Genomic DNA, 72,089 nt, shown 5'->3' on the forward strand with positions numbered 1-72,089 from the left:
ATGGCTGCTCCGTATGCGTATTCTGGTGCAATCTGAAAATCCATGAATTTGTAGCTCAGAAAAACTGTCATGTAAAACATATCTGCTCTCTTGTAAATTGCTGATAGATTATACAAAAGCAGTGAAAAATTGTCATTCCTTAATTTTCATCTCAGATAGCAGATTATTCCAAACTTCAATAACCACTGTTTTTGAATGAATATTTTTGCTCTTGTTATCTCCAGAGAAAGCAGTTCTAATGGATCAAAGATGCGAGCAATATCAGACAGCACAGTTCTCTTTTTGTAAGTAGTTGGTTTCCTTATTGTTGATTTCTAAGAAAAACAATCTACTTTTGGATTCCATAATAATCCTAAAGTCTTGATGCTCTGATCGCCGTCGAAATTTCTTCTCTTGCCCATCCATATGCTACAAAGATCCAGGTGAGGATATGAAACGTCATGACTACACTATGATACATCAGACTAATCATCCTCTTTACAGTCCCCCCCCCAAAAAAAAGAGTCAAGAAAATTGAATGCATGAAAGATGAATTTTCATCTAAATTAGTCTATGAATTTGTGGGTTTGCGATCAAAAATGTATTCCTTCTTATCGGAGACGGAGGAAAAAGACAGCAAAGGGAGTTTCACGTCACGTCGTGAGAAATAAAATCCTGCATGAAAATTACAAGCACTGCTTCCGAAGCCAGCAGTCTAGACGTGAAATTCAATACAGAATTTCAAGTGAGGAACACCATCTCTTCACTCTTCGCCAAAATAAATTAAGTCTTTTCCCGTTCGACGATAAAAGGTACATTTGGGAGGACCCCATGACTGTGAAAGAGAGACCCTCAGGTGTCAGAAAGCTGCAGCTTTCGTCAAAAGCCTACGTATTAATGATTATACATACATACATACATATATATATATATATATGTGAAACTAAATGATGAAATTTATTCTTTGCATTATTTTTAACATTAATTTCTTTGCAGAAAAGGACACAGTCGCGTCGTCATATAGTAACCCATGGTTGTTGTTATGACTACAATTGCTGTTACCACGGTTGCCACTCTATCAAACCTAAACTTTTAATGTTGACTAATCCAATTTCACAGCTGTAGCAAGTGAACTCCTCCACAATCTTCGCCCCTTCCGGTGATATCGTGCATGGCGTAGCCACTTTTCCGGGAACGTCACAAGCCACGCCCGCACCTCGCACCCCAAGTGTCGCTGAATCCCCACTTTATATCTACTGATATCCGAATTAGTTTACTCTTTAGATGCGCTTTACATTGTGTTTAACGTTATTAGTAGTTGATGCGTAACTATTGACTGTACTGTGAACTCCTATACGAGTATTTCTGTAGAAAATTCCAGAACTTTGAAGTGTTTATTTTGATAAAATAAATTTTTATTAATCTATCATAGGACCTATAACCCCAAATAATTATCGATATTGCCTTGCTGCATCATGTGTACTGATCGGCTGACGATATGTCCAAGCACTTATTGCTGGAGAATCAGATTTTGCATGTTTATTCTATTTGTTTTTAGTCAATCAAAGCACACTTCTTTAGATATAAAACATGTACTGCGCCAGGTTTTATAAAACTCTGGATTAGCTAAATCAATGGGTTGCAATTTTTTAAGATCGGGAATGTTTAGATATCTAGTAGACGTTATGCGAGTTATTTTTGGAACAATAAAAAATTGTAATCAGGACCGGATTTAGATTTGAAAAGACCCTCAACTATTTGAGATGTGGGGCCCTTTATAAGTCCAGATATATGATATCAGAGCCAAATATAGTTTTCAAATACCTTCAGCTTCTTTCAAGGGAAGGATAATTTGGGGGGGGGAAGAAAGCAGATGGCCTAAGCTATAGCTTGTGTACCTTATACGTAAATCCTGCACTGATTGTAAGGTACGATTAAAATCTCTAGTAGCGTGACCGATGGTTATTACAACGTTTTCCTCAATACCCATAACTGCACCATTGATACCTGAAACAGAAGAATTTATTTTTCTTTTTTTGAACTTCAGTAATTCCTAGCTTTTTTTTAATAATGGAATAATTTTGGGAACCAGAATCAAGCAAGATCTTCAGTGAAATATATGTTCCATGAGTACTTTTCACGAAAATAATTGCAGTTGAAAGTAGAACTTGTTTATTTATTAACAGAACTGGAAATATTCAATACAGTACTACTAATAAAATTTCCTTGGTTAGTTTCACTAGTCTAGCCATTTAGCTGCTTGCTAATGGATTAAAGTTAAATGTATCACCATTTGGAGAAAGATAATATCAATAATTTATAAGGCATGGCTGCGCTTTGATTTGATGTGCCATTTGTGATATCGAAATTTTCTTCCCTTCAATCAAAATGTAGGAATCGTGGAACTTCTGATATTCTTTGCATTAGAACTTTTACAGTCCTTAATTGCGTAGGCAGAAGATAAACAACTGTAACAAGAGTTTTTTAGCCTTTACAAATTCAAATCGTTGCTTGAATTAAAAAATTGAACAAATAATTACTTTTACAATAAACAAGTTGTTGAATTTTCTGGAAGTGAGGTAATTGAACGTCTTGGTTCCCTTTGGGAAAGTTTTGTAATGCGACAGAATACAAGCGTGTTCCTTAAGAAACATGTCAGTTGTTTAACTGTTCTCATTTCATCTGCTTTAAGTGATCTTTCCCACCAATAAGGAGTATTTCTATCCAATTTTTCAACAAATAAATAAACAATTAACGTATCGGAAAAATTCTTACACCTTTTACTCTAATGCTTCCAAGGATCGTAAACATTCATGTACATTATTGATAAATTTTTAAAAGTTACAGAGCCGAGTCACATGTTTGAGGAACAGAAATTAGCTTTTTAGATAGAATTAATCAAACCTTTTTGTTAGAATAGCGTTCAACCAACAAATTCTATGCTATGAAATAATTAAAATGGAATGAATAATATGTTAACTCATCTATCTCTGCCTTAACAGAACTCTTCATATATTGGATTTTTTGCTCATTACTTAATTTACCGTTTTATGCACAGTTGCCGAAAATTCAATCCATCCTTCGATTTTCCCACTAAATGTAGGAAGCGACAATTTAGGAAACTCAATATTCGAAAAGATTATACGTCTTTATTTGAACATTTATTTCTTTGAGCAATTTTTTATTTTCAAATAAATTCATCAAGACTATCTACTACATTTTCCTTAATGAATTCATCAGTTTCTTTTTCCTCACAAATAAAGATTCAAAAATGTTAATTCGTTTTTAAATCTATTATTTTTGATTAGTATAACTCGTTCGCTGTTCAAAATTTGTAATGCTTTTAAACCTTTTAATAAAAAGTTTCGCCTCTTTAATCGTTTTCAGTTTACAAGAAACAAATAATTTCCGACTTACCGTAATTGCAAACTTCTCGACAGCAAAAACCGAAAACAAATGATGAAGCAATATCCAAGCTTGATTGCGTAATTTAAACAAAACGAAAGAATTCTTTAAGTTTCTATATAAAGTTAACTTTTGCGATTGTATCTTTATAATACCTCCGGCTCGACGGACCATAAATTTTCATGCGATGGGTGCGTAGTCACTATTACAAATACGTAACTCAAAATGAACGAAAAGTGGAATATAATATAATTATTTTATTTTACTATTCTAACCACATGCAAGCCATCGTTCCAAGTAATAACTTACTAGGCCTGCAACAACAACAAACAGAGCCAAAGTTACAGGGTTGTTATATCATAAATAGGCGCCATGCAAGACGCCAAGAAGAGAAAACATGAAATACTTTTTGAGCTTAACTATGCTAAAGACGCACCACCACCACAGTGAGCAAAGCCTTTCTAAATGTGAGTAATTTAGGAAACCTCTTCAGTAAGGTTAGCCGATTTGTTCCTGAACTATGACTGGCTATTTGTGTAACAGCTCAGGTCAACAAATCATCTCCCCTAAATTATTTAACTTAAAATGTTGCGTTATTAATGTGATTAAATGCGCCATCTATTACCTTTTTGAGTTAAATTGCTCTTAAATAGCAACATTGTTAATATATCTTTAGAATAAATTTGTTTTGAAAATATTTTCCTGTTTAAAGAAAAAAAAAGAAGAGTTTAAGAAGAAACAGTTTAAATTTCTTTTGTTTTATCCAATATACGATTTGATTTTCTTAATACTATTATGGAAAACAAAGATCTTTCAGTTCGCCAATGACACGTATTAACCTTAAAACAACACACTAGCGCTTTGTAATAATGCAATGACCTGTATCCATAAATATCTGGAGCATGAATTGACCTCAAAACTTAGATCTCGAGTCAATACTTGCAATTAATTCTGTACTAACAAGGTTGGTAGCAACTGAATTAGTTTCACTGTTGGTACAAAATGCTCTCATTACTGTTAAATCACTATACTGCCTTTTCTTATGCTCACTGAAAAAATCCTTAATTTTTCTTAAGCCCACTATTGTAGAATTAGAATATTTTACCAGAAGTTCCATAATATCTTAAAAACAGAATATAAAGATAATAAAAATCTAAGAAGTGTAAATCCAAAAAATAAATCCATCATGCTTTTTGTGAACAAACTCTCCAAACTTCCCTCATAAGCAGTGAATTTTCGAAGGAAATCACCCGAAAATAGCAAAATCACTACAGCTTAGATCAGTGTCAAATACACTGGCTAGAAACAGCCTACGAACGCAATCCTGAAAAGTAGTCCTTCCGGAGTAGAAGTTATTTTAAAGCTATAATAAACACAAGGCAAAACAATAACAATATTCAAACGTGACTATACGAGGAATATGACGCAATCTGAGGCTGAATCAACTTTGAATGATACAGAAAGCGCATATCTTTAGTTAAAAATATCAAATGTAAAGACAATAGTAAATGATAAGATGGCGACATTTTAGACGAGATTTATTAAAATTTGAAAAACATCTACACTAACTATTGCGTTGCGTATCCCCGAACCATAGCCCAAACAAAAGAGTAACTTTTGGTGTTCTCATTTTTCTACTGAAGTATAAAACAAGTTCTCCTTTGAGTACTCAAACCTCAAATAATTACATAAATGAAGCAAAAAAGTAACGCTAGACAAACGTAAAACAATAATGGCAGACACACAGCTTTCTTATTAGAAATTTAATTATCGAAAACAATTCACACTGCACATTAATCACAGTACAAGAGAGAAACACCATAAACAAAGGTACGATATAAAGCAAAAAGAAGCAAGTGAAAAAATTTTTTACAATAGAAAAAAATTTACATGTCACATCATACATTATTGTCACACATTAATTATACAAATGGAAATTGCATATACAGCACATACAGTGAAAGAGAAAAATCAATAATTTATAACACAGAAAAGTGTGCGCTTCACATCATTGATTACATATGAAAAAATCGCAAATTTTGAGGGAATAAATAGGGAACAGCCCTATAGAAGATTGTCAGGAAGGGTAAATAAAATAATAAATAATGAATAAGTATAATTAAATACAACGTAAAGAGATAAAAATTTTAATAAATTAGGTTAAAATAATGGCAAATAGTGAAATAATAAATTTAAATGCCAGATTTCACTTTGTCTGACTTGATTTCTTTCAAAACTGAGTAGTACCAGAGCCAGGTTCCAACTGGTTTTAATCTCTAATTTAGAGCTTGGGCCTAAAGTAGTGCACTAAAAATTACCCAGCTTTCAATAATTAATCTGAACTGAAAAGGGTAGAGAAAATAATACACATGATTTTGTTAAATCCAGTTTTATAACTAACCCAATGAAGGGAGAAAAAAAAAAAAAGAAAAAAAAACCGCAACCTTACATTGACACAGAATTTGAATAAACCCAGTCAATTTCGAGGATGATGTCCCTCTTCATCAAAATAGTGCCATTAAGTAAAGTATTCTTTTATGAATGTGCACAACATAAAAGGAATTCAAGGAATTCAATAACTGAAAAAGTTATGTGGGTAATTTTTGCAGAATGAAAGTGAAAATTTGGTTGAGTAACTATCATTAACTGACAAAGATTCGCTTATTTATTTCTCTTTTTCGAACTTAAGATTCCTGTTCTTTAAATTTGAATTCAGTTCTTGGAAAATTTATAGAACTGGTATCAGTTTGGTTTGACATATATCAGCCAAATTAAAAGCATTCATTTAATAGATACATGTTAATAATAAAAGTTAATACTAATATTAAATGCGAATATTTACAAAAATTTGCATACTTTAGTTAATATTTCAGTTTTTTTTTGTGTTTAATTACTGCTTTCCTTGATTGAGACTACCTTCATTTTCTCTTTGCTCCCTCCACTGGATTATGAATAAATGTTTTTTGCTCTTAGCTTTAAAAAAATGATGGCAAACAGAAAGGGATACAAAATTCTCAAACATGAATTTAATGAATACCCTAAGCTGAGATAGTGTTGAAAAATCATACTGACACAATTCCAGTTGACAAATCATACTGTGTACCAGGATCTTGATCTTCAGAAGAATGCACTCATGATATGCTGATAAAACACGGACATGAAAATATAATGGGAGAAAAGTATCTTATTTAAACAGAAACAACAGATACTCTGGACAAATAAAACAGACTGGCAATATTTAAGATGGATGAAGACTATTTTTAAAATTTATAACTGAGCTTATAGCTTTCTAATATGTTTGAGTTTGAATATAATCTTTATTTTCTTCCCAGCATGCGTAATTTTATTGTGATTCAACTTAATTCTTTCTTGTCTGCTGCATGCACTTACTTTAGTTCGTTCAAATGAATTTTCAAAAAATAATCACAAAAAACTTCATTAGAAAATATTATACACTTTAGAAGAAAACATTTAGTGTAAGTAAAAAATGATATCTAATTTACAGAAGACATTAAAATGCAGTTATTTACACGAGAAAAATTTCTCAGTCAAACATCTCCCATGAATGCACTTGTCTTGCATTTTGTTATCAAAGTTTCATTTTTTGCTCTTTCGCTTGCAGATTACTGCACTGCAACAAGAAGCAATAATCTACAATCACAGAAACATTTCAAAGATCTCAATAACTCTTTTGCATTTTTCCAGTGGCTCAGCAAAACATTGTTTTTATTCCTCACCTACAAACAGTACAGTACAAAACTATACAGTACATAGATTTTTGCAAAAAAGATCTGAATGAATTTTTTATACTCATGAGTTGCTCAAAGACTGGAACTTTACAGCATATCTTCAAATATGGCCACACACTCAGTGACAGACTCTATGTACCGATTTAATGTTAATTTAATTATTATTAAATATATGTTTGATGAAAATACTTTTCTTCAGCTTAGTTTATAATAAAACAGACAAACGTAACATAATTTTCATAAAAAGTGCTTAAAAATATAACACAATGAAATAAATTATAAATTTTTATGTGTTGCTTATACAGTCAAAAGTCGTTAATCCAGACTCATCGGGACTTCGGCGATTCCGGATTATAGATCATCAGTTTAAATCTGGTAAGATGGCATGCAGAAATTATAAAATTAAAGATATGAAACCGTAATTTATGAAATAAAGAACAATTATGATCTAAAGGGTAACAAAATTTACAAAAAAAAGCTTAATATTTTTTTGTTTACTTTATTAAACATTTCTTTCAATGTAAGTTGTTTAAGTTGCTTCGTTTTTTACATGATAATACATTCTCTTTAATTCTATAAACAGACATAATTTCTTGTTCAGTTACAAAGTTCCGCTGTTCAAGTCCTATAATTGCTGTGTCTACTGACTAATTTGTCAATCGAAATTTTTTCGTTTTCAATAACCTCTGTTACTTTCTTCGCTATCAGAAGCGAATTATAATGACGAGGAATTTGATTTAAATCATATCAAAGACGGAGTACATCCAGATGAAATACTACATTTAGAAAGGAATTATATGCCAAATAAAATAAAAACATCTGCCGTGAAGATAAGGATAGTGCTGAGAGATCAACTTCCAATTCATTGCGCAGCACCCCGCCGCGTTAAAGATAAACAAAGTTTAGATAAACAAAAGATATGCCTTTATCCATTTTTTGCAGCAATTCCACTTTTTTTTTTAATGAACTTCGGAACATACTTTCGCTTTGTAGATCCTTTACATATTAGTAAATATATATCAGAAATTCTATTTGACATAATCGAAAGTTCAAGCTTACTTTTATAAAATTGCTCTAATAGTCTGCAAAAAATAATAAGCCGGGTCCAATTCGAAGATTAAGGAACAATGCAATCTGCAACATTAACTGAAATAGATAATTAGATAATTTTAGCTTAGCTTATACCGTCCGTTATACATTAAACGCGCACTCGTAAACATATTTTGCGCATGCGCACAAGCATATTCGCAGCCGTAAAGGTCTTACGCACATGCGCCAACGCGACGCATGCAAAGAAAGTTTGTAGCTTTGAGGTCCGTATTATAGAACATTCCGGATTATGGGTGTCCGAATGAACGACTTTTGACTGTATATTCTATTTTGTTCATCAAAATATCATCATGATAAATTATACATCATAACTGCATAAGCAAATATTAACATACCTCATATGTTCAAGTAAAAAAAAGGGGGGAATGGGCAAATTTGTGAGGAAAAAATTACTTAAGATTTAAAATTTTCATTGAAATCAAAAATATTAAGAATTGCTAAAACCTTCAGGAAAAAAATGTTTTTCATCATAGGTCTGAATAATTAATTCATAACAACAAATTTGGCAATGATTCTCATTTCTGGTCACATCATCTAACCAGATATGAGATCTAGTTTAGATGATGCAACACATATCTCAATCTAAATATTCTATTCTTATTAATCTAAATATTAATAAGTCTTTTACCATGCAAAAGAATGCAGTTTCCTGCTGTACAAGATTATGAGTTAAATGATGTAAAAGTCTAAACATGTATAAGTCAAAAATTAAAAATATTTTACTTCAGTACATTAAAAAAGTATACAAATTTAAGATTAATTATATTTAATAATATGTATATAAAATAATTATATTTTATTATTATAACTAAGAAAACGTTTCTATTTATTTTGCTATACTCGCATAATGCTCATATTTAATATTCTCAGCCCTTTCAAGTCACATAATTTCATGTGACTAACACTATGTCGACATCCTCACTAAAAATCTGAAGACCTATGTGCTATTCCGAGGTTACCTTTTAACCTTTCTTGGCTTCCTATTCATCATTCTTCTATGAATATCTATAATGAGTATTCATTTTTATAACACTTTAATGCGCAGAAGAAACACAAATAAAAAGGGAAAAAAAAGAAGCTTCAACTATAACGTGAAAGAGAAATATATATCTAAGATGTTTGTCTATTAGCCAGGTGATTTAGGTAAAAGATTTCAAGATGCTGAGGAACAAGGAAAGTAATCATTCATCAAATACAGCACCCTCGTTAAACTGAGAGATGGTGGTGCCACATTAATCACTAGTCAAATTTCTAGATGTATGAAATAACATTACAGCTGGTTCTGAAGTACTCAAATCAAGCTGTCTCTAATTCCATTCTGCACAGATTGCTTTCATATTCACTGCCAATGTATTCAAAGGTATAATAATGCCATAAAGTCCAACGATATCGTTTTTACCAATATTAATTAAATTTCTTACTCTGCTGTTTTCCTTGTATGTTTAATATAATACACGGACTTTATTCATATAACAAATTTATAAGAATGTTAATAAACATTCAAGTCTGCAGCAGTTTTAAGATTTCAAAATGTTTATTACTAAGTTGGCTAAGATCAAGATCAACAGTTAAAAAAAAATTGTTTAAGCTTTTGATAAAGTTACTAAGTTGGCCAATACCATTTGCACTGGGCTAATAGACAAATACCAAAAGTTTTTATATGTGTAAATCAGCCATTTTTTGAAACTAAATATAATTTAAACTGAGAACATATAAAACAAAAACAAATATTTTTAAAAATTTAATTAATTTTAGAATGATTCATTAGAGCTTTCATCTGTATCAAGCACATCAGATTCATGAACAATGCTCTTGAAATCATTATAAATGATTTCAGGTTTATTTTTTGTAGCAGAAGCAGTTTGAATTAACCTTGCAAACTGATCTTTAGACATGCTACAAAAACGAACATTCATTCTTTGAAGTGATTCACACATTTTAAGAATTAACACTAAGAAGTCTATATCAACACCTGAAAAACCTAAGCATATATACTTTAAAATGTTTCTCTGACAATAGTTCAAAATTGCATTTTTCAACTGACTATCATTTACTCCATTATACAGCACACACAAATATTCTATATTTGGACTGGAATTCAGTATTGAACAAAAGGTGTCTGCAATTAATGGTCTGGGTGACTCTGAAGTGTACATAACTAACTCTTTCAAACGTTTTAAAGTTGGAATGCAAACTTTCTTTTTATTCTGTAGGTCAAAATCTTCCGGAAGCTGGGAGGTTAGGTCGCAAACATTTTTCACACTTTGTAGATCAATATACTGCATACGTAATTTTTCTAATCTTTGGCAATTATCTAATAAAACTGACGCAGAAACTGAAAACTTCCCCATCATGCACAATGCAGTTAAATTACCTCCTTTTGTTTTTAAAAAATCATCCAGTTTTATTGGCCTACGGTTAGGTAAAGTATGTAATGCTATGTATTCTAGTTTAGGAAATTCACAAAGCAAATCTATATGCTCTTGTACGCATATTCCACAGGACAATTTTGTTACATTTGGACAAAGAACACTACATATGATTAAAAACTCTTCAATTTCAGATGGATACATGCTACAGAAATCAAGCTCAGTCAAAGAATATTTTTTAATTGTCTCTAATTTATCAATAATAAGATCATTTCTATGCAAAGAATATAATGTCTGTGATAAATATAAGCAATTAAAAATTTTAAGAGATGGCATATTTTTTAGAATGAATGCAATGCTTTCCTGTACCATCATTGCATGTTTTAGAAACACTTGACGACGAATATTGCTGTAAGACTCAAATCTGCAACGGCAGAAAGATCTATCGCCTTCATCACCAATATCATTCTCATATCCAAAATGCAATTCTTTAAGATTTACACATGTAGAAATACTTTTTATAGTTTCATTATCACATCCAAATGCTATATAAAGGTACTTCACATTTTGTAAAAGTCCTATAATTTCTTTCACTTTGAGAGGATATTTAGAAATTATTCCTCTGTTAAAAAATACCTTCACAAGACCCTAAAAATATTAAAAATATTACAAAAATAGCAGATTTTATCTAAAATCTTTCATTCACAATAAAATGAACTTTATGTTATCAACAAAAGTAGAAAAAAAGCATTTTACAATGCAATACAGTACAAAGTCCAAGATCCAGAATCATCAAGGCTTCTTTCAGATTTGAGAAGTTCACTGATTTTAGATCAGCTTAAATCTTAAAAATGACATATGGAAATGATAAAATTAAAAACATGAAAAAATTATACATGAAACAGTGAATCATTTATGCTCTTAAGAGGATTAAAATCTAAAAAAAGAACTCAATGTCGCATTTACTTTATTATTAAACTTTCTTTTCAACATAAATTGTTCAAGCAAGTTTTTTGGTTTTTGTTTTTGTGTGTGTGTATGTATGTGCATGTTAATATTTTCACTTGATTATTATTAATATTCTAGAAAGACACAAATTCTTGTTCATTTACACTGTTAGTAGAGCAATTGCTGTCTTGAGAATTTTCACTAATAGTCAATGAAAATCTTTTTACTCTCAGTAACTTCTTTTTATGATTTTCTTCATAACTGGTGGAAATACACGGGCGTAGCCAGCTGAAGGGGGGGTGTCCGCTACGACACCTTCTACCTATTATAGCATCTTCAAGTACACTCATGTCCATAAATTAAGGATAATTCGGAATCACGCGGAAATCAAACTGTAAAATAAATATATCACCTGTAAAATCACTACACACATCTTCAAGAATCATATGCAAATTTCAGGAAGTAGCCAGATGACACCGATAGTACGTCACAATGACGAGAGTGTAAGAGAGTGATATATAAGGAATACAGACAAAGAAGTAAAATTGTTCGCAGGCGCTTTATAAGCATTTCAGTGCAATAACCGAATAGTTATGACACAAAGGACGCATTTGGATGATTTTTTATGTGGTAGAATTATCGGCCGTCTGGAATGTGGGCATACCCAACTGGAAGTATCAGACGAACTTGGAATTGCCCAGAGTGTCATCTCCAGGCTTTGGCAACGATTCCAAGATGATGGTAATGTGAGAAGACGTTACAACACAGGTCGCCCCAGAGTTACAACGCCGAATGAAGACCGGTATTTGGCAGTTACTGCCAAAAGAAACAGGCGGAGCACAGCCTCAGACCTGTCTTGTCAGCTCTCTTCAAGCACTGGTACGACAATTTCAAGGCAGACCGTGTACAGACAGACGCTTAGGGCAGATTGCTCTATATGCTCGTAGACCTGTCAGATGTGTTCCACTTACTGCAACTCACTGTCGCCTGCAGTTAGCCTGGAGTAGAGAGCATGCATTGTGGACACTGCAACAGTGGGCTTGTGTGATGTTTTCTGACGAGTCCAGGTTTAGCTTGCAGTCTGATTCTCGCCGGACTTTCATATGGGGAGCTCTAGGTACCCGTTACCACCAAGAAAACATCATAGAACGACACCGTTATGGTGGTGCAGAAGTGCTCGTTTGGTGTGGAATTATTCTGGGTTCCAGAACTGACCTGCATGTTCAAATTGGAACCATGACAAGCCAAATCTATCGGGACGTCACTCTGGAACAACATGTACGTTTGTTTCGAGGCGCAATGGGCGCACAATTTGTGTTTATGGATGACAACGCCCGTCCTCACTGTGCAAACATCGTAAGCGAATGCCTTCAATCGGAGGATATCACCCGTATGGACTGGCCAGCATTCTCATCGGATTTGAATCCAGTAGAGCACCTGTGGGACATGCTTGGCTGACGAGTTGCAGCCCGTCAAGCTCACTACATGTCTACCGGAACTTCAGAGAGCATTTCTTTTTGAGTGGTGTAATATCCCCCCAAGATCAGATCGATAATTTGATACTCAGCATGCCTAGGCATTGTACGGACTATATTGCATCGTCTGGGAGACATACAATGTATTAAGAATCATACCAACCATGTAACATTGGTTTTTTATAAATAGTTTTTTTTTTTTTTTTTTTTTTTTTTTTTTTGTAATTTGCTCCAGGGAGGAAAAATTGCTAATTTTTTTAATAATATCAAACATATAGCATCTTTTTTTGCTCTTTACCTTTTGTTTAATAAATAAGCTTTACAAATAAGTCAAATTTGTTTTGCTTCTAACTCTTCCTTTGCCTGATTTTGCATTATCCTTAATTTATGGACATGAGTGTATATGGGTAATTATTATGCGATGAATATATTATGTTAATGACAGTTATCTTAATATAAATAATAATTGTATTATAAATTTTATTAATAATAAATAATAAAATTTTATTAATAATAAAATTTTGTAACATAATTATGGATATACTGCATTTTGTTATCATATTCATAATTATTATCTAACAAACATAAATGCATAGCTCAATTTTTTTGTTTCTCACCTTAACCGCTTTAACCTTCATTAAAACAATTTTAAAAAGCATAATAAAAGAAATGGCAAATAGCAAAAATTATAAATAATAATTATGCTCGTAAAAGTACTTTTAGTATTTTATGTTCATTTCTGAGGTACACACCCACAAACATAAAAAAAAAAAAAAAAAAAAAAAAAAAATTGAAATTTGTATTACTTTGGTTTCATAATTCTCCTATAAAGATAAATAAATATATAAAATCTTTATTTTTATTGTACATAATAAAGATATTGAAATAAATACATAAATGTAGTAAGTGCACCATTTATTTTAGACTATTTCTGGAGAGCTAAAAAGGTAAAGTTCATTAAGTAATATGCAAGGAAAAATCACAAACTAAACCGATTTCACTATCATCACTATCTTGACAGAAGCTGTGCATTAGAAGAAAGAAATTTGTGTCCGGCTGGCCACTCATTGCTTGATGCAACATTATTGAAATGACGGTTTGATGATAAAGGTGAAAGCTTTCTATCGCAAATAATGACAATTGACAATATGAATTAAAAATTTTGACCAGAATTGAAATCGTTGTCAACCCAGTGAAGTGCATTCTCTTCACAACCTCAAAAATTTCTCCATGCTCAACCACTAATTACATAAATGATGAATTTTGTTTAAGATTATCGTTGCAAAAGATGAATTTTGTCTAAGAATCGTTGCAAAAGATGTGAAATGGGAAAAAATGTGTTTCAGATGCAGAGTGTTAACTGCAGCATTTTAGTGCAAGTGATTGCAAAAAATTGCATAAAAGTGACCTAACATGTTTAAAGATGGAGAATTAACTTCAAAACTCGCTTATTAATGGGCCAACTATAAAAATCTCAGATCTTAAATTTTTCCCCAGATTAGAAGAGCTCTCATGTGAACATCGATTTCCCTCCATGAAAGAGGTTTTTCGATAGTTACCCTAGCTATTCAAAGACTGAGTAAAACTAGTATCCTAGGAGGAATAGCCAGAGCCATAGACTTAATAAAGCTCTAAGCTATTTGAGCTAGGGGACCCTTTACGTCCAGATATTATATGTCAGTGCCAAATATGATTTTTGGATACCTAAAGGGCTTTTTGGGAGGCCCTAAGCCATAGCTTGTATACGTAAATCCGGTATAAATTATGTGTATACGTAAATCCTGCACTGGGAATGGTATGACTTTGCCCATATAGAATAGCAAATGTTCCAAGACAATGGACCATGATTATCATTGTAAAGCAAGGAATTTTACACATAATGTAAGCAGGAACTATCTGAAATAAAATTAATCGGAGTTTAAAAACATTCAAGAGCATTAATTTTAAACTGTCCCCATGTAAGTATATTATATGATATCCCAATGTCCATTATCTGCTCTAAAAGTAACATGACTGTGATAATAATTGACAGAAATAGAATTATTTGCAATTCTGTTTGTTATTCTAATGATAAATTTGTGGCGCAAAGCTTGAAATCAATTAAATTGTTACATACATAATACACTTCAAGAAAGCAAATTAGTAATTAATAAAAATCTGCATCATTGCATTACTTCTATTTCAAAATGCAATTATATGTCAAAAATTAAGCTACTGTTTATTGAGATTAAAGTGCCAAAGAGCCACATGCTGGCCATGTCTGGTATATAGTGCTGATGGATGCCAGCAGGAGACAGGTATATTGCCCTACTGGCAAAAAGGAACTGGGCCAGATACAGTTCAGCTAGCGGTAAATGAGTTTCTTGCTGCTACAAGATAGTGGATCTCCCCAAAAAACTGCAACCTGATGCTTAGGAGAAGGAGGATTGTACACCTGCAGATCTGTTGTGCGTGTTCTACTGGTCAGACAGCACCATACTGCCCATCTGCAATGGTGTTCTGAGCATCGCAATTGGATTAAATAGGACTACGTTGCATAACATTTTTTGATGGGAGTAGCTTCAGTCAGTCATCAGCTTGAAGCCACTAGCTGATCTAATGCAAGAGTGGTACTGCTTATCATATACAAAATATACAGGAAAAGAACCTATATCTGAGAGGCAGTATCATAGTAATGACAGAACACTCCTGTATACTATATTTGCAAATGGGACAATGACCAGCAAACAATACACTGATGCAATTTTACAGCCTTGTGTTTGCTTTTACTGTGGTGCTTTTGGTGATAAATTTGGTATTTTAGTGTAGTGTATACTAAATGTATATGCTACACTATTCACAATGCTTTCTATTTTATTGCTGAGTGGCTTAAAAAACTATTCAAAGACTGGTGGATTGCTTACCGATGACCATTCTTCAGAATCTAAATCATCCAAATTTGCACTTGAAAGTCTTGGTAAAATTAAAGCCCTACAACATTGTATAATTTTCTAATCACTAGAATCACCATATGTAAGCTCATTCACACGGGAATAATTTGACAAACTATTTAGCACACAATTCCTCTTCATCACATTCTATTCTACTGTGGCCCATTTCTAGGAATTTACTGCAAAAAAAGCCAGGTTATTGTTAAAAAAAATCACTCTGTTACCCAAAACCTGACTAATAATTCGTAGAAATAAAGTTTTCTCATTTCTTGTACATAAATAACAATCTGCACAAAATGAGTTTAGTCATTCTACGCACTTTAATAACAATCTGTACAAAATGAATTTGGTCATTTCTTGCACTTTAATAATAATATGCACAAAATGAGTTTAGTTGTTTCCTGCTTAAGATGTGTTAACATAATCTAAAATGAACAACAGAATTTGGAGTTCCTGTGATTTCTTAATGATATAATCAATAACACAAGCATCCACACTAATGCTTTTGTCAATATTTATAGAATTATTTCAAAGAAAATTTTACTGTTCTCATCTGGGACTAAATCAAACTTAGCTATTTGACATTATACATTTTTAGTCCACATTTTAATGCATTTAATATATTCTATTCTAATCTACTTAAAATATTGTTTACTGTTACTTGCGGCATCCTGATCAATATAATAGTCACCATTGCTGGCTGCCATATCATTGAGCCAGGGTTCCAATCCCAGAGAAGATTTGGATGTATGTGAATACCTTTGTGGCCTGGGGGCACTTAAAATAGAGGTGAGCCAAAAGTCCTCTCAAGTGGTCTGATGGTAAAGGAAGAGAGATGGGAGACATTGAAACCCATCTTCTGGGAGATTCTCCTTTAAAACTGGAGCAAAACTGGTCAAAGTCATAACATCATCTGCAAAGTGTCTAAGGTCTATGCCAATGACAGATATAATCATATGCTCCTTGCCAAGATAAAATCCATAGACTTGTTCTGATGTTACTGTCAGAAAAGTCACAACTATTACTTGCTTACATAAACTAACACCTTCAAATAATACTCCTGATATCAAAAGGAAACTAAAATACTAACAAATGTGAAGATAGTATTTCATTACCTTTTTCAACCAGACCTACATTTTATTCTCTGACTGTCATTTATTTCACAATAGCTTTCATCATTTTTACTTATTCTAGCTACATTTCATCATTTTTTATGAATTAAAAATATTCATTGTTAAAACATGCAATAATTTCTTTGCACAGTACATTATACGTGCATATCTATTATCTAAAAATCGTTAAAATCTTTTTGAAATAAATATGCTAAAGTCTTGCAAATTAAAATTAATGTTTTCTAGTCCTTTCACCTTCAAATTACAAGAAATCAACAATAAGAATAACCTGTAAATATAACAAAATGCTTCATTTAATTTAATTTGATTCTAATAAAATATGTAGTATTTTAATAGCATTTATTATCACAAACTAATGCCTACTTAGCATATAAGTGTGGGATTTTAAAACCATACCTTAATATTTCCCTCGCGCGCTGTTTAATTTTTAGCTATTGACTGCACGAGTGAAATTGATAGAACTCTCACCACTTTTGTTTAATGAGAGGAGATGTAAGATGTTGTTTTATAGATGTAAGATGATATAGATCTTGTATTAACAGATAAACGGTGTTATAGATGCTGTATTAATAGATAAACGATCTTATAGATGTATTAAGGTTTCATTAAATGTGTTTTGTTTGAATATGAATTGTGATTTCGAGTCTCAAGAGAACCCACAAAATTGGTGTCAGAATCGGGATCAAATTACAAGCAACAAATAGAGGAATATGAAGCAATATTGGATGACAGAAGGAATATTTCTGTTAATAGTGAAATCGATGCATCAACTGCTCGAATTTTCAACGAGTCTTCTTTCGCTGTTTTTGATGAAGATCATGAGGTAAAACAAAATATTAGTAAGTCGTCAGTTCAATTTCCGTTTTCACAGTTTTCAAATATGTATATAAATTTTAATGATCTTGAAAGTTTGATTTCTAAATTTGATGGTAAATTTCCGTATAATTCGGTTTACAAATTCATTGAAAACTTTGAGGATGTATCTAATTTGTTAAAACTAAATGAATTGCAGAAACTGATATTCACCAAAAGATCTTTAACTGGCAAAGCAAAATTATTCATTGAAATTGAAACGAAAATTTATTCATGGAATGCACTTAAGGCTTTATTAGTAAATGAATATGGTATTCAGTATAATTCTGCTCAGTTACATGAATTATTATCAAAACGTAAAATGCAGCAAAAAGAATCTCTATATGAATATTTTTTGGTAATTAAAAATATGTGTTCTAAAGGTAATATTGAAAACGCCGCTTAATTTGAATATGTTATTAATGGTATAAATGATTCTACATTTAATAAAGCTATTCTTTACGGTTGTAAAACTTTGGCAGAATTTCAGGAAAAACTTAAGATATATGAAAAAATTAAATTAGATAATGATAAAAATAAATCCGTTAAGCCTAATTCTAAAACCAGAAGCAACCATTTTGAAAGTAAAATAAAAACAAATATTCGTTGCTATAACTGCGGAAATCTTGGTCATGCGGAGAATTTCTGCAAAAATAAGAGCAAAGGAAAAAAAATGCTTTCGTTGCAATTTATTTGGACATGTAGCTGCTTCTTCCAGTTTGATTCTAGTAGGCTTGGTAACAATAAAGTAAAACCTATTGGTTATTTTAAAGGTTCTATATGAATCGATGATTGTAAAATTAAATCAAATATTTATGTTGTGCCTCAAGGAACAATGAAAGAAAATGCCATTATTGGAAATGAATTGCTTTCGCAAATGGAAATTATTATAAACAAGAACGACATATCTATGAAAGTAGCAGAAGATGAAAAGGAAGACGAAAATTAATCGAATTTAATGTATATAAGTGTTGATCAAGAAAATAGATTAGATATTTGTTCGGATATTAATAAAGCATATAGGCCGGAAGTTAAACACTTAATTCAAAGATATATTCTTAATAGAACTATAACCCTATAGAAGAAACAGATGCTGCTTTAGATGAATTAAAGGAAGAAGTGTCTCAGGAAGCGAAAAGTGATGTTAAACGTGGACAAGGAAAACTGCAAAATGTAGAGGAAGGGAAGAATTTCATTCCTAAAAGACGAAGAAAAATTCCAGAAAAGAAGAAAAAAAGTTTAGGAAATCAAAGAGAGTAATGGGAAAAATAATGATTCCAAAAAACCCCACTTCAAAGCTAAGAAGTTCTAGAAAAAGAAAGAATTCAAAATCTGAGATATTGGTTGAAGATAATAATAGTGAAACAGAAATATCAACAGTAAAAAAGAGTAAACAGCAAGAGAGACTTCCAGCTGAAGAACTGGATCCTGGTATGTCTGAAAAACTTAAAAGAAGACAAGCCAAAGGAAAATCTACTAATATTGAAATGGATTTTATTTTAAAAGATAATCAACCTATTTCTTTGAGACCCAGACGTTTACCAATTATAGATAATCAAAGTGTCCAATTAAAACAAGAAAAATCTATTTTACAAATGGATTTGGATGCTAGATGTTTGGAAAGAAAACTTTCTATATCAGAACAGACTGTAGAAATGTTACAGAAGCAACTATCAGAATCAAAGAATGAAGTAGAAGCTGCAAAATTTCAGAGGAGAAACAAAGATAAAATCCTGTCTGAGAAAGAAAATAAAGTTCAAAATGTTAAATTGAACATGCAAGAAATGCTAGCTTTTGAAAAAGATTGCATGAGCGAAAGTATGGAGAAGAGATTATTTGCTAAACAAGAAGAACTTGGAAAAGACGCGAAGAAACAAATATTTAAAGTGAAAGAACGAAATAAGAAAGCATATAACACATATAACCTTCGAAGACGTTCTCCAAAATGTTATGAAATTAAAGATTTAGTAGCAATCAAAAGAATGCAATTTGGATCAAACGTTAAGTTAAAATCAAAGTATTTAGGCCTGTATAAGATTATCAAAGTAAAGAATAATGATTACTATGATGTTGTAAAAGAAGGAGATCATGAAAGACCCACAAAAACAACTACATGCGCTGAATACATAAAACCATGGACCCAAGCAGAAGATGATGTATAAAATAATACTGATTATGACATTTAAACCTGGAGTGATACAACTGATAATCGAACTCTGATTTTTCACCTAATAATGACTTTTATTTCAGTTAATCTTATTTTTAAGATGAAATAAAGTTTTCGAAAATGTTAAAGATTGAAGATATTTTTTGATTTAGATGAAATTTACTGAGAAATAGAAGGAACTGTTGATGATGTTATTGTTGCAAAGATAAAGGACAATTAAAATGTTTCCTTTCAATTTTGTCCTTAGCACGCAATCTTCCCCTCTCTCTTCGTATTTCTTTTCAGGTTTTGACTTATTGATGATGATGGTCCTTTTACCGAAGACAACGAATATGTAAGATGACCAATGATTTATGTTGTCAAGAGTAGAATAATGTCGTCGAGGTCAACGCATAGCAGGAAGGCTGAATGTGGGATTTTAAAACCATACCTTAATATTTCTCCTCGCACGCTGTTTCATTTTTAGCTATTGACTGCACGAGTGAAATTGATAGAACTCTCGCCACTTTTGTTTAATGAGAGGAGATGTAAGATGTTGTTTTATAGATGTAAGATGATATAGATCTTGTATTAATAGATAAACGGTGTTATAGATGCTGTATTAATAGATAAACAATCTTATAGATGTATTAAGGTTTCATTAAATGTGTTTTGTTTGAACATGAATTGTGATTTCAAGACTAAATAAGACACTCATTTTTTTTTTTTTTTTTTCCCTTCTATGCTGGACCTAAAAAGAATATGAAAACTATAAAACATTTTAATTTCCTCTGTGCTCATCAAGTACACATTTGCAATTCATAATGGCAAGTAAATAAATTATTTGTAACACAGCTTACATACCTCTACAGTATCATAAAAGAAAAAGAAATATCCCACCTTTGCAATTTCAATAGCTCTTTCTGCAACCTCTTCCCAGCAAAAAGAACGAAACTTTCCAAAATCTAATTCCTTGAGATGCCTGTTAACCAAAAATTTAACAAACTCTGGTTTTAGTTGGCTTGATTTAAACATTCTAAGCAGATCAGCAGAATATGTTCTCTCTAAACACACAAAAAAAGAGAATTATTACAGAACAAAAAAAAAAAAAAAAAAAAGTAATTAGATGCATGAAATCACATGTTGAAAATTTTTGATATAGGCAGTACCTACATATCAGAAAATGTTTTTTATATGGTTACTATCCTTACTACTGTAAAAAAATTTTTATTATGAGAAAAAATACAAAATTTTTACTCATAATTTTGCATTAGAGCATCACAGGCAACAGAATACGGATCGTTTATTTGGTCAAAAAAAATAAAACAAATAATTATATTTATTTTGATTAACTGAATATGTTCTTTATAACTCATATCAGTTAGCATACTAATTTAATTACAAGCAAAATTTTAATGTAGATAATTTATAAAAAAAGTACATACCCTAACTATTTAAATAGTATAAAAACCTGCACTTATCAATTTATATAAATTACAAATAAATAACGATTTCGAACAGCAATTTAAAATGTACATGAAAAAATACCACTTAAAAATTGCTAGATTTTGAAACTGTATACAATCCATTTTTCACTTAATCCCATATACCCACCATAAAAATAAACTGAAATCACACTGATCAGTTATATAACAAAGAAACACAATCCAGATGTCCAGATGTTGAAATCCAGATGTCCAATATCTGGCATGATCTAAAATCCATACCTCTAGATCACAAGCAACCACTTTTTTAGAATTTTTTTTTAAGTTTTACAATTGTGAATTTGATATTTTTTCATGATAAAACACTTGAAGAGTCCTGATTCTTAACTTAATTTCACTTTGGCACTGATGCTAACCTGGCAAATTATTATTATTATTATTATTATTATTATTATTTTTTGCTTTTATCACTGCATGAATATCAACATACCGCAGTCTGAGGAATGACTCCCACAGCAATGTCTAAACAATTTCTTTTTAAATATTTGTAATTGAATTCCAAAGACCATGGTAAGCTTGCATAGTGATATTACACTTGGCGATGATTACAGTACTCAGTGCGATGATGAGGAGAAATTTAACAGAAATTTCTTTCCATATGATAAAAATAGATTTTGTAAATGATACGAATAGGTTAAAAGATTACAGTTAGTGGTATGGAGATTTCCGGTTATGTTTTACCACCAATCCTCGAATTCCATATCACAGATTATGTTCTTACTGCATTAATATAAATATTAACAAGACATAGTGCACAATAAAAATTAAGCTTTATTTCGGAACTTCGCGCACACTGCCCGACAGCCTGCCTGTTTCGCTCTGCTCGCTACTCGTAAGAAACTTCTCCTCTAGGGTTGCCACGCTTATCGGAGGGCGCAAGGCGCGCTCCTTATTGCCATCACCACAGAGTTTCCCCCCAGTTCCCTTAATGGCTATTCAAAGGAACGACATAGGTTATGAAATTATCTCAGAGTATCCGTACTGTCGGGTATTTTTTACATGATTACAAAATTAGAATATAAAATTAGAAAAGATCAAAATGAAATTCAATATATAACAAGGTATTGACACATATAATAAACATGAAATAACAAGAAATATGTTAAGATATGAATTTTAAAAAAATGTTTTAAATTGTTATGTAAGAAGCAAGTTTCTTAGGGAAGTGAACATGTCTTCCCGATCTGGTGACAGTTTGTGTCTTAGAGAGTTCGTTTGCAGATTTATTCCGCTGAACTTTCTTTAAGTCTTTATTTGTTTTCAGTTCAGGCAAATTAGAGTCCGAAAGCAAATAGGCTGGTTTCACACGGTCTATAGACACAGTAGATTTCAGACCGTTAACATCAATTGTGAAAGTTTTGTCCGTTCTAGAAAGGACTTTATGCGGACCTGTATATGGTTGGCACAGAGGTGGCTTTACTCGATCGACACGTAAGTATACATGCGTACACGACTTTAAGGTAGCACTTACGTAACATTTTTCTTGGTAATGTGCAGATGTTGCTATTGGATTCAACTGTTGCATTCTATGCCGAAGATTCGTGATAAATTGTGTGTCATACGGAGATATCTTAGATGACGTTATCATATCACTAGGCAGCTTGAGAGTTGTGCCGTACACCAGTTCAGCACAAGATGACTGTAGATCTTCCTTTACGGCTGTACGAATACCAAGCATAACAACTGGTAGTGTTTCAGTCCAGTTATTGGTCTTGTGAGCCTTGAGAGAAGATTTTAAATGTCGATGAAATCGTTCAACAATGCCGTTGGACATTGGATGATAGGCTGTTGTTGTGATTCTGTTCGTACCCAAAATGCGCGTGAATTCTGAAAAAAGTGCGGATCTCATTTGAGAACCTTGGTCTGTTGTTATGATCGATGGGCAGCCAAAACGAGATATCCAACAGTTGAAGATGGCTCTGCAAATGGTTTCCGTTTTCATATCCGGGATGGGAATGGCTTCAGGCCATCTGGAGAATCTATCTATTAGAGTCAAAAGGTACACGTTGCCTTCTGATGGAGGTAACGGTCCAACGATATCCATATGGATTTCTGAAAAACGTGTATCAGGAAGAGAGAATGTGCCCAGTGGTGCTTTAGTATGCCTAGTAATTTTCGATTTTTGGCAAGATTCACAGGATTTCACCCAATTTTTGATATGACGTTTCATATCGGGCCATACATAACGAGAACAAATAAGCTTCGTAGTAGCTGCAATTCCTGGATGTGACAGATTATGCAGATGATTAAAGATGAGTCTGAGAAAGGAATTTGGAACAAATGGACGAGGAACGTCTGTTGATATGTCACACAGAATATTACCATCAGAATATTGGCACGGTTTAAATTCCAGTTTCAAAGATGATGTGTTGTTTTTGAGAAGGTCTTGTACCTCCGGATCATGCCTTTGAGCTTCCGAAAATTTTTTAAAATCCAAAAATGGAGATTTTGTTATGGAATCAATTTCGATTCTTGAAAGAGCGTCAGCAACGACGTTTTTTGAACCTTGCACATGCCTAATATCAGTAGAGTACTGAGAAATAAAATCTAAATGTTGCAATTGTCGAGGTGAACATTTATGAGGGTTCTGTTTAAAAGCGTATATTAACGGTTTTTGATCCGTATAAATTATAAAATTTCTGCCCTCTAACATGTGTCGGAATTTCTTAATTGCAGAATAAATAGAAAATAATTCCCTATCGTACGCGGACCATTTCTGTTGACTTTTATTGAGTTTCATAGAGAAAAATGCTATAGGTTCCCATGTTTGTTGAGACAACTGCATAAGTGTGCCGCCGATTGCGACGTCTGAGGCATCTACCCAGATGCTTAGCTGGGCTCCGGGAATAGGGTGTCTCAAAAGGGTAGCCTGAGCAATGGCATTTTTGGCAGCAATAAAGGCTTGTTCAGCATTCTCGTTCCAATTTAATTGTGGGGATGAATCCTGAACACGAGAACGAGATTTCTTTTTATTAATATAGCCTTCTAACAATTTTATTAAAGGGGAAAGAATATGTGCTGCTTTAGATATGAAACATCTGTAAAAGTTAAACATGCCTAAAAATCGGCGAAGCTGAGTGAGAGTGGTAGGTTGAGGAAAATCTAAAATACATTTGACTTTGTCAGGAAGAGGTTCAATTCCATTTTCACTAAGGTGAAAACCTAAGAAATCAATAGATGTTTGACCAAAGGTGCATTTTGAAACATTTATGCAAAGTCCATATTCCTGAAGTTTGGAAAATAAAGCTTTCAAATGCCTGCAATGTTCCTCAGAATCTTTAGAGGCTATGAGCAAGTCATCGACAAAAGCGTAAACGCCTTCTAAACCCTGCGTGACTTCATCTATAAAACGTTGAAAAGTCGCAGATGCATTGCATAAGCCGAATTGCATACGGGTACTTTCGAATAAACCGAATGGTGTGCATATGGCAGTTTTGTGGATGTCGGCTGGGTTAATTGGTATTTGATGGTATGCCTTAATCAGGTCGACATGACTAAAAATTTTAGTACCGTGCAATGCAGCAGTAAAATCGGCTAAGCATGGAATAGGGTATTTGTCTTTTATTGTTTGAGCGTTCAATGCTCGATAATCTCCTACAGGTCTCCATTCCAGACTTCCCTTTTTTGGAACCATGTGAAGTGGGGATGCATAATTGCTGCTCGAAGGTCTCAAATGCCCCAATTGCATCATAGTTTGAAATTCTTGTTTTGCTATTTTTAAGCGATCTGGAGCTAACCGACGAGGTTTTGCAACCACAGGTGGACCTTTAGTTATGATATAATGAACGGTGTTGTGTTTAACAGGTTGGTTAGGATCTGGTAATCTAGTAACTGAAGGAAATTCTTTTAAAATTTTGTGATATGGTGTATCATTAAATACAGTTTTTACTGAATAAATGCTTGCATTTTTCACGCAACCGATGGTTTTAAAATGCGTTTTTAAATCTTTGAGACATTTGTTTCTGAGATCAGGGACCAATTCAAAGAAATGGAGAAAATCTGCTCCAAGAATGGGTGTACTTAACATTTGCTATAAGAAAAGTCCATGTAAACTGTCGTCTTAATTTGAAATCCAAAGAAAGTGTTTTTTGACCATAAACATGAATAGTAGAAGAATTAGCAGCGAAAAGTGTTTGTTGGGACGAATTCCATTTCTGAGAATTATTTGCTGGAAGTAAGGACACGTCAGAGCCGGTATCGACCAAGAATGAAAGGTTTGTTCTACGGTCACGAACGAACAGGCGAAGTGAAACTTGAGGCAAAGAATAAGTCGCCTCTATTCTTTGCTGGTTTCGTTTCCCTGCCATGAACAAGGTTTTGTACATTTGTCATCTCTACACTTTTTCCCAAAACGTCTATGATACCAGCAAACAGAATAATCTCTCCTTTTGGAATTGCTTCTTTCCTTATTGCGATCTCCGCGATTTGGCGAGCGACCACGAGAAAGAGAAATGCGATCAATACGTTTGTTTAATTTTTCTATTTGTTTAAACAATTTATCCTCAAGAGACTGATCGACTGTGCGAGAAACGGCACAAGTCTCTGGGGTTGGATTTACTTCTAAAATTCTGTCGGCAATTTCTGCAGCTTTATCTACAGTTAAATTGGAAACCGCTGCCAAAATAGACTGAACAGTCGAAGGCAAACGTTGAAGGAATAATTCTAACATTAAGTTATCAGGAACATTTAAAGATTCTGCTCGACGCTTCATATTTCTAAGCAAATCGGAAGGTTTTCGAGAGCCTAATTCTTCTCCAGATAATAATTGGCGAATTTCTTGCTGAGAAGATTCTCCTGAACGATTTATTAACTCAGTTTTAAGCTTTGTATATGGATCAATAGGATCTAGTTTCATAAGTAAATCCCGTACTACTGATGCAATATCTGGAGGAAGATGAGCAACTACATAATTATATTTAGTAATGGATTCTGTGATAGGTTTGGGGTGGCAAGAGCAAAGGTACTTTCACACATAATAAACCATAAAGATGGGTCTGATCGGTTATAAACCGGAATTTGGACGGCATAATCATAAGACATTGTGCAAGGTTTTTAAGCCAAAATAAAAGCAAAAATTTAACTAAAGAAAATTAAATTAAATGATAAGTAGAAAACGTAATTATAAAATGATCTATAATTACTACTCATCTGTGATCCGGAGGATGAAAACCGATGTAATCCATTACTTCTGGTTTGGAGATCTTGAGTGATGGCTTGTAGTCAAAACCGAAAGTGCTTGAGAACTGTTCATACGATTTAACACAGTCCGGGTTACCATTATGGAGATTTCCGGTTATGTTTTACCACCAATCCTCGAATTCCATATCACAGATTATGTTCTTACTGCATTAATATAAATATTAACAAGACATAGTGCACAATAAAAATTAAGCTTTATTTCGGAACTTCGCGCACACTGCCCGACAGCCTGCCTGTTTCGCTCTGCTCACTACTCGTAAGAAACTTCTCCTCTAGGGTTGCCACACTTATCGGAGGGCGCAAGGCGCACTCCTTATCGCCATCACCACAGTGGTTTATGATTTGATATTCAGATAAGCACAGGATCACTGCCACCACAGGCGCTGACACACCAGCCGGCAGAATTCACGGGACATAAAAGTTTTAGAATTTAGAGATGCACCAGGTAACAAAATTAAGGGATGGCAAAATCTTTAGAATTTTGAGAAGGCATTCGGATTTTAAAATTTTTAGAATTTAGTAAAGTGCTTGGCAGCAGAATTTCAGAGTCACAGAGATTGCACTGGACTGCAAAATGCTTGTGTTGGCACTGGGTAAGCTTTAAGCATGTGTGGGAAATAGGGCTAAGTATAATAAATGACTAATATAATACAAGCTTAATTTTATCAACATGCAACAGAAGCAAAACAAAATTTAGCACAACAACATGTCTTTAGTCGTCAATCTCATGTACATCACCAATACTGTATAGTGGACACTAGTTAAGCTTTAGCCACGGATTAGGTGTTCAGATATCACAAACAAAAAAACGAAATTTTCCAATTAATGGAACTTTTTAAAAAGTGTGAAGAAATGGTGATAAATGAAGATGATATAACTTCATTGTGATGACAGTGCTTCAGTCCTCAATAAACTAATGGACAGTGAAATCCATAGCTGATTCTAAATCCAGAACATATTGCTACCAATAGAAAGAAAGTGACAGAGAGAGATGTTGCTGAGAATGAAAAAATTACAATTAAGAATTCAGAATGAAATTCTTGCAGTGGTGCACAGAGGAATTTTTCAAGATGGTGATGGGGGGTCGAAGGCCAAAAGTCCACCATTCTCGCATCATACCCCAATATGCCACCAAACATATTCTTTTGATTTTATTGATTGTTAGAAACAAAAACCAGTAAAAAATAAATTATGGAATAAATAATTAGCATTAATTAATAAAATATTAATAACAAATACTTAATTAAATTACCTGAAAGCACAATAATTTATGCATTTCCTTTTCTCAAAATTCAAAAATAAAAATAGCAAAGCAAATTCATCATTATAGAAGCACCAAGTCACAGAAGGAGGAGAAGAATCTCACTTTAATTTGTAATTACAAAACTAAAAACATGATGATTACAGTGTTTTCATTTACATTCACCAGTCTGCTTCTATAGGCTTACAAACCGTCACAGAATAAAATCTAGTTTTCTTGGAGTTTTTTTTTTTTATGATTTCATTTATAACTTTCTCAGGAGTAATGGTGATGTTGCTTGAATTCAGCAGAGCAAGAGCATTTAAATATTCATTATGCATGGTACCCTTAAGTATGTTCTCAGCCTTCTCAAAGTCGAAAAAGATATCTCACTTGTGCAATTCATTATAGGAAGAGTACACAAAATTTTTAGAGTCTTTTAACATGAGGATAAAATTCCTCACTGCAAGACAAATAATATTCAAATGCAGATGGTAAGGAATGATGATTCACTGTTATTTTTAAGTTTCAGCTTGGAAAGTAAAATATCTTCGAGCTGTAAAGTTTCGCCTTTTGAATAAAATTCAGCCAATTTCGAAAGTCATTTACATGTTCTGCATTATAAATTAAGTTCATCTTTGAGTTGTGAAAACATGTTGTTTATAAAAGGTAGAAAAATACTTCGCTTATGGTATTCTTCGGCATTAGCAGCTAGAACGTTATTACGATAACCGGAGCATTTTCTGCCATGAAACCTAGGCATTTTCAATTCTGTATTATTTCCTTCTGAATCCTTTCAATAATTTTTCAGCTTCAACATATATTTCTTTAAAAATAATATCAAGAATAATTTTAAAATCCTCGCGGCTTTCAATTACTGAGTCTGTGTAATTTAGAGCTTTCTTGAAATCAAGAGTAATTGATTGTAAATATTCACAAATTTTCTAGTTACAGTAAATAACTTACTTTAACACAACAGGAATATTAAGAAACCTGATTTCAATAATGAGGCATGAATTAAAGATGCATTAGTTGAGGCATCTATCTTTCCAAAACAAAATTTCCTCAAGGGCTGCTATAATGGCAGGAAAAAGCTCCAAGACAATTACAGAATCACATCTTTCAACCCATCTTGTCATGCACATTCTAACCAATTTTTGCTTTTTTTACTCTCAGCAATATTCTTCAATTTTAGCTTTTAGACAATGTTGTCATTTTGGTGCCTGAAAAAAGTATAAATTACTGATACAATTCCCAGGGAATTGTATCAGTAATTTATACTTCCAGAAGGAAACTGTATCAGTAATTCTGGGAATCGTATTATTCCCAGAAGAGAATTGTATTATTAATTTAGAAGTCTGGATCTCCGATATATTGCATGAAATGGATATTGCTACATTTAAACTGTGCAAATTGCAGTGGACAAATAAAGCAAGAGGATATCTTTCCTTTAAATGAGCATTTACGCCTTACAGTTCCTCACCCTTTGATCTTGTAGCTCCATCTTAACCCTGTCCCCTAAAAACGATAAATTTATTCTAAATGATTCCAAAGATTTTAAAATTGTTGATATTAGATCAATACTAGTACAACTAGTAACTGTAATAAATTTGTAGGAATTCTTCATGAATTAAATTATCATTAATAAAGCGTACAGCTAAAGATAACTGCTGAATCCCTGCAATATCAGTCATTTTGTCTGCAATGATGATGAAACACTCACTTTTGTTTACACTGTTGACAATATCTTTCAAAATAATTTCATTGGTTGATGAAATTATTTAGTTTTGTGTTTTCCAACTGATGTATTTCTCCCACTGTCTTTTAAATGTTTTTCTAGAACATCATCTCCAACTTCTGCATGAAATTTAACAAGCGCTGCAAAGTTTCCTTCATTTATATTCGGTTCCTTGGTTACATTTAAGGGACCATAATTCGAAAGTTCCCTTAAAGCAATTCTTGTTTACACATTTTTAATAACAGAACATTAAATTTGGTGATTTTTAGAAACTTCTCCAGCTTTCTTTTTGTCGATACTAACGATAGAATTTTCCCTATTTTTTTTTTTTTTTTTCAAATTTGAGTACCTTTGAGGCATTGTTGGTGATATTTTAAGCCTCTGAGCGGCACAGATTTTTGGATCTGTCATTAAACCCTATATTTATGCAGCATTTATTACCTAAATTTATATAATTACTTATTTTAGCTTCTATTTTCATAAATTTATATTCATTAAGATTACATTTACATTATTAAAGAAAGTAAGATAGCAAAATATTTTAAGTTATAAGCTAATATGTATCAAGTGACAAAAAATCTCATGACTGGATAAAGCCGGTCATGCCAATCAGGGTTAATGAATCGTGGTTTTTAAAATATTCTACAGCGTGGTTCCACTTTTTGAAAGGTTCTGATACTAATTTTCCAGTGCTTTGAATTTGTGGGCACCTACTTCCTTTGAAATATAGAACACAATATTTGCAGAAAGCACCACCCATTTTTTGAGAATATGACAACCAGTGTGATTCGGAAACGAACAGCATTAGAAATTAAAATTTTTTTTTATTATAAAAGTGTAATTGGGAAAGTATAATTTTTATCAAGGTACTATATATTGCTTAAAATATCAGTTACCTTAAAATCTGGTTAGGTCCCATAATTTTAATGTAATTCGCTACATCAAAATCAATTACTGTAATTTTTTATATTGGAGTTTGAATATTATTTTCATTATTTTGGCTGCAACTCGGATACCTTAAATTTTCACTTACTCCTCTTATACATTATCATCCAGTACCTTTTCAGGCTAAGGCAAACCATTTGTGGTAGAACAAAAATCATCTTTCACTTCCAGAATATTTTGTTTTTCATCTCCCCGTACATTTTTCCCAAAAGACAATAATGTGACTTGTTTTCTTCATGACTTTGATCACCCATTTTTATAATACTATAACGGTAAAAATCATATTTTTACAACTTGAAAATCAAAATGGATTTACGCTACATTGAAAGAATATACATGTTACATAGTCATGTAGAATCATGAAATACAAGTAATGAAAGAATTTTTGACTTTGCTGTCAATGTGGGCTTCCCAGTGCACATGGTGAGATGACTCAACTTTTGACCTTGTCTGTTAACAAAATAGGGAGGAAAGATAACCTATTCCTTCAAGAAGACACTAGAGTACAACAGTAAGCAAATGAATAGTTCAGTTCTGAGAAAAAGAGGGTGTTTTATGTTCACATGCAATTAAGTTCTGAAGGGGAAGAAAAAGAGAATAGAAATTTTATTTTTTCATTTATTAGGACTGAAATTATTGTAACCTTTGTTTGGACTTATCTTACATGCTATACACATAGGATTATAATCAATCAAAAAAAAAAAAAAAATCTAAGGGGATGGAGGAGGGATGTCCAGACCCCCCTTGTGCGCACCAATGAATTTTAGACATGGCAATTACATAATTTCAACAGTGGAAATCTGTAACTAAATAAGAAATAATGTCCATCTATGGAATTAAAGAGAAAGCATTAGCACAAAGAAACAAGCAAATTAAACAACTTACATTGAAAAAAAAAATATGTAATAAATTGGACAAATAAATACTGAGCTCTTTTTTTTCTCTCTCTCTATGTGTGTGTGGCTGTACATTTTGCTTTTCTTAAGGTCATAAATGCTTCATTATTTCATAAATCACTATTTCATATTTTTAATTTCATAATTTCTGCATGTCATCTTATTAGATTTAAACTGATGATTCAGTATCCCAAAAAATAGAAAAATCCAGAATTGCCAAAGTCCCAATGAGTCTAGATTTTGGGCTTTACTGTACCAACAATGTTTATGAAGGCGATGTCTCATTATAGAGAATTGCTTTGTGAATGAAAACTGTGACACATGACATTAGATAATTATTAAAAATAAAGGATTTCAAAAAAGACAAGTCTTTCAATTGGAAATAAATAAATAAGTAAATAAAATATTTATTCTTACTTAGAGATCTGTATATGTTATTTAAGATAGTACATCAATACTATGCACAGACCAGCTTTGATCAATCTTGATTCATTAAAGTCCAGTTTGAAAATTTCAAAAGAAACTAAATTTTAATTGAGCAAAATATAAATAAATTTTAAAAATTTAGTATATAGAATTATTTTTAATACATAAATGATGGTTATTTTCTTCCTTTATACAGTGAAGTTTCCTTTTTTATGGTATTATTTTATGTGGTTTAAACGTTATGCGAACTAATATATTTTTGGAGTTCCTAATACATAAATGTTTGTTCTTGAGCTCTGACAGCTCAAGTTTGAGCCTAGAAGAAACATGAACCTAATTTATTGGAACTTCGTAAGATGTACAAAATAAAAAACATTACTGAAAAGAGGTGAAGCATGACATGACTGAACCATCTTGAACTGTGTCCAGACAATTAAGTTGTTATAAATACTGGAAGAAAAGCTGTCAAAGTAGAAGAGTCGAAATTATAATCAAGAAAATACCATTTACTCATAGCCTTTTGGGAAGTTTACAATTTGGATTCCAAACCCCTGGCCATTTGGAGGGTTAATGGCAAGCAGTATGAGGGTAGCACAGAGCGACGTTATACCATACTGTGAAAATGATTTTATTGGTTTAGCAACTCATTTTGCTAATACAAAGTCCTAGACCCAGACGTCCAATACCCAGAATAATCTAAAATCTGGACCTTAAAACCACCACCAAAAATTTTTTTAGGAATTTTTTTTTTTATACTTTACGTATTTGACTGTTTCCCCCGTAAGAAGACATGTGGAGAATTACGATTCTTAATTTCTCTTCGGCACTAAATAAAATACCTCATCATTAAAGAAACAATCATTTTAGCACAAATTTGTCTGATCAATAATTTGGCTCTGTAGCTGCGTAGCTGCTTGGCATACATCTCAAACAAAAACATTCTACACAGAAACATTGCTAATATTTTATTGCATATCTATGACGCCAACCTGGCGAATCATTATTTATTATATTTTACTTTCATCACTGTATGTTTATCAACACATGACAACTTGCGTAATGACTTATGCAGTGATGCCTAAACAATTTTTTTTTATATTTGTAAATGAATAGCAAAGAACATAGAAACCTTTTATGTTGACATTATGCTTGGCAATGATTACAGATATGCTAAATGTTGACAAGGGAAAATTTAATAAAAAATTCTTTCCATATGCGAAAAATAGATTCTGTTAATGACACTCATAGGCCAAAAGATTACATTTAGTGTTAATTGTTTATCACATAAACCCAGAACTGGCGCCAGAGCTTGCATGGCCGCACCAGGTGGCATAATATAGGAAAGACAAGATTTTTCGAATTCAGAGAAGCACCGAGCAACAAAATTTAGGAATGAAAATACTTTTGGAATTTAAAGAAAGCAGTGGGGCCCAAAATTTAGGAGCAGAAAAAATTTAAAACTTAGGGAGGCGCTTGGTAGCAGACTTTAGGACCTGCAGAGACTGCATCAAGTGACAAGATATCTAGGGCAGGCCCTTGATAACACTTAAGTATCTGTGAGAATTATTTATTCAGGACCCTTAAGCATGTGCAAGAAATAGATGTAAATATAATAAATAACTAAGCTAATACAATTCAGGCTTAATTGTCTCAGTGTGTGATAGAGGCAAGACAAAATGTAGCGAAACAACTTGTCTTCTGTCGCCAATCTCATGATACATAGACAATAATGTACAGTGGACACTATTAAACTAGGCTAAAATTATACTTTACCAATTCCAAGGAATTTCAATTAACATAGCTGATTATGCTGTTCCTTAACTTTCTGATTTGATCCAGCTTATTATTTTTTTGCAGGCTGCTATTATTACAGCAAATTTATAAAAAATTAGAGTTCCAGCTTTCAATTATGTCAAAAAGAGTTTCTAATTCTGGAGCTGCAACAGGAGCTACAAAGCGAAAGCATACTTCAGTGTCCATTAAACAAAAAATGGAATTGTTGCAAAAAATGGATAAAGGTATATCTGTCTCAAAATTATGCAAGGAGTATGACATTGGAAAGTGAACTGTATATGACATAAGAAAAGAAGAAAAGGAACTTTTTGTGGATTCCGACACTCCACTTGCAATGAATAACAGAAAAATTATTCACTATACATATTTGGCTATGTATCATGAGATTGGACAAGTTGTTTCACTAAATGTTACCTAGCTTCTATTGCGTACTGACACAATTAAGCCTGAATTGTATTAGTTATTTATTATACACATGTCTATTTCTTGCACATGCTGCTTAAAGCTTATCTAAGTACTGAATAAATAAATTCCTACATATACTTGAAGCTTATCGAGGGCCGGCGCTAGATATCTTACTGCCTGATGCAGTCTCTACGAGTCCTAAATTCTTACCAACGCCTTCCCTAAATTCTGCCACCTAGTGTGGCCATACGAGCCCTGGCACTAATTCTGGGTTTATGTGAATAACAAATCAGTTATTCTTAATTCAAATAGCACTAAATGTAATCTTCTGGCCTTTGAGTATCATTAAGAAAATCTATTGTTAGCATATGGAAAGAATTTTTTGGTAAATTTTTCCTCATCAACATTTTTTAGCGCATTTATCTTAAATTTGTAGTCGTCGTCAAGCGTAATGTCAACATAAAAGTTTACCATACTCTTTGTTATTTAATTACTAACATAAAAAATTGTTTAGGCATGGCTACATTACTCAAGTTGTCATATGTTGATAAACATATGGTGATGAAAGCAAATATAATATATAATGATTCACCAGGTTGGCATGAGGGATTATTATTATTATAAGGGCACAGCCCCAATCCTCCTAGCCAGCACAAGCCGGCCGTATAATAAAAAAAAGGGACTAGCCAGAAAAAAATAAATATAAGAAAAAACATATAAAGTCGAAAATCTGACTCTCAGTGCCGAATTCCAATTCTATCTTTGTTCGTACAGTCAAAAGTCGCAATGCACCCTTCTTCCATCATGCACTATCATCTTCGTCCAGCATTTATTTGCACTGCCCCCAGCAGTCGTCTTGAGCACAATATGTATTTATAAGTGTGTCTTTTGTTCAAGTTATTTCCGTCAGCGGGGCTACGTGGCCAATATGCTAACTACCCAGTGGACCGGCTGCCTCGCTGTCGGTGGAAAGAAAGAAAGTCAAAAGTCGTTAATCCGGACTCGTCGGGACTTCGGCGATTCCGGATTATAGACCATCAGTTTAAATCTGGTCAGATGGCATGCAGAAATTACAAAATTAAAAATATGAAACCGTAATTTATGAAATAAAAAACAATTATGATCTAAAGGGTATCAAAATTTACAAAAAAAAGCTTAATATTTATTTGTTTACTTTATTAAACATTTCTTTCAATGTAAGTTGTTTAAGTTGCTTCGTTTTTTACGTGATAATACAATCTCTTTAATTCTATAAACAGACATAATTTCTTGTTCAGTTACAAAGTTCCGCTGTTCAAGTCCTATAATTGCTGTGTCTACCGACTAATTTGTCAATCGAAATTTTTTCGTTTTCAATAACCTCTGTTACTTTCTTCGCTATCAGAAGCGAATTATAATGACGAGGAATTCGATTTAAATCATATCAAAGACGGGTGTACATCGAGATGAAATACGACATTTAGTAAGGAATTATAAGCCAAATAAAATAAAAACATCTGCCCGGAAGATAAGGCTAGTGCTGACAGATCAACTTCCAATTCATTGCGCGTTGCGGCATGAAATTGATAAACAGATTTCGGATTTCGAAACATACTTTCGCTTTGTAGATCCTTTACATATTAGTAAATATATATCGGAAATTCTATTTGAAATAATCGAAAGTTCAAGCTTACTTTTATAAAATTGCTCTAACAGTCTGCAAAAAATAATAAGCCGGATCTAATTTGAAGATTAAGGAACAACACAATCTGCAACATTAACTGAATTAGATAATTTTAGCTTAACTTATACCGTCCGTTACACATTAAACGCGCATGCGCACACACATATTCGCAGCCGTAAAGATCTTACGCGCACTCGTAAACGCGACGCATGCGCAGAAAGTTTGTAGCTTTGAAATCCGGATTATAGATCATTCCGGATTATGGGCGTCCGAATTAACGACTTTTGACTGTATTTATAATCTTCATTATTGTCTTTCCAAAATCTTTCAAATTTGAATAGTTCCTTTTAAAATCTTCCCTAAAATTCTTTCCATATTTCTCTCTTGCACTCCTGGTAAGCGTACATTTATCGACGTAGTGCTTGGCGGCCCCAAACTTATCACATATTAAGCATTTATTATTATTTTTCAGATGGAACCGATTAAAATAAACCTGGAAAAGCCCTTGATTAGTCAGTACCTGATTTATATCTAAATTATTTATAATATTCATCTTCTTGTTTAACTTTATTTTTTTCATTAACTCTTTTTCTCTTATTAGACGACTCCCAGCAAAAATTCCATTCTGTATAAAACCAGTTTTCGATTTCAGCAATACTCTTCTTTTTTTTTCTTTTCTTTCTTTTTTTTTTTTTAAGTCTTGGATATCAAAATTATCAGTCCCATTCCCTAGTGCTGCCATTTTAGCAAGGGTGTCCGCTCTTTCATTTCCGACAATGCCACCGTGTGATTTCATGTTTTCTTTCAGCCTTTTTAAACAAGTCTTGTTGTCAGTGATATAAAATATCAGTAAGTGCAAAATCAACAATGTTATCTATGTAGAATGTTTCATTTTGAGATGCATGCTAAGCAGATATGCAGCAATGAAGCCAAATTATTGATTAATACAAATTTATGCCAAAATGATTGTTTTTTCAATAAAGAAGTATTTTATTTAGTACTGAAGTAAAATTAAGATACAGGATTCTCCATGTGTTTTATTATGTGCAGGGAGGAATGCATGCTTAAAGTATAAAAAAAAAGTTTTTGGTGGCTTTGAAGTCCGGATTTTAGATTATTCCGGATCTTACTGAATACACACATACTGAAATTAATGAGTTAGTTTCGCTTACTAAAGTTTCTCTACGTCAAAGCCACTTTGTTTTCCAAAATGCATATTTTCGTCAAGTTGAAGGATTTGCTATGGGTAATCCTCTCAGTCCGGTACTTGCTGACATTTATATGCACTATTTTGAGATGAAATTATTTGATAAACTATCTTTTCGTCTTTGGATTCGGTATGTTGATGACACTTTCGCACTTTTTGACGGTTATAAAGAGGATTTATCCGAGATTCTATCTATTATGAATTCAATTGATCCAGCCATCCAATTCACTCTTGAAATTGAATCCAACAATTCCCTCCCTTTCCTCGATATTCTTATAATCCGCAATGAAACTGATTTTAGCACCACTGTGTACCGTAAACCATTTGCAGTTTGTTTACCACCCCATGCCAAGTCATGCCACCCTGTTAAGCAAAAAATGGCTTCTTTTTACTATTATGTATTCCGCGTGCTTAAAGTTTGTTCCTCTGAATCTTTGCTTAGCAATGAACTTAATTATTTGAGAGCAGTTGCAATTGACCGTGGATTTTCTCCCGTGATTATTGATAAAGCCGTTAAAAAATTCCTTCCAAATCATTCTTATCAAAGAAGACATTCCACTGTTAGAAATAATATTAATGACCATGTCGTGCTTCCATTTTATCCTTCTATTAGCTATAAAATTGCACGGATTCTCCAGAAATTTAATTTTCAAGTCGATTTCTCCCCCATTAATAAAATTCACCTTTCGATTCTAAAAGATTGCGTTTCTGTCTTGAATTCTTGGGGAATTTATAGTATATCGTGTCAGTGTGGTTTAAGATATATCGGCCAAACGAAAAGAATGTTGAAGTTTCGTATCAAGGAACATGAATCTTATGTCAGAAAAGGCGAAATTAACAAGTCTTCAATAGCGTATCATAGTTGGACTTTTATCCATAATTTTGATTTTGGATCTGCAAAAATTATCCAAAAGGCTTCTTCCATAGGTGAATTGGATTTTCTTGAGGCTTTTCACATTCACAAAGATTTAGCAGGTTTAATTAATGATTTGAAGTCCAATCCAGTCCTTCCTAATGCCTTTAAAATTCTACTATCTTAATTCTGTTATTTTTGCCGATAGATGGCGTTACCTCCTCGCGTTTGGTACTAAGCATTTTAAGGGTATAAAAATTCGTTCAGTGGTTGCTTTCCATTATTTGAAGTTCAGATTTTTAGCGTAAGGTGCATTTGCCCCTCGCTCCCTATTTTAACTTCGCTAATTTTTCATGCTCGATCAGATAGCCTGGCTCAGTAAAAGTAGGCGGCCAGTGCAACTCTGATTAAAAATCTAGTTATAACCACGTGCAGTGCTGATAAGGACCACGTGTTTCTGTGACTCCTTCTCCTTTATTTTCTTTCTAGGTATTTCTTTCTCCTGATGAGGAGGGACCTTTAGCTGCCCTCGAAATCGATTGTGTGTTTCATTATACCTACGCTAAATACAAGGTTGTTCTTACGATTTTGATTGTCACATTAGCGTGTTTCTCTTCTAGTCTAAATTGAAAATATTAGCACAAAAAAGGAAAAAAGAAAAAAACTTTTGAACTATGCCCAAAGGGGCATTTTTTTAACGTTTTGCACGTTACTTTTATTTATTAAATATTATTTTCTTCGCATTTTAACCATAAAACTCAATTCAACAGTGATATCACAAAATAATTTAAAAAGAGCATATCTTTAGAATTTCTAATGCATAGTCTCGCATGCTGAAGATAAAAATGCTTTTTTTTTTTTTTTTTTTTTGCCATTGCTCGCTTTGAAATCATCGAGTTTGTTAATAATAAATTTGTTAAAGATTTACAAAATATGAAACAGATAATGAAACAAATTCTAAATTTGGGCTTCCAGATGCCCATATTCGAGTGGAGGACTACATTATTCAAAATTTGACATCTCTAGGTACTGCTGTCTCTTCACAGTGCAAGAAACATAGATTCATTCATATAGATTCTCCATTATTTAATTTCTTTAAATATAATGCAGGGCTATAACATTTGGTGGCAACAATTTGAAAAGTGAAACGCCATTCATAGTGAAACAACACAAAATGCCCAAATGAAATTAATATCCCTTCTGGACAAATTGCCTCTTTAGATTAAAAAAACAACTTACATTGAAAGAAATGCTTAATAAGGCAAACAATTAATTATCAAGCCCTTTTTTTGGGGGTAAATTTTGATTCCTTTAAGGTCATTACATGCTGTAATATTTTACAAGCAACTGCTTTGTTTTTTTAATTTCATAATTTTACGTATCATATAATTAGATATAAACTGATGATCTAAAATCTGGAATCGCTGAACTCCTGATGAGTCCGGATATCGGAATTTGTACCATCTAAATTATGAAAGGGAAAAAATTAAAAATAATGCAGATTTCACTGTAAATAATTTTAAACACTAATCAATTCTCTTGCTTTTAAAATTAACAAAATGAAATAAATTGTAAATTCAAAATATATGCATTAAAAACATGGGAGAGTAATAGCATTTATAAAATGGTAAGAAGACTTTTATAGTATGCTTAATTTTTCTGCAAGAAAGGGTGTTAAAATAATAAATAAATTTATTTTGGAGAAACCTATAGAGCAGGGGTGGTTAACCTGCGGCTCACGATCCACTTGTGGCTCTTTGAAGGATTATTTGTGGCTCTCAATAAATGTTCCTTTTAATTTTTGTGTTATTATATTTTAAAAACTTGTTTGTGCTTCAAAATGTTTTCTAAATTACTGACAACAAATATGAAAGACTAAGTGCAACGTTGTAATAAATTTCATTTCTGTCCAAGTTAACTCTTTCGCAACGAGAGAGGGCAAAATCTCTTTTCCCCAAACATCGAAAATGCCTGTGTCTACAAATTTCTCCCGGAATGCTTTTCCTTCCCCCTATGACAAATTGAACACTACAGTGCTAACAATAGCCTACTTACTAAAGCGAGAACGTCTTTCTTGGATGCTTTCACCCTGTGTGAAGTTCCCCATTGGGACGGGATTGCAGCTTCGGACTAAAAAACTAAACATTGACAGCAAACAAAGAAAAGAGAAGGTGCATTAAAATAACAGAACTACTTTTAGTCGTTTCAAAAGAATGATTGACATATCATTTAACAACACCTAAAAGCAATGAGCGATGCAGTAACGTGATGGAGGAAAGCACTAGGTAGGAAATTATTCAGGCGTTTGGGGGGTCCAGCCAATACCTGAATGCGATTTTAGACCGATTTTGAATTTGTAACCTTTCATTGCAATGGATAGTTGATATTGCGCTCTGAAGGAAACAATTTGTATCACTCTTGCTACGGATATAATTTGTAATTTTTGGTAAGTTAACTATAATTTGCTTCATAGTATGTAACACGTGTTGTTATTGTTTTAATAACACAAAACTTGTATTTTCTAAATTTCTTTATTTATTTCCAGTTCTTTTAAAAATATGATGACAGAGAACAAAAATTAAAAAAAAAAAAAAAATATGAGCAAGAAAATAGGGAACTACTCTGATATGCGCCCTCATGTCACCAAATTTCTCGCCAAACATTTTTGGCGAGAAACTCCACGCTGCCATATTGCTATCTAAATTTTTGTCTACATTTCAAACTTTAAGCCTAAAATGTCTCCAAAAACAAACCGTTTTGAACACACAATTTAAGCTGAAAATCCGAAACAAAAACAAAAACTTTAGATAGCAAAACCGTAAAGTTTCTAACCAAAATTATTTGACAAGAGTCCATGTACACAGCGATATGCTTTATCTTCAAAAAACGTCTACGAATGGCACAATCTAGGCAACGAACGAATCTACGAATGATGCACACCTCGTTTTAATAAATTAACATAACAACAATAAATTTCAAAGAATATCATGTATACAGCGTCCTGTTTCAACTTAAGAAAACATCTACGAATTGCACATTTTAGGCAACAAACGAATTTACAAACTATGCACACCTCACGTTAATAAATTAACATAACAATAAATTTCAAAGAATACCATGTACACAGCGTCCTGTTTCAACTTAAAAAAAACATCTATGAATTGCACAATTTAGGCAACAAACGAATTTACAAACTACGCACACCTCACTTTAATAAATTAACATAACAACAATAAATTTCAAAGAATACCATGTACACAGCGTTCTGTTTCAACTTAAAAAAACACCTACGAATTGCACAACTTAGACGATACGCACTAATCAACAAAATAACTAAAATAAATTTCAAACAATTAAAAAAAAACAATAACGACAGAAATTCATACTACAAAACAATGAACATAACATTCTACAAAATAAGAACAAGAATAAAATAAAATGCACTAACCATGAATCAATGCTTTTTCTAACAGCAGAAATACCGCCTTTAACATGCCGCCACGTAATCACTATCGGATTTATATGACACCAAGACACACTATCCAGAAAATCCATACTTTAGTTCACAAATAAAATAAAATAACATATAATCACAAATCCCTACTTCTATTATGCACAGCCACTAAAAATAATCTCCCAGACCTTCTTTCCACACCTCCAAATACCCACTGCCCCTCAACAGAATGGCCACGACGATATTTCCTTTTGTCGAACTTCAATTCAACAACTTCCACCATTTTACCTTCTCAGACATACAGCATGACGCGAACCAACGAACTCCAGTGAAAGATTCTTCAACGTCAACAGGGTTGCCATACAAAACATGCAATAGCGCCAAAAACCAGCGCAGAACACATATCGCAACATTTGGTGAAATTAGGGCGTATATCAGAGTTGTACCAAAAATAGAAGTTTTAATAATGAGTGGGAGGATAATTTCGTTTTTATTGACAATAACAGAGAAGCATTATTTATGTGTTGTTTGTAACTCTACAGTCAAAAATTATAAAGCTACCAATTTACGTCGACATTATGAAACCAATCATTCTCAGTTTTCTAATCAGTATCCACCAAATTCCAAATTAAGATCAGATAAACTTGCTTCTTTAAAATCAAATTTAAATACACAACAGTCAATTTTGATGACCTTCAGCAATCAAGCTAATAATGTGGCTGGAGCAATTTCGTTATTGCCTGGAATACTGCTCTTGCAAAATGCCCATATGGAGAGGAAGAGTTTATTAAAAAAAATCTTTGAAGATGTATTTAAAATTTTAGATCCAAATAATGCAACATTAAACAAAGTTGTTTGACAAATTCCCATCTTGAGACACACAACCAAATGACGCATAACTGCAATTAATACATCTCTTGAATATAGTTTTAAAAATGATTTGAAGAACTGTATTGCATTCAGCTTAGCCACTGACAAATTAACAGATATCATAGATCTTCTGCAATTGGCAATTTTCATACGTTTTGTTTCACCTGACTTCACTGTTAAAGAAGAATTACAGTTAAATACCGAAAATCCGCCGACTTGAAATCCGCGTTGTCTCTCAAAGCATAAACATTTAGTTTATAGGTTCCAGAAACCGCAACACGGAGTACGAAATATCAAAGAAAAAATACTTACTGGATAATGACATCATAATTACCAAATAATAATGAGTCATAACAGAAATACCAAATTACTGACATCATGATAAGTTTTTTTTCCCTCCAATCTGCATCGAGGTAGAAAAGCAGACGATTAACTCCACTCTTCTTTCAAGTTCACGTTGTTGTACTTTCTGAGCTTTGTTATTTCACGAGATTGTTTAGTAATCTCATTTTTTTTTAATCTGGATATTTTGTGGATATATTAAGAATATTTTAAATTTCAGCCCTTTTTAATACAATGACAGATAAGAAACGCACTCGTGATTTTACTGCTTGCAACTTTGGAAAACGTAAACACGTTGCATTGACAGTAATGAAAAAAGTGGAAATTCTGCTAAAGATGGAGGCAGGTGCTATGCTCGGTTTATAGCAGAATCGTATGGAATTGCCACAGGGACTGTGTATGATATACGAGACAATAAAGAAAAGCTGTTGAAATTTTACAGCAACACTGATTTTTAACACAGGAAATCTTTACACGAGACGAAATCAGCAAACCTCAAAGCTGTCTTGTAAGAGTGGTTCCGGCAGCGGTGGAGGGATGGAGTACCTATTTCAGGACTCCTCCTGAGAGAAAAGGGGAAGCAGATTCATGCTGATTTAAAAATAGAGCCTTATGTAAATGAAAAATAAAATATAATGTTTATATATGTAATAATAATTTAATGCATATAATTAATTATTGTATTAATGTATATAATAATTTAATTAAAGGTATTTAATACACCTTATTTATTTTGCACTTTTAGTTTGAATATTATCTTTTCTGTCCTGAAATCCGCACAACCTCTGGTCCCAAGCGTTGTGGATTTCTGGACTTCTACCGTATTAGATTTAGGCGCACTTCAAGAGTCAACCCGCGGTATCGATATTAAAAATGCATTAGATTTCATAATGAAAACTTTTGATGTGCCTCTTGTAAACATTGCAACTGATGGAGCTACAGCAATGCTGGGTAAAAATATCGGTCTTATTGGGTTTTTAAGAAATGATTCTCAAATTCCATAATTCATACTGATTCACTGTTTATTTCAATGAGAACATTTCATTACAAAATATTTAAAACATTCTGATGTTATGAAAACAGTGTAACACATTGTAAATTACATTCACACCAATGCAAAAAATCATCGACATTTAAAAAATTTCCTTGAAGAATTAAAGGATGAAGAACTTCCAAATGACATTAATTTCTTTTGCATTGTTAGATGGTTACCTAGCTACAACCTATTAAATTGATTTGTAGATTTGTTTGATCCGATAACAGCATTTCTAAAAGAAAAGGAAATAACCTATTCAGAATGAGATGATGATGAGCGGTTACAAGACTTAATGTTTTTGACTGTCATGGAACATTTGCAAACACTGAATTTACAATTGCAGGGAAAAGATAAAATAATATCTGACCTCTCACAGTGTATATTTAGTTTTCAAACTAAAGTACAACTTTTTCAAATGGACATTAAAAACAAAACATTTTGTCATTTTCCTCGAATTAAAAAAAATTGTTCCAATATTAAACAAGAAAATCTCAATAAATATGTAAAAAAACTAGAAGGAATATTGACAGAATTCCGAAATAGATTTTAAGACTTATAATATTTTAAATAGTCTCTTGATTTTTTTTCCTGAATCCATTTGAAATTAACATAATTCAAGATGAGTTTTCCATTTCCAATATAGTTATGACCCAGAAACCACCTGGAGAATTAGAATTAATAGAGATATAAGAAGGTCAAGCTCTACAATTAAAATATAAGTCGACGCTGATTACTAAATTTTGGAAATTTGTACCAGAATCAAAGTATCCCGAATTAAAAAAAGACTGCTTGTTGAATTATTTCAATTTTCGGAACAACATACTTACGTGAATCATTTTATTCCACTTTAAAATTCGTGAAATCCACACACCGATCAGTATTAACTAACCAGCATCTCAAAGAATTACTGAGAAGTGCTTTCACAAATTATTAAAATTATTAAATTAAAAAAGATTATTAAAAGAAGTAAAATAAATGTGTTTAATTTTTAATATTTAAATCCAATATACATATATTGTACTTTTATTTATATGTTTTCAATAAATATAATTTTTGTAAGAAAAATTTTTTTAATATCTTTTAAATACGTATTTAATTGCGGCTCGCGAAAAATTTCAAATTTTGAAAAATGGCTCGGACTATCAAGGAGCTTGGCCACCCCTGCTATAGAGAAATAAAAAAAATAGAGTGATGGTGATGTAATGACATCATAATTTTGAAACATAGCTCTTCTGCTTCATATTGTAGCACACTTCAAATAATAATAATAATAATAATGTATCCATTTCGTAGGTAGTAAAATTTCCTTACTGCCCACCAGTTTCGCAGTTACTCAGTTTAGTATAAATAAAAATTTATATAAGTTATATTTATCCATTTATTTATACTTTGCTCATATTTATAACAGACAGAAAAATTTATGTCCCACATAGCTAGCCCGTTCCAGTGAAACTGTGTCAGCTATGTAACCTAGAATGGTATGAAAAGGAGAAGGCTTGTTTCTTGGAAAAATTTCTAGCCTCACACTTTGTTAAGATGTGATAATTCCACTATGCATATCATAATCATAGTGCAACACCTAAGAGAAGTAGCAAAGTCTTATAAAGATACGGAAACAGGAGAGAGAGCGGAGCATTGGTGAACGGACTTTCATCATCGGATGGACAAAAGCCTCTACCGTCCATAATTTAAGTTTAAATCACCCACTATTAAGGTGATAGGGACCAATTTAACTCTGCCTAATGCAAACACTAAGATTCAAAGATTTTTAGTTCCCTCATTAAATGAAGGTATGTGTAAAAAATTGTTCCAAGATTAAGTTTAAAAAAATTCATTTTACTACATATAATTGTCATATAACAGTGTATGTATGAAATTTGAACTCGTAGCTTGTCAGTAAGTAGTTTAAAAATTGATAAACTTTTGACCATAACAATTAACATTATGGATAAGCTAAATAAAAGCTAATAAATTCTGAATTCTATGTATAAAACTCATTTACATGTTATGTATAATTTAATTTAAATAATTTTCAAATAGATATGTACTTTGCCTAATATTTTGTTTAGTAACTGCAGGATCAGATGTGATAAAGAAATATATCAAAAGTATACATTTTGAGAAAAATAGTGTCAAAATTACGTTTATAAAATCAAGTGCAGAAAATCTGAAAATAAATAATATTCCCCCTCCCCCAAAAAAAGCATTTTTAAGACTTAAAATTAGCATGCCCTTCAATATTTAACAGAAATTTACAATTTTTAAATAAATCATGAATTAATTTTATAATTAAGTGAAAAGTTACTTATCTGATCACAACAGTTGTAAATAACATTACAAATAACCTATATTTAGAAAATCTACAATTTGAAAAATCTACCGATGCTTTCTTATTATTCACACCAGTATAAAAAATCAGCAATTCAGTGATGATTTTAGTGAATCAGTTAAAAAAAAAAAAAACCCACAAGTTTGGCTATCATTATCGTTCATGAGTATTATTTCTTTTAGTAAATAATAATGAAAAGAGGCATTTTACAAGAAACAAAAAATTTATGAGAAAAACAGAAATCTACATAGCAATATTTACATTTTTACAGCAATGCATAATGTTCACCTATGAATGCTGGTGTGAACCATGTGTGCAGTATGTAAATGCATGAATCAGATTATTGTGACAAAAACATATACCAAAAATACAGCAATTTTCTACCAATTGGAAAAAGCAGAAGTGCATTTACACTCCAGGTTCCTTACTTTCCGATTATTTAATCAGAAAGAAGGAAACTACCTCTTGCTAAGTGCAAAATATTTATTTATTTAAGCATAAAGCAGTATTATTCAGTTCTTTACATATTTTTAAATGTGTTCAAATTAGATGCATCTATAACAATGTTCTATCATAAAAATATAGACATCTTGAAAATCTGCAACTGATCTAAAAAAAGGAGGAACTTTCATAACGGTAGCAAGGCATTACAGTGCCCATTTCTAGGAGGATCAGTTTTTTCTAATCTGTAAAGAGCAACTATTATTATAAAGGTGCGGTTACCTTTATGCTGGGCAGCGCTATGCAAATAGTTTTCATTTGCCCAACATCTTGATCACATGGTCAGTAATTAATTATGCAGCATTAGTATGACAATTCACTATTTAAGTACGTCATTGATACTTAAGAATTCTCAACAATATAGTATTACAAACGCATAAAATATCCATTTTGCTTACTCGGTACTGAAAATCAATGTACTGGAGAATAATTAAATTAATTTTGTCATTCACGCACTATGCAGGTAACAAATGAAAAGTTCCGGCTTCACAGTACAACTACAAATGAAAACTGTTTTTAAAGAGTCGCATTAAATATTTCTGACATTTCGTAAGATTAAAAAAGAAAATTCAATTACATCGCACAGCAAAGAAAAATGCAAACTGACTACAAATAAAAGTCATGTTAGATGTACTGACAATTCGTAAGAAGGGAAAAAAAGTTCAATTAAATCTCGTATTTCTATAAAAAATTATAAGAAAATGCAAGGACGAATTGGGAAACCACAAATTTTTAAAATATTAAGCCAATCTTACGCAAAAATTCCAAACTTCTCTGTATGGATGCATCGTTAGACGTAAAGTATGCAAAATTGAAAACATAAAAATTTTCAATTATGTGTGACAAACATAAATTTTCTAATCTCATAATTATCACCTTTAAATACACAGTGTTATTCAACGCCATACATTTACGATCTCCCCGCAATGCGTAAAATCAGGGGTGGCCCAACAGCCATGCGTAGTCCCGGGAGAAAATTTTGCCGCCTGCGCATGACGTCATGTCAGTTACATTATCGACTAAGGCTCCTATAGCCTTTTTAGAGGAGCCTTATTATCGACCTTATAAGAAATAGACTAACCCAAACGGGTTTTCTCCCTTGTCTGAGGCGTTCCCGGCTGTCACCTTCATCACATCCGGAGGAGTAGGGACGGCTTGCTAGGTTATTTATTGCAGCGTGTGTAATTGTCATGAAAAAGCTGGTTGTAGCGCCTCAGTTCACAAATTAGAGTTTCTACATACTTTTATTTTTGAAATTGAGATTAATTTTTAAAAATTTAGCATATTTTTCAAACATAATTAACGTTCCACATAATTATAAAGCTGTTGCATGCTTTCAGAACTGGATATTTTTTTAACTTTTCCTATGCTGTGTGGAAATTTGTAACTACTTCTTTTAGAAAAAATATTTTAAATCTGACCTAATTGAAAATTTCAAACAAGCAGTTTCCTCCTGCAATTTTTATGCTTTCTATAGCTAATACTATTATAATAAAAAATACTAAAATATTTGAAAACGAATTTTTGAAAGTTGTGTTTAAAATTCTAAATTGCGCTGCTTTTTTAAAATTATAGATGAGTATTATAGCACAATATCTATAAAGGAATTTTATTTCAATTATATTTCAGAATACACCACAGTGATAAACACTTTTGACGCCTTAAAAATGTTTATACATTTAATTCTAATATTAAAATTGTATTTAACCGTAATAATTAACTTTGCTTGTATTTTATAATGATTATTTTTTTAATTTATTTTTAGTTCTGCATAAGATTTTTTTATTTACTGTTAATTTAATTTATTAGCCTAAAGGGGCGGTAGCCTAGAAAGGCTGTTAGTTTCGAAGCGGCATTTTGCGCTGTTTTACTATAAATGTCCGTGTCTCCTTGCAAATTGTTGTTACCAAATATTATCGCCCTGTATTATGTGTAAAGAAATTAAATAATAAAGAATCTGCATGAATACATGTATGTTTCTCACACTGTCACAAAAACGAAAGTATCTAGAGCCATCAAATTTTGAATAATGTAATCTTCCACGCGAACATGGGCATCTGGACGGCCGAATTTCGAATTTGTTTTAATCTATTTCATATTTTGTAAAACTTTAACGAATTTTTGATTAACAAACTCAACGAGTTACGAGCGAGCACTGTACGAAAAATAACAGTTTTATCTCCAGTGCGGAAATTCTAAAGATATGCTGTTTTCAAATGTATGTGGTTTATGGGCGAAGAACATGATATTCAATAAATATAGGTAACACACAAAACTTTAACAAAAGAGTGCTTCTAGATTTTATTTTTTTTTTTCCTTCATTACGCTCAGAAAATTTTATGCTCCGAATTTTATGAATTATTAAAATAACTAATCCCCTTTAATGTTAATAATTTAAGGATTATATAATCAAATAAATATTATCGTTTTGTAATGTTATTATAGTTTGGAAAATCACTGCCTGAAAATGTTCATTAAATTTAAAAAAATTATCAGATCTTGTTTAATTTTACCTTATTTATTTCGCGTACTATCAATCTTATTTAATTTTACTTTATGTTTACGCAAAATTAAGTTCATAAATTCTGCGCTTAGAGTTTTTACCGTTTTACCAAAGTAAAGATGTTTGTACAAGAATTACGCGTGAAAAAAAATGGGCGAAATGCACTAAAAAGTGCTTTAATGAGATATATTAAATCCTATTTGGGAAAAACTGTGGCTTTTATAATCTCATCGCTATACAACGTATCACATTTAGTAATTAAAAAGAGTTATGTGATACAAACACCATAGGTTTCAGTGTTAAAATAAACCAAATCGTCCCTACTCTTTCTTGCCGACATGTCGGTGACGCGCGCCCCGCCCACTGGGTCAGTGTATCTCTTATAAGGTCCATGCCTTATAAGAAATAGTGTGTGTGTGTGATTATTGCAAAGCCTCGAGGGCTATCTGCCTAAGAGGAGGGATGCCTTCGTGGAGGATTTTCTAAGGGAAACTGGCTCGTATACACGTTACACATGGGGAAAACCACGAAAACGGCCATGCAGCCAGCCCGTTTGCGGGATTCGAACTTCGGACCGAACTACCAGTTTTCGGGGACTTTACCGCTCGGCCCCTGGTGGGCCTTATAAGAAATAGAAAAACCCAAATGCCTTTTCTCCCTCTTCTGACGGCTGTCACATTGACGACATCCGGAGGAATAGGGACGACTCGCAGATATTTACAATGGTTGTCTATTGCAGTGTGTATAATTGTCAAGAAGAAGTTGGTTGCAGCGCCTCATTTCACGAATTAGAATTTTTAGATATTTTTATTTTTGAAACTGAGACTGATTTTTAAACATTTAGCATATTTATCAAGCATAATTAACATTCCAAATAATTATAAAGCTGTTGCATGCTTTCAGGCCTGGCTATTTTTATATTTTTTTAGCTTTTCCTATGCTGTAAGGAGATTTGTAACTACTTCTTTCAGAAAATATTGTTTTAAATCTGAACTAATAGAAAATTTCAAACAAAGAATTTTCTCTTATAATTTTTATTGGTGTAAATAAGTAAAAAATACTAAAATACCTAAAAATGAATTTTTGAAAGTTTTTGCTTAAAATTCTAAGTTGTGATGCTTTTTTAAGATTATAGGTAAATATTATAGCATATTTTTTATAAAGGAGTTTTATTTCAATTATATTTCACAATACATCGTAGTGATAAACACTTTTAACACCTTAATAATTTTTTTACATTTAATTCTAATGTCAAAATTGTAAACTGTAATAATTGATTGTGCTAACATTTTATCGTGATGATTTTTTTTAATTTAATTCTAATTCTGAAGAAGATTTTTTTAATTTATTGTAAATTTAATTTATTAGCCTAAAGGGGCGGTAGCCCAGAAAGGCTATTAGTTTTGAAACGGCATTTTGCGCTGTTTCATTTTGAACGTCCGTTTCACTTTGCAAATTGTTGCCGCCAAATATTATCGCCTTGTATTATATTTAAAGAAATTTAATAATGAATAATCTGCATGAATACATGTATATTTCTCGCATTGTGAAAAAATGACGCTATCTAGAGCCATCAAATTCTGAATAACGTAATCCTCTACTCGAACAGCCGAATTTCGAATTTGTTTTAATCCATTTTATATTTTGTAAAACTTTAACGAACTTTTGAATAAGAAACTCAACGAGTTCAAAGCGAGCAATGGCAACACTGTACGGAAAATAATATTTTGATCTCCAACGCGGAAATTCTAAGGATATGCTGTTTTCAAATATTTTGTCATACTGCTGTTGAATTGAATTTTGTTTGGTTTATGTGCGAAGAACATGATATTCAATAAATAGAGATAACACACAAAGCGTTAAAAAACGTCCCTTTGAGCGTAACATAAAATCTGAGTGCTTCCAGATTTTATTTATTTATTTTCATTACACTGAGAGACGTTTATGCTCCGAATTTTATGAATTATTAAAATAAATAATCATCTTATGATGTTAATAATTAATGATCATATGATCAAACAAATGATCGTCTTTTAATGTTGTAATAATTTAAAAAACCACTGCCTGAAAATTCTCTTAAAATAAAATTTAAAAAAAAATCAGATCTTGTTTAATTTTGCTTTATTTGTTTCAAAGCTTCATGCACTATCATTCTTATTTAATTTTACTTTATTTGTACACAAAAGTAAGTTCATAAATTTTGTGTTTAGAGTTTTTACTGTTTTACCAAAGTAAAAATGTTTATACAAGAATTACGCATGAAAAGAATGTGCAAAATGCAGTAAAACGGGCTTTAAAGAGATATATTAAATCTTATTTGAAAAAATTGACTTTCATAACCTCATCACTTATACGACGTATTAGATTTAATAAATAAAAACAATTATGTGATACAAACGCCATAGGTTTCAATGTTAAAGTAATACAGATCGTCCCTACTCTTTCTTGCAGGCATGTGGGTGACGCGCGCCCCGCCCACTGGATTAGTCTATTACAAGGTCCATGACTGACAATCCTTAGTTCTTGGCGTTTGTTTACATTCGTTGCATCAAACAGTTTCATTTGATTTGTGTTGTTGATTAGCTATTATACCTGGTCAGAAATGGCAAATTACACTGTAGAGTTATGCCAGAATTTAGAAGGAAAACTAGAAGTCAGGGTATCTCACATACCATCGTTTTCCAGGTGATCCAGAACTTCGTAAGTTGTGTATTGTTCGCTGAAAAAAAAAAAAAAAAAAAAAAAAGCAGATAATTTCAGCATCGAAAATGCATGAATATGTGCTCTTCATTTTACACCTGATGACTACGTAAAGGCAGAATTGCTTCGCTCAACTTCTAAAAGGTGCTGAAAACCGATGCTCTTCCCACTTTACATCTTACATCATCATCATGTGAAAATAACCTACCAATATGTTGTCCTCAAAAAACTGAAGTTAATCTGGAGAGAAAGATTTCTAAAACGAATGATTCATCCAAATTTATGCTAAAAAAAGATAGAGCAAGCAGGTGTCAGCCTCGCGAAACAAGGTAACCAGAGTTGGAACTTTAGCTTCCCTTTCCCCAAAAAAGAAAAGGCTATAAGCTGATAAGATAGACTGTGCAACTCAGTTCACACCCAGTGAAACATTTAGTCGAAGTGACATATCATCCAGTGACACATTTCAGTTAGTCGTTACAATCAGATAAAATATCTGCTTATTCTTGCTTGCTGAATCATGCTTAATCATATGTCTAATGTGATTTAATTAACATAACTAAGTGAATTTCCGCATGCTTGATCCTGAAGACAAACAAATATTTGTTTGTCACATATACACATATATATGTACATATACACATATATATGTACATATACACATATATATGTATGAAATGTAATTTCTCATACATTATTTGTTTTGTGCAGCCGGGGCAACAGGAATGAGACAAATTTTGGAATATAAAGTGCTAGGCTTATTTTAGCATCCATCTCACAAGCGTTTCTTTTCGTACCTTGAGCAGAAGCCCTATTTATACATATGTGTGCGTCACGAGGCTCATCCAATCAGCGATATTAATTGAAATCACGAGGTGACGCTATCTTCCCATCAGGAGTGTTCTTAAGGACTTTATGTAATATGACAGATTTATGAGTTTGGCGATTTGGCGGGCGCCAACAAGTTAATATATTTTATACTAAAGAAAGGATTTCGCCAAAATTTAGGAACTGGGATGCAATTTAGGTAGAGAATCGCCAACACATTATTAAGCAATATTATTAGAATTTAATTTAATCAATTGATTTAAAAATATCATTACATGTACATATACACATATATATTCTTCTTAGTTTTTTATTTTTGTATTATTGCGTTAAAATATTTCGTGGAGCTACAGCGGTAACTTTTTAGCAAGATCGCTGCAATGTTTCTACCTACTACTATTATTTCATATTCTTTTGCAGCATTATGCGCAAAAGTTTTTGAGACCAAATAGGTCTTACGTCTAATTACTTGTTAGCTTTACATTTTCTTTTACAATTAATATACACATATATATGTGTATTATGTTGGAATACAAATAGCGAAAGAGTAATTAAGATAGTCTTTTTCAGTGTTATTTAACTGCTGCATATGTTTTTAATTTTGATTCCGTATAATTTGTTTTTAATTATAACATAAAGAAAAATATTTAAATACTGAACACTATTTCGAGTATAACAAAAGTATTTTAAGAAAAAAGCTGATATAAATACAGTAGTTATTAAAAATATTTAATCTGTACGCAGGCCTAATTGAAATAAAGAACTAGGGAAAGAGTACTTTTAGATAATACTGAAAATATATGCACTTCTGCTGAAATCTGAAGTGAATCAATATAAGTGACTTTTCATTTTAGAAAGAATGTGATAAGTCTATTTAAAAAGTACACTGACGTGGTAAAGAAATTTGTAGAATTTTATATTAATTAAGTATGAATTTGGTGATTCAAATCATTTTATATATTTTTTTTACTTGAGATACGTAATTTAAACTGAAAAATCACGATCATATATTACTCACAGAATACCAAAATTTGTTTGTATTAAAAAAATGCATGAGCAATGAAAACATATGGGAAAATGCTTTTTGATTATGTTGTAGAGTCATTAGGATTTTTTTTAGGCAGAAAAGATCGCCGGGAATCGAACCACGGACCTCTGGAATACCGGCCCAGCGTGCAGAACCACTACACCACGAAGGACGCTAGGAAAGTGGGAGAAATACCTTATAATGTTATTACCATGGTTTTAACAGTTCTAACTTCACGTGTTATATTCAACAAAATTTATTAAGTGCAGGCAATACAACGTAAAAGTATTTAAAAATACCGCGTTTTATAATATTTGGTTTCATTAACTGAAACATCATTTTCATACTCTAATGCTTTCCTTTAAGAAAAGGATGTTTACAATTATTTTAGCATTCTTACGAATTCTGAATATAAAATAAATATTTGGTTTGACAAAATACTTAATAGGAAAGTATATACCCAATATTTCCAATATGTTATTATATATACTACATATAAAGTGATCATTTTGCTTTAGTTTACATTTTTTCCATTACTGAAATCATGCAGCAGACGCGTCGACTAGAGCTACTAGAGTAAATACGAAAACTTTGGCAGAGGTCGCGTGATCCCAGTATCCGCGTCCAACTTCGCAAAATGCAGAACGAGATAAGAACTGAAACCCCTTTTTTTTCAAACAGACGGAGTGGAAACACTATATTGAGCCCTCAACGACAGAAGATAATTCGGTTTGGCGGGCCGCCGCCCGAATACGCAAACAATCTAGACACATTTCGCCCCTTCAAACGGCCGATGACGCACACAGACACTGAAAAGTATGAAGTTTTAGCCGACAGCCTTGAAACACAATTCACTCCAAATAACGACGCTTACTGTAACCGTCCGGTTACACAAGGGCGCATACATTCATGTATTGAAGCGTTGAAGTGACAAAACCTATCACGCCTGAACTCAGGCCCACTGATCCTAAAGAGTTGATGGAGTACATCGAAAAACTAAACCCAAAAAAGGCTCCAGGCATAGATTGTATCTCTAATCGCATGATTAAGAATTTCCCCATCATGTTTATTGTTTGGATTACGGTCCTTATTAATTTTATGCTCAGGAGAAGCTACTTCCCCGACCGTTGGAAAATTGCAGCGGTCGTCCCCATGCCAAAACCGGGGCAAAATTTAAATTTACCCGTCAATTACAGACCAATTAGTCTGCTTTCTTCACTCACCAAAGTATATGAATTTGTTTTACTTAATCGCCTGAATGAATTCTGTCGAGATAAAAATTTTATCATCCCGGAACAATTAGGCTTCCGACCTAAACTCGCCACGGTACACCAGTTACCTTGTATAGTGTAATTCATTCACAAAGGCTTTCGTAAGGGAGAGAAAATTGGAATTGTCTATCTTGGCATAGCCAAAGCCTTTGACAGGGTTTGGTATGACGGACTTATTTACTAGCTCATGCGACTTGGTTTTCCGGCTCACATCATTAAAATTATTAACTTGTACTTGGCCGGGTGGAGTTTCCGCGTGCGAGTTAACCACGAATTCTCCTCCCCCCCCCCCGCCCGATCTACACCAGGGATGTCATCAGGGCAGTCTTCTCCTCTGCTCTTCAATATCTATATTAATGACTCGCCTAAGGCACCTAGTATTGATCTAGCGTTATATGCGGATGATACAGCCATCCTCACTCACCATTTCAACATCACCACAGTAATCTCTACATTACAGAGTTACCCTTAAGCCTTAGAACTCTGGCTCGGACTGTATAAAATCAAAATTAATGTCGCTAAGTGTTCTGCCACTTTATTCATCCGAAGAAATATCCTCCGTTTAGATAACCTAATTTTCTCCGTTGAACCTATGCCCTGGGTTACTACGTAGAAATATCTTGGTGTTATACTAGATTCAAAATTAACCTGGCAATCTCACATTCAAAAATTTTACAGTAGATTCTTAATTCTCCCTGTTTCATAAGAAACGATGTTATTCATAATGATCTCAAAATTATGCCCATTAATCGCGTTATACAGCGACTTTCGGGAAGATTTTTCAAAAACATCCATTTTGTTGGAAATCCAGTATTACGTACCTTGCCGGTATACGATCCTGCGGTTGCTTTTTCAAAAAAACGACCCAGAGCAATATTAAATTCTGATTATGCTCAATCACCATTTTAAAGGAATATGAAAATAAGGACGCCCAAGTGGATGCTTACCTCACGTTCCTGAATCCCAACCGCCTCCGCGTTAACAATGCATTAGGACATGGACCGGAGGAACCCCATACTACAACTCTTTAAAAAGAGTCTTTTAGCTTCTCTTTAACAAGGGACCACCTTATCTCCGCAGCTGCACGCGACTTCACTTAACTTTTATTTGATTCTTAAATGCTTCTTTTCACCCGCTAAACGGCTTGCTTTTCTCTTCCCTCTAAGGGGTCGGATTGCTATCAGACCTTTAAAAGTCGCATCGATTAGCGGCCAAAATCTCCCTCCTCCTATCAGCCGATTCTTCTGATAGGAGGAGGGAGATTTTGGCCTTGATTTATTCCCTTCCAACGAAATACATAGAAACAGAAATTGAAATATAAATTAGAGCGAATGTTAAAATAGATAGACCTCTGATCTTAGAAGGGATTTGTATTTACATGTTATTCAGGACTTAGAAGAGAAGGGCAGCTCATAGAGCTTTTCCATCTGAAGCAGAAAGTGAGAAGGGATGACGTACTCATGACGACACTGAGCGCGGAGATGCAATTCACACTAGACCGTCAATCTCGGAACGCCTGCAATTTTTATCTGAGCGAGTTCAATATACGCAGGTGAGAGAAATAGAAAGGAAAAGTTCCGAAATGGTTTGCAACGGAAATAATTAGATCGTGGAATGGCTTTCAGTGGGTACTAGGGAAAAAAAGGATATGCTCGCTGACTTATTCCCGAACCGTGGAAGGAGTTTCACTGCTTATTTTTATGCTCCATGTTTTATTGAACATTTTATTTAAGGACAGATTAATTTTTATCAATTTATGAAACAAAAAAAAATATTTCGTAGAGAAATACGAGTTTGCAATGTAAAATTGTATGCTTATTTAAAATTTGCTTAAAGGCATAACGTCTTGGCGAAATTACATAATTTTGTTTATTCCAATGAAATTTAATATTTATTAGAACTCTTATTACGGTAAAGTAACAGAGTATTACATGAAGTTACAATACCTAATTGTAAAGTTTTTATTTACTTAAGGTATTGTAGAAAATTGTAACTGTAAATAAAAAGAGCAGACAATCAATAAGAATAATAAATAATGCACTTACGAACGAAACGCTAGCTACCCTCACAAAGCAGGAGCCCGTTCATAGTAGGCGCTCAATCCCGGAACGAGTGTAATTTCCTATATTCAAAATCCCTTTTCCTTTCTTTTCTTAGCTCATCCCTACTTTCACGTACCATACCTACAAATCTTGGACTTTTCCGGCAAACAATAGAATTCGTTCCGGGATTGAGCGCCTACTTGTAATTCACAGCTTGGAAATTAGCGTTTAAAATGAGCTGTGTGTGAAAGATAACTATAATTTGGAAGAGACAATGTTACTGCTGCTGTTTACTGAACCATTAAAAAATTTAATAATACTTACTCAATTTTAAAATAATAGATAAAATGTGCTACTCTTTTTAACATAAAGTTCCGTGGTTTTTTTTTAATTATTATTATTATTTACAGGTTTTTTATTTAATGCACGTTTATTTCTAATCATTTCTTTATCTGCATGCTAACTGAGAGAATGTTTATACTGCTTCTAAGATAACTATAATAGCAGATATTTAAATTTACTCAAAAAACAACTTTACATTGACATAGTTTTAAACATATATGACATATATGGCAAAATTTCTGCTAATCTACGTTTGATTTTTTGCCTAATTGTAAATTTTACATTAGCATATTTCTCTTCCGATTCAATATAATAATAGACATTTTTAAGATAATTTTGTAATGTATACTTACAACTATATCACAATTGAATAAATGTGTGTAAGATTGTTACCTTAATTTTGACAAAATAGTTTTACTCTACTTAAAACAGTTACTTAATTTTTCAAAAGTGTGAGTAAAGGAGACAAGTCTTTTTATGCTAATTACTTTGATGTTTTATACTATTATATTTTATATAGAATACTGATCTAGCACAAATTCGAATAAATTTTTAGTTACAAAGGATACAATAGGAATAGCTTTAACAAGTACTTAACAAAATTAATTTTGTTAAGTACTTGTTATTCTTGTACTTTACTATTTTGGTACTATTCATAATACTGGAAGATATTATCGATTAACTCATAGGAGTCAAATGCTATTTGATTTCCTGTGAGGAGGAGCATACCTTTGAGGTAGTTCTTGAAAATAATGTTTCCGCTATAGGGACTTTTTGTCTCTCGTTTCCCTTGACCATTAAATAATTCGGTTTTAGTTTGTGACAGAATTTGATTTCTTCGCAATCTCTATTTAAAACCTCTTTAATAATATCAAAATTTAAAACAGTTCCATCTTCTAAAACAAATCCTTTATCAAAAACAGGGTTTCTCAGTAATTTGAGGCACAGCGCGAAATGTGATTAAAACAAACTGCACATTTTGAAAAAAACCGAGAACTTGGTCCAGTTTAGAGTAATAACAGAATTTTCAATCTATATGCATTTCGTCGAAACTGAGAACGTATATTTTTTCTACGGAATTCCAATATTCGCCTCTTTCCTCCTTTAGAGTAAGAACATCACTTTGAATTCTTGTACTACACTAAAATTTAGCGCACCATTACTTTAACTTGCTAATACTAGGTAAAGGAATTCCAATTTTTTTCTTTTCCAAAAATCATAGCTTTAAGATGACAGAGCTCTTATGACAATGCAACGTGAAATACATCCACTAGTCCACCTGGTTTCTTCCTTTTTTTTCAGCAGTGCATTAATCTGCTTCTTTATAAAAATAGGCTTTAGACATTTTTCCAAATTATCCGATTTGTGTTTCCCTCCCCGAAATTTCACTATTTGAGATTTTAATTTCTTATACCAATTTCTGTCTAGATGTCGTACACCTTCTTTGTCGCTGAACAAACATTCTAAAATTTTTCTTATCCCTATTTTTCAATACTTTAATACAATTTTCTAAGGATATTATTTTGTTCTTTAAATTAGAAATGCATTCTTGTTTATCCTTAAAAATAGGGCATTCAGAAATATCTACATTTTCATTTGTGAGTTTTATTTCAAAATCATTAACATTTGATTTATTATTGTCATCATAATTTACTTTCGGCACAGTATTCCTTTTTGTGGTTATCCAAATAAGCTATCTTTCATATCATCTTCATAAACACTGCATAGAAAATGTTCGCTGCAGATTTTTCCGCTCTTCACATTAATAGAGTCTTGTCTTTGACATTTGTCTATCCATTTTTTCGCCAAAAGCAAATTCTCATTTGGGTCCTTTGGTCCCATGAAATAAAATAGCCAATCCTTTCGTACTTCTGTAAATGCTACGACACATTACTACAGCGCAAAAAGCCATATTACATAAACGATACTTTACAATATAGAATTTAAAATAAAAACTGACTAAAAATTGATACTGTAAAGAGCTTCAATACAAAGATTTCATAGATAAATTTCATCAACATATTATAACAGGCAATTTAGCAATAGTTCAAAACCAACATTTAAGAATTTTAATGGAAAAAGGTACCAAATTTAGACCAGTACTAAAAATTAACAAACATCACAGATTTAAAAGTTTCGCAAAAAATATAGACGAATTTATAGTTAAAACTAGTTTCAAATTAAATATTCCAAATTCTACCTTTATGGTATGGAAACATGCAGTATTAGAAGAATTCAAGCAAAAAATTCGAAGAATTGAATTTAATAGCAATTTACAGTGGAATATTCTCATACCTCTTTTACAGGATTTAAAACAAGTTCATAATTACCAAAATTGACAAAGCCAATAATAACTTTAGCATAATATGAAAATTTTTTTATGTCTCATTAATTAATACTGAACTCAATAATGCCATTACTTACAAACTCATCAATCTACAAGAAAATGTTATTGCAAAAAAGCTAAAAGCATTTCATAAGAAACTGCAAATTTCACAACCATCTAACTACAATAGATTAGCAAATCTATATGCTCTCCCAAAATTTCATAAATCACCACTCAAATTTAGATTTATTGCTAATGGTACAAATAATTATAAAAAGAATATAGATTACATATTTGCAATTATACTTAAAAAAATCTGTAATTTAATCCAACATCTCTTTAACAAACAACACAATTATAGTTGGATTATTTATAATAATGCTCCAGTTCTCAGCAGTTTTAAAAGCTTAACAATCAAGAACATTAACTGCTATGACTTTGATAACCTTTATACTTCTCTACCATTAGAAGAAATTTTTACTAGTTTAATGCAACTCCCACAACTTTTTCCTGACATACATGACATCCTTTGTATTGAAAGGTGGAATACTTATCTGAATTGTGCATTATTTAATAACTACATTAAATTCAATAATAAGATCTTTCAGCAAGTTAGAGGAATTTCTATGGAAGCAAACAGTTCTACACAAATTTGTAACTTATTTCTTTTTACTTTTGAATATAAATTAGAACTAAGTTTAAATAAAAATGAATTAAAGCTATTTGCTCATACTTTTAGATACATAGATGATATTATAACTTTCAATAATAATTCTACTTTTGAGCAATTCAAAATTTACAAAAAAGAGAATAAAAACACCGCTATAAAAACATTGGGCCAACGTTTAATTAGATTAAAATATTACTGAAATTGAATATCGAATTAAAAACCATCATACCAACATTTAAAAGAATTAGAATATTATTAAATTCAAATACTTTAAAATACGTTATATAGAATATAATTAACATTAAAACATATGGACAATAATTATCTCAGCAATTTCTGAAAATAGTGTATTAAATTTTTTTAACAAAAATTGGAGTATACAACTATAAAATAAAAGAAAAATATGTACTTACATTTTTTTGAGTATTTAACCTGTTGTTGATAAGTACCACAAAAAAAAATCGTAATCATAATTTAGATAACATCTTTGAAGGAATTCGAAGATATGAATTAAATTTTAAAACCGCGCGGAAATGCACAAATTGTCAGTAACCAATCCGGGAGCTGATTACAGCTCGTTAATTCACAAATATTATATAACCAATCAGAGAGCTTATTACATCACGGCTAGAATTAAAATTATTTAAAAATTCATACATAATAAAATCATTTCTTAAAAAAAATGCAAAATTAAATTGTATTTTAACATTTAAGAGCCATAAATAATGTTTAAAACATTAGATTAAATTTATACATATTAAAACGAATTACTTTTAAAGTAAGGTGACGTCATTGATTACATCATCCACAACATAAAATTTCATAAAATATGATAAACAATAAAATTATTTCAAATAAAAATGCAAAATTAAATTGATTTTTAATATTTAAAAGCCATAAATAATATTTTAAACACGGAATTTATTCACAATAAAACGCATTATTTTTTAAATAAAATGACAACAAAGTATCGGTTACCATAAATAACTTATCCAGCAATGGGTTTACCATAAGTTGTATTATTCGCCAAAGGAAAATCGCCAAAATCCGTGCAACCGTCTACCAAAGTAGCACCAAGCTGCTTCTTAAAGCAAATGTAAATTCTTTACTGAAATCTCATTTATTGATACTACATAAGAGTATTAAACGAAAGCAAACGGCTTTCTGTTAACCAAACGTTATTTCTTGAATTGTAATTTGTTATTTTAAAATGTTAATGCGCATAGTAAATTAATTTGTGAATAATATTGTTTCACTGAATACACGTTTTGATGTTAAAGTTTGAATATATTCATGGACGTTGTTCATTAGAATTTATTAGTTTCGATTCTGACATACAGCAGCAGATGTTTTCCGGAAATGTTTAGACTAGCGATGATCTATGATGTGTTTACGTCAAATCTTTTATTATTTTTATTTCCTTTGAGTGCTGTAGTTCCTTATTAAATGTTTTATTCTACATAAAATAAAATATTGTACTTGTTGATTTATCTTTCGACGAACATTTTGAGAAAATGATTATGGTATAATACTTTAAGAAAATACGATTGTTTTCCTTTAATGAATGCATGTCTTGAAAATATTTCTTGAAGCGAAAGAAAATAATTATGAATAAAATCGAATGACTATTTAAATAAAGTAAAAGAGTTACTAAGTGTGTGTTGCTTAATCAGCTTAATATTTTGTTAAGATTAAGATTTCGAAGAATTCAGCTTAAATATAAAAGCTTATGGTATGACATTTATGTATGTTTTTGTATGTTTTGCTAAGTAGTAAACAATGTTTGAGCAATTTATTATATGTTATTTTCTGGATACAAGTTGAATTTATGAGGGCATTTTATGATATTTTTACGACTCCGAAATAATAAATTTTAGGAGTATTATTGTTTATATTTATAAATGCTGTTTAATAGTGGTATATAAATGTACGAGTAACATTGTTTACATTTATACATGCTGTTTAATAGGGGTATATACATTTCACTTAAAGGTATAATTATTAATTCTAAAATGCTGTATTGTGAATAAAATCGAAATAACAACAAATTCAACTTCATCTTTTCCCTCCCCCCTGACGTCTCATATAATTATGGCTTACCTTGCCAAAGCACGAAAAGAGGATTTAAAAGCTCTCGCTACAGAACTGGGTTTCACTGTAAACGACACTATGCGAGTAATAGATCTTAAAGATCTTATCGTCAATTCTGACACTTATGATGAGGCTTTTACCAGGAATCTATTGGAAACTTTAATCGAAACTAGACAACAAAAACAACGTGAAAGTAACGATCTAGAGACACGTCAAAGAAAAGAACAAGAACTTTTATTAGAATTGGAAAGTTTAAAATTACACCTGGCAGCTGCTAGCTGAAATCCTAAATATGCCGCCTTTGCTTCAAATGCAGCTATTGAAACAAATATTCAAAACCTAATTCCTAAATTTACAGGAACTTCTGACATTGCAACCTACCTGCAAAGTTTTGAAAGACAATGTGAGAAAGTTAATATAAAACAAATAGATTACATCACTCATCTCCTACCTCTTCTGCCTATAGACATTTCGCAAATTATTTTAAGAGAACCAAAAGACAAATTAGAAGATTATTCTTACATCAAGAAGATTCTGCTACAAAGATTCAAATTAAATGCTGAATCATTTCGAATTAAACTTACCACACACCAAAAACACCCTGAGTCCTTATGGAAAGATTTTGCTTACGAATTAAACAATTATCTCGAAGAGTGGCTTCATAGTCTCGATGTTACAGACTTTGAATCACTCAAAGACTTGGTCCTGACGGATCAGCTTAAAAGAAGAGTCAGTAGTGACGTTAAGGAGCATTTTATTGATACTTGGGAAAAATAAAGAGTTCATCTGAATTAGTACAGAAATTGGATGATTATGAAGCTGTATGTGTTAAAGATACGAACTACAAAACTCCACTTCCTGGCAGGCGAAACTATTCTTACAAACCGACTAATCCATCCAAACACAAAGTAGAAAATCGAACAAGTGACATACAGGGAACTCATAAAACCTTTTCAAATCGTGGTCAGCAACAAACAGAAGAAAAGCGACCTCCTTTAACATGCTATGGGTGCGGCAAAACTGGTTTTATCAAGTTTAAATGTTCAGACTGTAACCGCCCAAAGACTTCAAATTCATCAAGTTTTGGCACTATCCAAATCCGATCCTGTTTATCTTCCACTCGGACTGCTGTATTTCCAATTAGTATTGGTGGTGTTTCCGATACAGCTTTCGCCGACAGTGGTGCTAGTCACTCAATCGCAAGTGAATCCCTCTATCATATTCTGCAGAAACAAGATGCAGTATTTGAAAAGACAACACTACAGGTGTCTTTCGCTGATGGTTTGGTATCTGAAAAAGAGGTACTTCGCACCGAACAAACTATTCTTCTCGAAGGCAGAGAGTTCAAAACTCCGCTCCTTGTGTTGCCTGATGCCAAAAATAACTCAGTTAGGAATTGACTTTCTTGAAAAAGCTAAAATTGTTTTAAATCTTGCTGAAAATAAGTGGAACTTTTCTGATGCACCTCGAAGAAAATATAGCTTCGTGAAACCTCATCAATCCCAAGTACTGGAAGAAACCCCAGTTGTTGTAAACAACTGCCGACTACGAGAAAATGAAGGACAGCAATTATCTACAGCCCAACGGCTTGCAACTGATGCATTGCTTAACAAATATCACACTGTCTTCAAAGTAAGGGGAGAAGCCACTCCATTCATTGAACATCATATTAACACAAGAAACAGCCCCCCTGTTTCAGTCCCTCCATATCGGATGAGCCCAAGTAAGAAAGAACTGTTGAAAAAGGAACTTGATTCCTTTCTGAAACAAGGTATCATAAAAGAATGTGAAAGCCCCTATGCCTCTCCTGTGGTTCTGATTCCCAAGGCAAATGGAAAAGTACGGTTATGCATTGATTATCGTAACCTAAATGCTCAAACCGTTCCAGACACTTATCCTTTGCTACGTATAGATGATTTGTTGAGTGAAACAAAACCGACACCTTATATGTCAACTATTGATTTGAGATCCGGTTATCATCAGGTGAGAGTAGCTGAAGAAGATCAAAATAAGACTGCTTTTGTTTGCCCTTTTATTACATATAAATTTACCCGAATGGCCTTCGGATTGAGAAACGCTCCTGCCACTTTTTCTAGATTGATAGATAAGTTCCGTTCTGGACTTAATAATGTGTTTGCTTTGTCATATTTAGATGATATCATCGTGCTGTCATCTAGCTTCGAAAAGCACATTTCTGACTTAGAACAAGTTTTCCAACGTCTATCGTTATTCATGCTCAATGCTAACCGTGAGAAGTGCCACTTCTGTTGTGAAAAAGTGAAATATTTAGGCCATTACATTACTAAGCATGGTATAGCTGTTGATCCACATAAGACTGCTGCCATTGCAGAAATGCCATCGCCGAAAACTGTTACGCAAGTGCAATCGTTCGTACAAACGTGTTCCTGGTATCGTCGATATATTCCAAATTTTTCTCAAATAGCCAAACCGTTAACGGATTTAACAACGAAGAGAAACACCGAAATTCGTTCCTGGAGATAAAGTTTGGGTCACACTTCACCCAATCAGCAAAGGTCCAATGAAAAAAACTGCTAAATTCATACCGAAGAGCGATGGTCCTTATGTGATAGTGACTACAAGATATCCAACCACTTATGATATTGCCGATCCTCACGAACCAGACAAAATTCTGGGCAAGTATCATGTTTCCGCCTTGAAACCATATCAAGATCAAAATAAGTTTCAGAACTCAGCTCGTGTAACTCCAGTGGTTCCCTTAAAAAAAAGAGGGCGCTCGAAACGTGTAATACCACTCGACTCTGCATCTATTGCAAAAGGTGCTGGTGACGCTAAATCTACTGCTCGCCAAACTGGAGCCCATTCATCTGATTCTTCGCCCGCTGCACAAAGTAGACAAATGTCAGTTCCTGACTTCTTGCCGAGACGTCTACGAAGTCAGAGGGGGAGGATGTAACAGACCTATTTAAGTGTAACTGAACTATTTTATTCAACGCCATGAACTCATGAACTGTAACCGAACTATTTTATTTAAATGCCATCTCGTGGCGATATGAAAAAACGTCAGTCGACCTCCAGCCACCATGATGATAGTTTACTATGTTATGTTATTCAAATGTTTGATGTTCCATTTGGTATAAGTTTCATTTTTATGTATATTTCTTTTGTTTGTACCCGTTCCTGTGTACTCTGTTAATAAATCCTTTTAAAGCTAGCCGGCATTAGTGTCTATTGAGGAACAGCTACATCACAAACTCTAATATCTCTAAAAAAGTAATAGAAAACACGTTTCATAGCCAAATTATCAGAATAAAAAACATATGTACTGAAAATGACGATTTAAAGGAAGAAATAATAAAGCTAATTAATGTACAAGTTGATAACGAAGTACCACCAAAATTTATTAATTTATATATCAAAAAGGCAGGCCTTGACTTTACTTTATAATTTTTTAGGCTCTTTTGGATATGATAACATTACCTTAAACCTTAGCTGGAGGGTAATGAAGGATATAAAAGAGTAGAGAAATTATTGTAAATTTTTATTGTAAATATTTTGTAAATATGTATATTTAATCAATACTGGATTCTTTCCTTTTACTAATAAAGGGCCAACTCTTTTCAAAAGTCTCAATTATAGCCCGAATTGAGTGAAGATTTTAATATTCTTCTTCTAATTTTCCATAGTTTAGCCAGTATTTAGTTAAGTTTTGATATACCAATTGAAATCAAGTTCATTAAACTTTTAATATTTTCTTTCATTAAATTTAAGTTTTAATTAACTTCCTAAAGTAATTTTTGAGAAATTTCTGGAATTATTTAGAGGTTTTTTAAGGACTTCTTTTCAAAAAATTTTGGGAAATTTTACTTTAAAACTTTAATATTAAAACATTTCAGTTTTCTTAATTACTTTAATTTTTTGATATTTTCACACAAAAAATTTTTCTTTTCACTTGACGTTTTTTTTTTTTTTTTTTACACACTTTTTCAACAGGACACACGTTTCGCATTGCAGGCGGTTTGCATTTTATTCACAATACCACTTCACTTTATTTTCCTTCAAGCAAACTTGCATCTGTTGATTGGCTCAGTTCTTAACTCCCTAAAAAATTGATAATTACTACCTTTAGGATTTTTAATTTTTAATTTAATTTAATTTAATTTTTAATATTAATGTTTACAAAAAAAATTTACTATAACAAAGATAGCGGCTTGGTACTCAACTTTACCTACATGGGCGCCATCTATATAATTTGGGGAACACACTTACTTCTATTTTACAACACTTTTGCAGGCCCCAACGCTCATATAGTAGGTGGGTTAGAGTTGAAGCTTACTGTTTACTTAAGTGTTTTTTAAAATTTTTTATGTGGTATCTAAGTATTTTCTAGATATGAAATTGTATTTTTAGATATATATTTGTTTTTTTTTAAATTGTAATTAATTCTTTTTGTTTCTTATTGGTTTATATGGATTATGTCTAGTTCTTTTTTAGTTTCTTTTTATTGATATGTATATTCGTGTAGGGGAGGTTTCAGTGTACAAGGGTTTCTAAAATACATTGGTTTCTAGATTATTATTTTATTATTTTTTTACAAAAAATTAATTTTTTGAAAAAATTTGATTTTTTAAAAAATGTTTAATTCTTGACTTTACTTACTTGTTTCTCAAAAGACTTCATTGGTATTTTCCTTTTTGGACTTTAATTCTTAAATGCTAATTTCTGGGGGAGCCACTTTATTGGAATTACTTTTGGTTTTGACTTTTACCCTTGCCTGCATGAATGACAAAACACGAATTGAATGATTGGAGAGTTAGGTTTGGAGGCAACTTCCCCTTGATAAGTCTGTCTCCTGCCTACTCAACGGTCATTCACATATGCATTTTTTTAAAAAAATGTTTAATTTAATTTTAATATATTAAATTAGTAAATTTATTTTCATGGATTGTTTTTGCACTTGATTTGCTTATGCTTCTGAATTTAAATGATATTGTAGATTAGTTCGAGTATTAAATCTTTTATATGTTTGCACATTTTTTTTTAAAATTATTTTGGCTTTTTTCCTTTTTTTAGGATTTAAATTTGCTTTTTTACTTTTATACGTATCTGTTAAAAATTAAATTTAAATTTGTTTAAATATATATATATATATATATATATATATATAAATTATTTTAAACAGAGCTCTTATTACAATTTTTCTTATTATTATTTCTTTATTTTTGCAGCATATTGCGCAAAAAAAAATTTTAAGACCAAATAGGTCTTACTGCACAGTACTTACTAGCTTTTCAATTTTAAATTATTTTAAATATGTACATTAAATGAAAACAGATATATATAATTAAAATTAATATTCCAATTTTTTTTCTCAATTTTTATTAATTATGTAACCTCTATTAATTAAATATGTAACCTCGAGAAAATCGTCTCGCAGCTGAATGAAACTACAGTTTTAAACGCGGGAAATCAGAACAGGTGCATCACAGTGACGTCAGATTACTGCCTGTAAAGTCAGTACCTCTTATATACAAAGATAAGGCGGTTGATCTTTACATTATGGTAACTTGGCGATAATTTGGCGACTAACTCTCCTACAGCAACCCTCTATTTTTTTTTTCCCGCCGCCATTTTGTCTTTACGAAGTAAAGACATGTTTCTTTTCTTTTTATCTACTGAACACTTCTTCCAACAATCTACTAGCCGAATTACACTTATGCTAAAAATTTTATCTAACAAAACTGCTTAATCATGACAAATATTCACTGCAAAATTGGGAAAAGTGCACAATACCATACTCCTTACGCGTTTTTCAAAATAACACATACACATAAACCATGTACACGTCGACTTATTTTTACTTAAAAAAAATCCCAGAATTACACAAAAATGGCATTGCGCACACTCTTCACTATATCCATGTACACTGCTTTTTTCTCATAAATTAAAAAAATTTCACGAAAATGCATAACAATTTTCTGAATCTTTAAACCCGGTAAAAAGAACATATATCAAATTACCTTATCGCGAAAAAGTATATACCCTTTCCAAATATAAACATTTCCATGTATAAAATAAATAAGATATCTAAAAACTTTTACCTCTAAATTATCTATTATATTTTAAACGTCACCAACCAATTCATACCGAAAACATTACAAATACTTAGTGTCAAATATTTAAATTATTTCCATGCACGTTTACTTCAGCTAAAACGTATACCAAATTCCTACAAACATAAAATTCACAGAATAACTATCATTTAATTAAAATATCACTAAACCATGTACACGTCGACTTATTTTTACTTAAAAAAACATCCCAGAATTGCACAAAAATGACATTGCGCACACTCATCACTATATCCATGTGCACTGCTTTTTTTTCATAAATTAGAAAAATTTCACGAAAATGCATGAAAATACTCAACGTATACTACTCAAATATATTCCAAAATACTACAAACATATAACTCACAAAATCACGATCATTAAATTAAAATATAATTAAATTAAAAAACACTACTTAAAATATAAATAAGCACATACATTAAATTAATAAAAATTAGATTACAATCCTAATTACTTTAAACTAAATCATTGCTAATAACAATTTTCAAATAATACCATTTTAATTTATTTACTCCTTACATTTAGAACAATGCATGAAAATAATATCCTCAAATGATTAAAAATACTAACTTACCTAATCTTCTTCAGAATCTTCATTACGTCGCTGCAGTACTACTGCTAATTTCTAAATCCTAAATCCAGTAGTCAACTAGAAGTCTATTCACCAAGTAATAAGAAATTAATAAAATTTCACCTATACTCAAACTACTTTCAGCAAACTAAGTACCCTTCCTTACACTCCTTTTCACAAAATGTCCATTTTCACCATATTTCTTGCACCGCCATTTAAACTTGTAATATCCTTCCTTTCACACAATCTCAACTTATTATTATTATCAGATAAACGCATTAAAAATTTAGAATTCACTTTACAAAGCGCTACGCAATCCGAAAATTAATCAACATTATTTCACACAACACACAATGAAGCTTTTCCAAATTAACCCCCTTTTCCGATTAAAGAACTGTAATTCGTCCATTAATGTCACGTTTCACACAACATAGAATATAGCTAAATACGAAATTTCCAGATTTCCCCCCTTTTCCGATTAAACAACTGTAATTCGTCCATTAATGTCCCATGACATATCTCATGATCTCTCATTTCCCTCACACAAAATAATGCGTAATCGGAACTGCGTGCTTCTCACATTATTACCAAAGTCCTAGGTAGTAACCTATATCGCCTCTAAATGTCGCCAAACTACCAGTTACCATATTCTAAAGATCAGCCGATAATCCAGCCGATCTAGGGTTGCTTGAACCATGGACCTTATAAGAGATAGACTAACCCAGTGGGCGGGGCGCGCGTCACCCACATGTCGGCAAGAAAGAGTAGGGACGATCTGGTTTACTTTAACACTGAAACCTATGGCGTTTATATCGCATAACTCTTTTTAATTATTAAATGTGATACGTTGTATAGTGATGAGATTATGAAATCCACAGTTTTTTCCAAACAGGATTTAATGTTCTCATTAAAGCACTTTTTACTGCATTTCGCGCATTTTTTTTCACGCGTAATTCTTCTACAAGCATCTTTACTTTGAAGTAAGATGCTTGTAGAAGCATCTTACTTCAAAGTAAAAACTCTAGGCACAAAATTTATGAACTTAATTTTGCGTACAAATAACGTAAAATTAAATAAGATTGATAGTACGTGATGCTTTGAAATAAACAAGGTAAAATTAAACAAGATCTGATAACTTTTTATAAAAAATTTAATGACCATTTTCAAGCAGTGATTTTCAAAACTATAATAACATTACAAAACAATCCTTTATTTGATTATATCATCAACTTATTAACATTAAAGTGGAATATTTATTTTAGTAATTTATAAAATTCGGAGCATAAAATTTTCTGAGTGTAATGAAGGGGAAAAAAAAGTAAAATAAAATCTAGAAGCACTCAGATTTTACATTACGCCCAAAAGGAATCTTTTTTTAACGTTTTGTGTGGTACCTATATTTACTGAATATCATGTTCTTCGCCCGTAAACCACACACATATGAAAACTGCATATCTTTAGAATTTCCACACTGGAGATAAAACTGTTATTTTCCGTATAGTGTTCGGTCAGAACTCGTTGAGTTTGTTAATAAAAAATTCGTTAAAGTTTTACAAAGTATTAAATAGATTAAAACAAATTCGAAATTCAGCCGTCCAGATGCCCATATTCGAGTGGAGGATTACATTATTCAAAATTTGATGGCTCTAGATATTGTCATTTTTGTCACCGTGCGAAAAACACGCATGTAGTCATGCAGATTCTTCATTATTTAATTTCTTTAAATATAATACAGGGCGATAATATTTGGAAACAACAATTTGCAAGGAGACACGGACATTTATAGTAAAACAGCACAAAATGCCGCTTCGAAACTAACAGACTTTCTAGGCTACCGCATCTTTGGGCTAATAAATTAAATTAACAGTAAATAAAAAAATCTTATGCAGAACTGAAAATAAATTTAAAAAATAATCCCTATAAAATACAAGAAAAATTACACTCACGTTTGTGAAAATTGCAACACCATGAAGGACTTACGCGAGTGAGCTGAAATTTTCAGGAAATGCAAAGTAGCGCATGATATGCAAATGATTAGAATTGCAAATCCGTAGCGCATGCGTATGCTGAGCAGCGCCCTCTGAACGGCTGATGGATCCGAATAAATAGACGGCTGTAGCGAGGCGTGTATGGTTATCGGTGGTTATCTGCTAGTGGTAAACGTTAACTCAATCTGTACTTATGCCTCGTCGACGAAAGAGAGCGAGATTTGAACAACTTTCAGAGTTTGAACGAGGGAGAATCATCGGCCTTCGTGAAGCTGGATTGTCGTATCGTGCAGTAGCCTCTCGTGTGCAGCGTAACAGCAGCACAGTGATGCGCGTTTGGAAGCAGTGGACGGACGAGTGTCGGACAACTCGGAAATCCGGGAGTGGATCCCGAAATGTGACGTCAGCTCGCGATGATAGACACCTGGTCCGCATGGCGCGGACGGACCGTACAGCTTCCTCTAGACAATTGGCAGCACTGTGGTCAATAGCTATAGGTGTTTCATTGTGTGCTTCATCAATTCGTAGACGTCTGCTGCAGTCAAAGAATCTATTCTTTGGCTGCAGTGTGGACTGCGCGCACGGACTCCTTTATACAGGATCCCCCTAACGCACGACCATCGCCGCCTGCGGCTACAATGGGCCAATCAGCATAGAGACTGGCGTGCTGATTGGCAGCATGTCGTGTTTTCTGACGAATCCCGCTTTAATTTGTGGTACCATGATGGCCGCATTCGTGTCAGACGCTATGCCGGTGAACGCCACCTTCCGGAGTGCATTATCGAACGCCACAGTGGACGAACACCCGGAGTTATGGTCTGGGGCGCCATAGCATATCATAGACGATCTCAATTGCTACGAATTGTGGGCAATCTGAACAGCAACCGGTATATCCGTGAAGTTCTACAGCCCGAAGCTGTTCCCTTCCTTCAAAGCTTGCCAGGCGCTGTATTTCAACAGGACAATGCCCGCCCTCATACTGCTCGGATTGTTAAATCCTTCTTTGCAGCGCAGCAGGTATAGCTTCTTCCTTGGCCTGCGTGTTCCCCGGATATGTCGCCAATTGAACATGTGTGGGATGTCATTGGTCGGCGTCTTGCTCGTGATCCTCGTCCTGTTGCGTC

General features: G+C 32.4%; 1 protein-coding gene across 2 annotated transcripts; it reads right to left on the reverse strand.

Annotated features, from left to right (window-relative positions):
- Positions 1-3,626: 3,626 nt before the first annotated feature.
- On the reverse strand, positions 3,627-47,462 carry LOC146995918 (uncharacterized). 2 transcript variants are annotated; one of them, XM_085822249.1, is made up of 3 exons: positions 47,255-47,462; positions 20,997-21,160; positions 3,627-11,260 (listed from the first exon to the last, which is right to left on the reverse strand). In XM_085822249.1, the coding sequence occupies exons 1-3, from the start codon at positions 47,403-47,405 to the stop codon at positions 9,995-9,997; spliced, it is 1,581 nt and encodes a 526-aa protein (XP_085678375.1). In that variant the 5' UTR covers positions 47,406-47,462; the 3' UTR covers positions 3,627-9,994. The 2 variants fall into 2 exon arrangements, with proteins under 2 accessions (XP_085678375.1, XP_085678376.1); XM_085822250.1 differs by lacking the exon at positions 47,255-47,462 and adding an exon at positions 22,032-22,389.
- Between the last annotated feature and the right edge of the window lie 24,627 nt (positions 47,463-72,089).

This window comes from Stegodyphus dumicola, chromosome 8, assembly GCF_044657685.1.
Source record: "Stegodyphus dumicola isolate Sdum_Otavi_A_Nest chromosome 8, ASM4465768v1".
In the NCBI taxonomy this organism is placed as follows: domain Eukaryota; kingdom Metazoa; phylum Arthropoda; class Arachnida; order Araneae; family Eresidae; genus Stegodyphus; species Stegodyphus dumicola.

Excerpts from the sequence above, each read along its gene's own strand:
- LOC146995918 (XM_085822249.1), bottom strand. The coding sequence starts at position 47,405 with ATGGCGTTGAATAACACTGTGTATTTAAAGGTGATAATTATGAGATTA. Across the intron at positions 21,161-47,254 it reads GAGAAGTTTGGAATTTTTGC|AGAGAACATATTCTGCTGAT; the intron begins GTAAGATTGGCT and ends TTGTGTGTTTAG. Across the intron at positions 11,261-20,996 it reads GAGCTATTGAAATTGCAAAG|GGTCTTGTGAAGGTATTTTT; the intron begins GTGGGATATTTC and ends TAATATTTTTAG.